This window comes from Astatotilapia calliptera, chromosome 6 (genome assembly GCF_964374335.1).
Source record: "Astatotilapia calliptera chromosome 6, fAstCal68.1, whole genome shotgun sequence".
Classification (NCBI taxonomy): Eukaryota; Metazoa; Chordata; class Actinopteri; order Cichliformes; family Cichlidae; genus Astatotilapia; species Astatotilapia calliptera.
Window position 1 is genome coordinate 32,505,107 of NC_137427.1, and position 60,948 is coordinate 32,566,054.

The 60,948-nt window shown below is 39.2% G+C and overlaps 4 protein-coding genes and 2 long non-coding RNA genes across 8 annotated transcripts; 5 read left to right on the forward strand and 1 right to left on the reverse strand.

Moving 5' to 3' along the window:
* The first annotated feature begins 15,169 nt into the window (after positions 1–15,169).
* Positions 15,170–21,881, forward strand: LOC113023333 (beta-1,3-galactosyltransferase 5-like). Its single transcript, XM_026169353.2, has 2 exons — positions 15,170–15,403; positions 20,458–21,881. The coding sequence occupies exons 1-2, from the start codon at positions 15,360–15,362 to the stop codon at positions 21,557–21,559; spliced, it is 1,146 nt and encodes a 381-aa protein (XP_026025138.1). The 5' UTR covers positions 15,170–15,359; the 3' UTR covers positions 21,560–21,881.
* LOC145429528 (uncharacterized) lies at positions 16,535–17,523 on the forward strand. The gene is made up of 2 exons (XR_013909773.1): positions 16,535–16,662; positions 17,282–17,523. It is a non-coding gene; the product is annotated as an uncharacterized LOC145429528 (long non-coding RNA).
* A 6,060-nt stretch (positions 21,882–27,941) lies between the features above and the next one.
* LOC113024559 (beta-1,3-galactosyltransferase 2-like) lies at positions 27,942–39,872 on the forward strand. Its single transcript, XM_026171738.2, has 2 exons — positions 27,942–28,027; positions 38,335–39,872. The coding sequence occupies exons 1-2, from the start codon at positions 27,942–27,944 to the stop codon at positions 39,284–39,286; spliced, it is 1,038 nt and encodes a 345-aa protein (XP_026027523.1). The 3' UTR covers positions 39,287–39,872.
* On the forward strand, positions 27,959–37,058 carry LOC113024561 (beta-1,3-galactosyltransferase 2-like). Its single transcript, XM_026171743.2, has 2 exons — positions 27,959–28,255; positions 35,109–37,058. The coding sequence occupies exon 2, from the start codon at positions 35,114–35,116 to the stop codon at positions 36,095–36,097; it is 984 nt and encodes a 327-aa protein (XP_026027528.2). The 5' UTR covers positions 27,959–28,255; positions 35,109–35,113; the 3' UTR covers positions 36,098–37,058.
* A 1,944-nt stretch (positions 39,873–41,816) lies between the features above and the next one.
* LOC113024560 (beta-1,3-galactosyltransferase 2-like) lies at positions 41,817–45,165 on the forward strand. 3 transcript variants are annotated; one of them, XM_026171742.2, is made up of 3 exons: positions 41,910–42,065; positions 42,372–42,453; positions 43,632–45,165. In XM_026171742.2, the coding sequence occupies exon 3, from the start codon at positions 43,637–43,639 to the stop codon at positions 44,618–44,620; it is 984 nt and encodes a 327-aa protein (XP_026027527.1). In that variant the 5' UTR covers positions 41,910–42,065; positions 42,372–42,453; positions 43,632–43,636; the 3' UTR covers positions 44,621–45,165. The 3 variants fall into 3 exon arrangements, with proteins under 3 accessions (XP_026027524.1, XP_026027526.1, XP_026027527.1); XM_026171739.2 differs by lacking the exon at positions 42,372–42,453 and having other exon boundaries at positions 41,817–41,976; XM_026171741.2 differs by lacking the exon at positions 42,372–42,453 and having other exon boundaries at positions 41,828–42,065.
* Positions 45,166–49,384: 4,219 nt separating this feature from the next.
* LOC113024564 (uncharacterized) lies at positions 49,385–58,536 on the reverse strand. Its single transcript, XR_013909774.1, has 2 exons — positions 58,399–58,536; positions 49,385–50,434 (listed from the first exon to the last, which is right to left on the reverse strand). It is a non-coding gene; the product is annotated as an uncharacterized LOC113024564 (long non-coding RNA).
* Between the last annotated feature and the right edge of the window lie 2,412 nt (positions 58,537–60,948).

The window sequence follows — 60,948 nt, forward strand, 5'->3', positions numbered from 1 at the left end:
GAAATTAAGAAATTAAAGAAATCTACCAAATACCTGAAATGAGAAGCCTCATTAGAAATGGTCTCAGAAGGTTAGCTGTCAAGGAAGGTTAACATGGAGCAAAGGCTGAGGTTGCCAAATTACAATTGTTACGCCTCTTATCAAGGAGTGAAATCAGATTTCAGAATTTTGAGTCAAACGGTCATGAACTTATGAGGCGTACAACAGTGACTGCTGCATTTCAAGCCAGTGATGTTGGGGATTTTGGCGAAATTGGATGGAACTACGAACATATACAAACAATACAATCTTATTGGTGATGGCTTTTGCTTTGGCATGACAATTGCCCCAAACACAATGCCAATTCAGTAAACATGTAGCTGTATGGGAAAACACACAGTGGAATACTATCAGTCATGGACTGGCTTCTCCAGAGCATGGAGCTCAAACTTATTGAAGCAGTGTGGAATCATCTGGACAGAGAACAGAACAAAAGGCAGCCAACACCCAAAGAAGAGCTTGGAATGTCCTTCAAGAAGCCTGGAAACTACTTAAAGAAGTTAGAAGAAAGCTACCTCATAGAGGTAATTAAAAAAAAGGGAAATAAGTTGTAATGCTAGTGATGTTTAATGCTTTATTATAGCACGTTAGCATGCTAATATTGGTGAATTACTAACAATAACACTTACAACAGAGTAGTACCTTTTGTTTTGTTATATTTTTTTTCAATATTTGAATGTTAATGTTCATAGTATAACTGAATAAAATCTTGATATGTTACGATAAAGATACTTAGTAAAATATGAAATTTAGCCTCATCTCTGCACACTGTCAGGCAATTTGTCAAAATGTTAGACAGACAGAACTTTCTATGTAGTTATCACACAATATAAAAATCATATGAAAAAAAGTGTTAAGATGTGGATTGTATTAAAATAAATATTACAGATGTCATGTAATTAATTTATCCTCAGTGCTTATTTTCTTAATATATTGTTTTATGTACTTTAATAATGAAGGTTTGTAAAGCAAGGCCACTTTTGACTCATAAACTAAGTGCTCAGCCAGACTGAAAAACAGGAAGTTAGTGTAGAGCTATTGTCGAGAAGGGAAATTATTTTACTGCTATTGTTAAATAATTGTCATTATTACCATTGCATTAATAATATAATCTGCAGCATGGATATTGCATTCAGAGGTTTAAACAGTGTCTCTTTCAGAAAGACTGAGTTGCAGGCTGACAGGAAGTTGTATGCAGAAGTGAAAGCAGGAAGTTATTTTGAGCAGCAGGCTAAGACGAGGCTTTAACAATGTAACAGATAGCTTTAAGAAGGCCTTAAGCAGTTATGACTATTTTATACACAATGCATATCTGTGCTTATTGAAGAGTTGGAGCTCGGTCAATTAATTGGGAGTCGGAAGCTTTGTTCGGCGCGATGTTCGGACAATCTATTGTGCAAGTGACTTGGAGCCATAGAAGGAATTGCAATACATGCTTACAAAACACTTATATATCAGATCATTTTATATTAAGGTTTTAGTAGAGGTTCTTGGTTAAAATATTTATTTAGTAGAAGACATACACATAGTCTCAGTGAGCTTCTGGTCTGGTAAAAGGTCAGAAGTGCGAGAGGTGACATCGAGGCTGAGTGAGGTCGTGACACACACACTTTAAATTAGATTTATTTAGAGGATGTTTGGCTGTAACTGCAAAATTGTCTTGGTAAAAGAGGAACCGTTTCTTGGTGTCTCGGCAAGAAAGAGGAATAGGATAAGAACTGAAAGGTACACAGAAAGTACCAAGCCATGAAAATAGAAGATGATTTTCTGGGTGAAAAGTCATGATGATGTTGATCTGATCTATGTATAAAATGTACCGGTGACGCATGAAGGGGCGTCAGTAAATCAAACCCTGATGCTATAAAATATCTGTTCATGCTTTGATTAAGTCGAAGACTACTTCCTGTCTGCGTACAGAGTTGTCTTCCCACGCGTGTATTCATTAAAATCATTGTTTGACCAAAGATCCTCTGGACCATGGGTGGTGTGTACTCTCCTTCCTCAATTTTGAATCTTAACATTTGGGGGCTTCGTCCGGTGGTTGAGGAGGGAGAATTGGAGGTTTAGATGGAGAAATTTGGTGGTCTTAGGTGGTCTGACGGGCAGACATGAATTCCAGTGGTCTAAGTGAGTGGGCATAAGCCGGCTTATCCAAAAGGTAAGGCACTACCTGTTGAATTATTTCCAAAGTGTGCCAAATTGGACATGATAAAATTTAAGTCTACTCACTGAAGTTACTGGTGGATGTCTGTTTTGATTTTGATGAAAATCTCATGAGTTGAAGCAGTTAGAGTTCTGCTAAGAAGAAATGAAAGTAGTTAAGAGTCTGATAAGAAAAGTTTAAATACTGGGTTGAAGTCCCAAAGAAATTGAGTTAGAGTCTCAAGTAGTTTGGTAGGGTATTTGGTCATTTTGTGGGTTAAAGTCCCGGTTGGTCATTAGGTCAGACCTTTGTGGGTCAATTTGTGGGTTAGAGTCCCCATTGTCCATCAGGGTCGATCTGCCTCAGTTATACACTTGTTTTGGGTGTTGATTGTTGTTTCAAAGTATTATAAATTATTCTAGAACGGCAGTTCGAGTCTGCTAGGAAGCGCAGTGCTCAGAGGTAACGCTTGCCAATGTCAAGGACGCTTAGACATTGTCCTCGAAGAGGGATAGTCAGTTGGTCACTGTGGAGCTTGGGGCACTCCAGAATAACTAGGAGTTAGAGTCTCCTTACCGTTTGGAACGGTATCTGCGCTTTTTTGGACAGGAGAAGTTGGACTTCGGGCGTGTAACTTTAACCTAAAACTTCAAAGTTTGGGTTGGTTGACGCTTTTAAATTGAGTTAGGGATTTTAGAGATGAGGCCAGAAACAGTTAAAGTCTTGATACTGGTTAATTGGTCGCAAAAAACTCAGGGAGTTTATCCGCTGGGCGGTTATTTTAAATTTGTCGAAATTGGTTAGGCGCTAAAGCTGACAGATCTGACAGTAGTTGTAAATATAAGACGTCTTTGTAATATAAAAGATCTGTGTGAAAGGAGTCTGAGGCAATGCTGTAGCTATTTTTAGACGGTGTGTGTGTGAGTGAAAATGCAAATTAGTAAGCAGTGAACTGTTTAAGCCACAGTTGGTTTTACAAATACTGCTGCAAACATTGTTGAGTGTGTGTTTAAAATGCCATTTATGTTTATTAGAGGACTATAAATAAAGTTTTGAGTTGCCGTAGGGGATGTATAGTAATTGACTGAGTTTGGATGCAGATATATAAATATATTGAGTGCACTGTATATACTTGAGACGAACACATCACTTTCAGTAGTAACTTTTCTCCAGCATTAGTTGCTGGTGTGTTTTATTTTTAATTTCTTGTGTGTGCGGTGAGAATTAATGGAGGTTTCAATTTTTTGTTTGTTTGTTTTTTACTTGCTCTTTTTGATTATGACAAGCATGTCTAAAATACTCTTAGGAAATTGTGTTTTGAGTTATATTCTTCAACTCTAGTCACAGTTTAAGTGTGAATGCGGTGACTAGAAGGTTTTGAATGATGAATGAAGGTGTGAGAGGTATTTCTTTGGTGATGTAAAGTAGGAGGTTTTAAAGTTTGAAAGTGTTTTTAATTTAAGAGATGCATGAGTGATGTTATGAGAGTTTGAGTTTCTTTTTCTTCCAGTTTAAAACACATAAGTACATACACTTGGTACACCTGTTTACTCTTTGACTTTATTAAAACAGATGGTGTATTTGAGTTTGAATTTCAGTAATTGTATGTTGATATGGTAATTTAGTTTTATGTTAGGTGAAGGAGATGTCCATCTCTGCGTCTTGCAGGATCGAAAGTGAAAGTTGAAGGTTGTGATGTGAATGCTGTGAGTACTCGATTTGAATGATTCTGTGTGAGGTGTACAAAATACTAAATAATAATAACACTATGAAAGTTGATAGTAGAGTGAGTGCAAGGTGATGTGTGAACAGAGGAAGTCTGAGAGAGAAGTGTGTGCGTAGGCAAAATGCAGAGTGTGTGCGTGAAATAAGGGAGTATTGTTTTTACATCAAGGTTTAGTAGAACTAAAGTAGAACGTTACAAACAAACAGATAAATAAAGTAAAATGAAGAGAGAAAATAACTGACAATTACATTAATGAATAGAAAACACACATACACAAAGTGCCATAGGTGAAATTATTCTAGGAAGGAGTCAGAAGTGAGATAGTTTAATATAAGATGCAATGAAGGAAGCAGCTTACATTCCTTTAATTCCCAGAGCCAGTGTGTTCCCTCCCCTGCCCACTTGGGCCCCGTATCAGGCGAGTATGGAAGGCTGGATAGCCCATGACGGGTAAGATCCCACCTCGAAACCCTGGGACAACCTAAGGCAGGCACAGTCACGATTACTCTCGGCTTCAGTAAGAAGACGGGACCTGACGGGTAAGGCCGCTGGGCTGAGGCAGAGGGGGTAAGTGGCAAGTGGAGCCCTACCTTCTGGCTGAGGACAAGGAATGCTGCTATTTAAGGTAGGAAATCAGAATTTGGGTTAGTAAATTTGGGGAGGAGAAAATTGACTGTTTAAAGGCAAAATTATGAAGGAGTCTGACACACTGTAAAAGCACCATATGCAAATTCACACACACAAACAGAAAATGCATTAAACTTATAAAGACAAGACAAGCTCATGGAGGTTAATGCATAGACACTGATTAAACCTGGCTAAGAATACAAACATAGGCAATGAAGAACAGCTTGCTATTTTGTATGAATGATACAATGGTGTGAATGTTTAATAAAATACATTTGAGTTTGTAATTGAGGAATAGAATAAGCCATATGACAAAGGGAGTTATGAAAACGAAAAAGGGATTAAAGTAGTTTTAAAAAGAGTGACTTAGGAGTGCTCTCGTACTGAGTGATCAACACTAGTGATCACTGTTGGAAGAAATAAAATGATTTAATGAGTTGGGAATGTTTAAACATATGTTTCTGTTGTTACAGCTTCTTGAGAGATGACTCAGTATGCAAATTAGCTGGAGTGTGTGGTGACGAAGGAACTTCCTGAGTGTGTGTGTGACTGTGACTTTCAGGAAGAGGAAGCATAGCAGAGACGAGAAGTGCAGATTGGGGTAGGGAATTTATAGTTTAGTGATTATATGATGTCGTAAGGGGTCTTATGCTGAATTTAAGAGTATAAGGGGGTGATTTTTGTTTGCAAATTGTGTGGTTTTAATGAGACTTTCGGTGTATTGAGGAGGTGAAATTATGTGGTGGCAAATACTTGTGTGTTTAAGGTTGTTGAGGTTGTTGTGGTAATGGGTTGATTCGGTCAGTTAGGTTTGGGTTGTTGGTGTTTTTGTTTTAAATAGAGGGAGTTTTAGGAAACATGGACATGTCTAAAATTGGGCCCATTATTTTGTAACAGTGCACTTAAAGAAAACCTGTCAGGTGATTTTGTTTTGTTTTTATGAGCTAACAATCAGCTCTATTTTTTCCATTTTTGTTTTAAGCAGGCCTGGAACAGTGAATAACGGCGCTGAAAATTCTCGGGAAGAGCAAATATAAGGCGGCTTTCCAGATTACAATTGGCTGAGGAGAGCTACCTGTGGGGACTATTCAGGTCGTAAGTCCCTGTAAAAAGGATTTTATGCGAGTCAATCCAGTCCAAAAGCATAAAGAAATATTTTCCTATGGAAAATAAAAAATGACTGAGCTCATTTTGCTGAAGGTGGAGTATCTGATCGTGCGGGAAGCTCCACTATCAGCAAATACATGGTGTGACTGCATGTGAGTGAATGTGTGACTGAATGTGAGTGAGGATGAATTAATGTGGACAAACAATTTGCTTTTACCAGAAAAATTTTTGTTTTGTTGACTGGGGTTAGATTATGGGATTATAGTATATTGTTGGGAGAATGCCAAATGCTAAAGGGGAAATATTTTTTGATGTAACTCAGTCACCATTAATTGAAGAAACACATGACTGATAACTGTTCTGTTTTAAGTTTATTTTTATGACATAGATTGGATCATGAGTGGGGAAACTGAGCATGTTTAAGTTTTGTATAGTATCTTGACACATGAAATGTATCAAGATAAAGGGGGGTTTAGGGTTTAATAATTTAATTGTTTAATAATTTAGGATCATTTTAGGACCTTTTGGGTTTTTGATCATTTGGATATGGTAAAACTGAAACTGTTATTTTAAGTTAAGGTTAAAGGATTAAAAGTGAACTTGTCACGGTTTGCGAGGCAAGCCGTGTGGAGTTGTAGAAAAGGACCCAAAAGGCGGCAGCTCTGGTGCAGGTGAATATTTATTTACAACGGTGGGCACAAAACAGCACTGGTGGAAAAACAAGAAACCGGAAACCTAAACTGGGTAAGCTAATAACACAAACCAGAAACGAGACGCAGGGAGACCGAGGGGAAACAACACAGACGAACCAGCAACTACCATAACAGAAGACACAACTTAAATACACCCAGAGAACACAGGGAGATTACACACAGGTGGAGAACACAGGTGACACTGATAAACATAACGAGACAGGGCAGGAGTGAACACAACATTACGCATACTGACGAGAGACTGTCAAAGTAAAACAGGAAGTACACAGAGGTTCAGATAGGAGGAGAGAAAGCACGGGGAGAACACAGACATAACAGGCTGGGGGAAACATGGAATAAACACAAAGAGAGACGAGAGCTCATAAATACACAGAGGGGCACAAGGGGGTAAGAGTCACAAAGGGAAAAAACACTTAGGGAACACCACAATAGGACACCTGAGAAAACCTGGCCTAAATAAGGAGCGAAAATACAAGGAATCAAGAATACTGGGCCAACATGGCCCAGGACCATGACAGAACTGAATCCTGTTTAGAAGATACAATGCCGGTTTTCAAAGCTGTGAATAAATCTTAGAGGGAAAATTAGTGAGGGTTGAAGGAGTAGAACAGCTTTGATTTCTTTTTGATTTCTAGAAGTAGTGGTTATAATGTAGGCTTACACATACAGATATTACATAGGAGGTATTTTTAGGATAAAGGGGGAGCTTATAAATAGAAATGATTTTTATACATATTGCATTTTGTGCTTTTAAAGGAGTTGTGGCTCAAATTTGTCTCTGGAGGGTCACGAGCCTTTGGCTAGCGCTATGATTAGCCAATCTACTGTGAGGATAATATGAGTTCATGAAGGATTGCACACGCTTACAGACACAGAGTTAAGAAACACACATGACAGTATTGATTCCAGGCAAAAGGCCTTAAATTCATTTAGCTTTTAACTGAACTTAAAAGAAGGACCAAAGAGGAAGGAAAGCATATATTTTGGTTAAGTCTGATAAATTAGAATTAGAAGGTATTGTTACATTAAAGGGAGCAAATGAAATAAAAAGGCTATACCAAAATGGGTTATAACATAGGAAATGTGAGGTTAAAATGAAGTTAACACATAGGAGTTGTTTCAAGGCAGCATTTAGCTATGATGAAATGTATACAGGAGTAATTGCTTATATGCTTAAACTTAATTGATTAAAGTGGTTGTTTTCTTTTAGAGTAGAGGAACTTGCAGCAGCGACAATTTGTGCACAGGATGTTGATGATCAGATAAGGGAAAAATAGAGCGAGCAACCGGACGTGAAAGCAGGGCTTAAAGAGTTCTAAAGGGATGAGTAACGTTGAAGAGTATACATAAATACAAGTTAATAAGTTAAGAAGATAATTAGGATCAGGCTTTTGATTAAAGAGGTCAAAAGAGGGAGTGTCGAGAAGGGAAATTATTTTACTGCTATTGTTAAATAATTGTCATTATTACCATTGCATTAATAATATAATCTGCAGCATGGATATTGCATTCAGAGGTTTAAACAGTGTCTCTTTCAGAAAGACTGAGTTGCAGGCTGACAGGAAGTTGTATGCAGAAGTGAAAGCAGGAAGTTATTTTGAGCAGCAGGCTAAGACGAGGCTTTAACAATGTAACAGATAGCTTTAAGAAGGCCTTAAGCAGTTATGACTATTTTATACACAATGCATATCTGTGCTTATTGAAGAGTTGGAGCTCGGTCAATTAATTGGGGGTCGGAAGCTTTGTTCGGCGCGATGTTCGGACAATCTATTGTGCAAGTGACTTGGAGCCATAGAAGGAATTGCAATACATGCTTACAAAACACTTATATATCAGATCATTTTATATTAAGGTTTTAGTAGAGGTTCTTGGTTAAAATATTTATTTAGTAGAAGACATACACATAGTCTCAGTGAGCTTCTGGTCTGGTAAAAGGTCAGAAGTGCGAGAGGTGACATCGAGGCTGAGTGAGGTCGTGACACACACACTTTAAATTAGATTTATTTAGAGGATGTTTGGCTGTAACTGCAAAATTGTCTTGGTAAAAGAGGAACCGTTTCTTGGTGTCTCGGCAAGAAAGAGGAATAGGATAAGAACTGAAAGGTACACAGAAAGTACCAAGCCATGAAAATAGAAGATGATTTTCTGGGTGAAAAGTCATGATGATGTTGATCTGATCTATGTATAAAATGTACCGGTGACGCATGAAGGGGCGTCAGTAAATCAAACCCTGATGCTATAAAATATCTGTTCATGCTTTGATTAAGTCGAAGACTACTTCCTGTCTGCGTACAGAGTTGTCTTCCCACGCGTGTATTCATTAAAATCATTGTTTGACCAAAGATCCTCTGGACCATGGGTGGTGTGTACTCTCCTTCCTCAATTTTGAATCTTAACACTATACAAGTACATTAATAAATACAGGAAGCCAGACAGAAAAGAGGAACTTGTACCATATAAGGAGTCTTTGTATCAAAACTGTGTGACGTGTAAAGCAGGGTTTTAATAGTTTTGCAATTTTCATTAGTTTTTATTTTTATTTAGTTTTGACTTCAGATTTTATATCAGTTTTAATTCATTTTTACCAATTGTTTGCTAGTTTAGTTTAGTTTTTTTTTTTTTTTGAAAAACCTTAGTTTCAGTTTAGTTTTGATTAGTTTCAGTTATAGTTTTAGTTGTGTTTGCAATAATTAAGTGTAACAAAATCCCAGTTTCATCATATCAGTCATGCTCTTCTGCTTATCCTTGGGTATGTTGCTATTCCAGCTACCATATCCTGCACCCTGGACAGGTCGCCTGTCTGTCGCAGGGCTAACACGCAGAGACAGACAACTCACATTCCCACCTATAGGTTCTTTAAATAAATAAATAAATAAATTAATTAATTAATTAATTAATTAGGGCAGATGAACAACCATTGATACCAGGCAACTATAAAATGTATATCTTGGCCCCAATGAGACTATTAACTTTTGCAGCATCGGGTGTTCGTAATTTTGGTTCAAGTGAATTGATAAACTTTTTGAAGGCAATTGACTCACACAGTTGTGTAGATATCCCCGTCCTGTTGTCTCGGGATGCATCACGCTGCCTTGCCTGGGGTTAGCTTCTGTTTTCTGGGGATGAGGGTTGAGTGTGCTCCCTTACCTTCTCAAGGTAAGCTAGGTTAGCCTTCTTGTGTGAGCTTTTCAAGTGCACTTTAAGGTTTGTGGGATTTTTTTCCCTTTAGAAATGTCCCTCATAATTTGTCTCTTTCCACTACAATTATGCTTTATCCAAAACACAGTCATATTCAAAGTAATCCCAAATTGGACTTTGGCGCTTTCTCCCGACTTTTCCTGACATGAATCTGCGTGTGGACAGAGCAGCAACACAGACGACTTGACTAATGTACTGCCACCTGCTGGCATAATGAGACACAGCAAGAAAAAAACCTGGAAACTAAACTTCATTTTCACCCTTGACTATTGTATGACACACACACATCAACGAAAACTAAACACATTTTTGCTATAAATTCAGTTAATTTTAGTTAGTTTTGTGAACACTCATTACAGTTTTAGTTAGTTTTCCTTTTTTCGCAAAGTCTCGTTTTTATTTTTATTTCTGTTAACGAAAATGTTTTTTCACTTCTAGTTTTCGTTATTTCGTTAGTTTTCGTTAACGATAATAACCTTGGTGTAAAGTACCAAAATAACACCTATATGTGAGACGTTTTTAAATTCTAATGTTAGAGTTTCTGCAACTCGCTTTTGGGGCTCTCTCTTCCGGAAGATGATTGAATAAAAAGAAATATAAATGTTTTGACCACTATGAGTCGGTTTTCTCTGTTCTATCAAGGGGATAAAAGAATTGGGTTTTAATATTTGGTGTTTCTGCCTGGTTCCCTTTGCAACAGAGAGAACAAACGTGGCCGAAGGTTGGATCTGATATGAGGTGAACATGAGATTTAAAGATTTAAAGGTAGGCACAAACCTGTTCAAAGAAAAAGCAAATCTGTGCATATTGGATGAATTCAAAAAAATTTGGGTTAGCAAACCTGGGAAAGAGAAAACTGACTGCTTAAGTGGGAAAATTGTGAAAAGAAACATATACAGAAAATGTATTAACCTTACTAACACTTACAAATACAAGAGAGCTCATGAAGATTGGACAGCATCTTGAGCATGTGAGTCTGTTTATCATCTTGTCCAAGTCACTTAGTGTGAAAGGGAAAAAGCGATTAAAGCTTAAAGTAGTTTTTAGAATACTGAATTAGAAGTGCTCTTGTACAGATTGATCAAAACAAGTGATTACTGTAGAAATAAAATAAGATAATTCAATAATGTGGTAATGTTTAAATTAGAGATGGCACGATACCACTTTTTTATGTCCGATACGATATCATAAATTTGGATATCTGCCGATACCGATATGAATCTGACACAGTGTTTTTTAATCAATAAAACAGTTTTTTTAATATCTTACTGCATTTTGTATAAATTCATACTCAAGTTTAAATAGACAACACTAAAGCTATTCTGTTATACCTGTGTGTAAAAAATACACTGCACCCAAAATATTTCATAGTTCAGCAATACTGATCAATCTAATAAACTTAAACCTACTCCATCCTCCCTATTCTGGTATTTTAAAGAGTACTTAGCAGAAATATTAAGCAACCTAACTAATAGGGTTGCAAACTCCCAGCAAAAAATAAAATAAAATAGGGAACCACCCTCCACCTCATGATGCTTAATCGACGTAATCAACTTTAATTTGATGCAGTGTGAAAAAAAATGCACAGAAATCAATTATTTTTCAAGAATAATTAAATAGATTCAACATCTTTCTTCAACAGAACTGCAGACTGCACAGATGGTATCTTCCCAGAGGAAAAAGTAATATAGCTTACTAGGGTGTATTAGACTTAACAGCAGACAGTAATGAACTTCTATACATTTTACATCAGATTAAAACTTTGGGTGTAAGATTCAGATAATTATTTATTAAAAGCTAGACATTTTAAATGAGAATAAGAAAGAAAAGTATGTCTTTGTGCCCCTTTTCCCTGTTAATGACCTATCGGCCCCCCTGGCTAAACTTTGCTAGATCCGCCCCTGCACAGTTACCAGCTGTCAGCTATGTAGAAAAAGATCCTCGAGTAGAAAGTAATATTAAATAAATTCTAACAACAGCTTATCAAGCTTAAATGTGCTGCTGTTGTTCAGCCGCTGGTTTCCTCTTTCTGGTGCGAAGTGGGCGAAAAACAAACAAGAGAGACGGACTCGTGACAGAAAAGCCGATCAGCTGATCATTAAGCAGTTTCACGATTGAAGTAGCAGCAAGAAGAGGCAGGGGGAGAGAAGAGGCAGTCGCTTAACGTGGGAATGCTTTACAAACATTCAGAGATGAACTTACACACTTGCTTTACCTCTCTCTGGGATAACTTCCTCGGAGATGAAATGCTGGTTTGGTAGCGAGGCTACAAACCAGCATTTCATACAAATACACGCAGTGCTGTATGTGATGCATACTGCTCCCACGTGCTACTTGGGTTTCCTGTCTGACTGGATGAGTGAAGCTTGCACTGAAAGAGACACTGTGACTGTGTGAGAAGAAAGGCTTGGTAACATACAGGATAATTAAATAAAGTGGTCGGGTCTGTGACTAAGTGCAGTAGTCCAAATTTGGAAAAGAAATTTAGTATTTAGGGATGATAGATTGTTATAACGTCTTTAGAAAAGGCTTAATGAGAATATCAATAGTGTGCAAACTGTGTGGCGTTTAACAAGATTTTCTGTGTATTTAGGTGAAATTATGTCAGTTGACTATGTCCACTGTGAGCGACCATCTTTGAACAGAGGCGGGGGTTTACGACACCAACTCTCTGCCATCTATAATCCAGTTTTGAGATCCCTTCCCAGACGCCTTAACGCCCACTCACATCCTGGGCCATCTGACCTCAGGAATTCGCATGATAAGGTGGGGCTAGGTTTCACAATGAACACACCCGAAACTCTGGCTGATTGGGACCCACACCCAGTTTCACACCTTGGCTCAGGCGATTAGAGGATCATCAGGGGGTCCTTTTGTCTCTCTGTGGGGGGTTACTCCCACTAGGTTTATATCTGGGACTCTCCACCATGGACATGTCTACACTGAACAAAAGGCCATGTTGAATTTACTTGATTCAATAGTGGACATTGGTTGCACACAAATTTCTTGCTTTGGCAAAAACTTAAACAATTGAGTTAAATCAACACAGCTTTTTCATATGTAATAACCATGTGCATTTTGTGTTCATAAAACACGATTGAAACATGTTCAGATGATGTAAGTTGAGCTCTTGGAATATTTTAATCCTTCACAATTTTGTCATTTTATTTTAACACTATTCAATAACTTTTACCCCAATACTACTTGGTCACTTAAATACTACATGTTGTCTTCATATTACATAATGTTCAACAAAGTTTAGAGTCTGGTTACCATAAAAATTGAATGGATCTACAATAGCTACCATCCTCCTAACCTTATTCTGGTGCAGGGGGGCTGGGAAATAACCCTGAAGTGATAGGTTACAAGGCAGGACAGCTCACAAGTCTATCACAAACCACCATTTGCACTTACATTCACAGGTAATTTAGAATCACCAATTAACCTAATTCTAACAACTGCTTGACTTTTAACTCTGGGACAAAAAACAGAATACCCTGAGAGAACCCAGTGCAAACTAGCCAGATTGTGGATTTGAACCCAGGACCTTCTTAATGTGAAGCAACAGCACTAACCACCACGCCACCAATCCAGACTTAACAAAAGTAGGAAAGCTATGATTTCAAGGCTTGATGCAGAATTCTTTTGTACGTTTTTGTCCTTGACAGGTTAAACCACAATAAATAGCAATAGCATACATGTGGTGTGTGTGTAGTTGTCTGCCTCTTATAACTCCAGTGGTTTTCCTGCAGTTTGAAATCTCGTGCGATCTTGTGAATTTCATGAGTTCAGCAACTAACCACTCTTACTAGATTGTATCAGGTCGTCTCAACAAGAACAAATTAAGTTGTTGAATTTCGTACAGATTCTTCATGATTTAATTACATTCATAGAAACATGAAATTATTGTGTTTAAATTACAAGTTAGACTTTTTTAATGCAACAACCACCCAATTTACTTAGAGGCGGCTGCTCGATTTGACTGAGATGGATGCCTTCCTGAAACCACAATCCAAAGCGTGCGAGACTGAAATCCCGTGTGGTGTCGCAGTAAGTTATTGACTTACTTCACTCGAACATGATATGAACAATTTAATCTAGCCTCTCTGCATATCATGTAGTTTCTACACTATATAATTACACTTAACTTTAAAGCATGAGGCACTTATGTTAAATACACGCAAGATGCTTACGTAAATCCAAGAGTTGGCCAATCCCTTTTTTTCAGTGTATAACGGGGCCCTTTAACATTGTGACAGTGCACTTAGAGAAAACCTGGCAGGTGATTTTGTTTTGTGCTTGGATGAGCTACTAATCGGCTCTCTTTTTCTCATTTTTGTTCTAAGAAGGCCTGCAAGATTGAATTAACAGCGCTGTAAAAAATTTACGGGAGAACAAATAGAAGGTGACCTTTTCCAGATTACAACTAGTAGTCCATGTCTGTTGCTGTAACAGTAGTTCATGTTTAGAGTAAAACATCCCAGCTCACTGATTTGATCGGGGCAATAGTGTGCCTAAAATGTTGCATAATTTTGCTGAGAGATCTTTTACTTTGTGGTAATCTTAGACGAGTAGTTTTATGGACAAAAACCACCAGGTCATTCAGTGCGTTCCCTTAGTGCTAATGTATAAGAGATGTTGGTGTAGTATAACTGAAGTAATGTTGTTAAGTCCTTAAAGTCATATTCTTTTATTGTCATGACTGTATTTTAAGGTATTTTTATTTTTGTATGATATCTGATTTATATGGAATATGGTTGAAGTAAACTAAAGTATAAAATACTTAGTCAGTCATTTGTTTAATAGTAACTTAACATTATATAATTCCCATATAAAACTATGAATTGTAATTTTAAATGGTTTAAAAGCATGTAGAATAACATATGTAGGCAAGTATATTTCTCCTTTTTTTTTTATTAAGAAGCAAAGACGAAAAGAAAAAAAAAGAAACAGGGCAGGGTTCGGTGGTTCCGTCCCCAACAATGCCAAAACCAAATCTACGCCCTTGTACTGAACAAACACTAGTGTTCAAACAAATAGAACATACACAAAAGAATAGTTGTGCAATTCAAAGATGCTTTGAAGTCAATGTTTATTTAGGTATTCGCGACCCGATTTTAACCTTAAGTCTTCAACACAGCCCGAGCTGTCTTAGGCAAGCTTTCTTGAAATTTCTTTATGTAGTGTTAAAGAAATTACAAGAGAGTAGTTCTCCGGGCTTCTTGGTGGCTGGGGTTAGGGTAGGAACCACAGCACCTCAGCCGTTAAAAGGCAGTTGACAGTGCCGGTGTAGAGGGTTAGGGTGTAGAGTGCTGTGCGTAAAAGTTGTCAATACTCGGCTGACTCCTTCAATATTAAAAAGAATGCTCTCCTCCCATGCGCACAATTTTTGTGGTTAAGACCCTTCCTACTCCCATAGACATCCATTTTAATACCATAAAAGACCACATGCAGTAAATTTTCAGATTACAGTCAACTTGAGTGGAAAGATGAGCTGGTTCTAATTAGGGGAAAATTACAAACTATAATTCCCCCCCCCCCGTGTCCCGTCTCTCTCCTCCCCCTTTTCTCCCTCCCCAGTCTCCTCCTGCGCTCCTGCGCCTCCCTCCTTCTCTCACTTATCCTATATCACACACAATGAAAGGAAAAAGACAAAAAGAAGTCGCTTCATTCATTTATCTGGAAACATTAATGGATAGAACACCTTAAGTGAGCCACTTAAATAAATAATCGCTGGATTTTGTGGCTGAAGCGAAGAAGAAAGAAAGAGAACAAGGAATCACGAAAAGAAGGATCGGGGCCGATCATGGGGGATTCTGACACTGGCTCAGGTGCAAATGGAACGAAGAGGTAAGAACTTATCAAACTGCTTCCAAACCAAAACTCAGCTTTGGTTTCCTGAAAAGCAGCAGCATGTAAAGGCTCTGAATTCATCATTCTGGGACGCATTAGTCGCTATTCTTTAGCTTTCATTCATATTTGATTCCATTTTTTGTGATGAAAAAAGTGACAAGATCAGTATTAAAAAGTTTAACTGATTAAACTTAAATGTTAGCGTTCGGGGAGAAGCTGACTTATGCGATAATATAAGCTATACATTTTCTCTACTTGAATACTGGATACCTGACAGACAAAACTCATTAATTGAAGTCACTTTCAACTTATTTAAAAGCAAGAAACAGTTTCGGTGTCAATGAATGATTAGAAAACAAAACAAAACTAACAAACAAACGAAAACTAACATTTTTAAAGATGTTATTTAACGTCTTTTGTGTGTTTTATTGTTGATGGTGTGTTAACGCTATTGTTCTTCCTGGTAAGTTAGACAAAGTTGACCGTCTTGTTCTGAGCAGGAAATGATTGATGATTAATGATTGGTGACTTGCATCTAACTGATTTTTCATGGCAAGTTTGTATACACATCAGTATAACAAAACATAGTGAACACAATGGGTAGACTATTAAAATGCAATTTGTTTAATCAGTCTGTCTGACAGAACAAAATAAATAATAAAATACAAAAGGCAGTGTGCAAATAAAACATTCCCTGAACTCCAATGCTGCGCATACGGAGTCTTTACTATCCACTTGGCTTGACTTAAGTACAATGGAAAACTTTTGGGGAATTAGAATTACAGATATGAGCAGTATTACTTGAGAAAAGAAAACGAGTCAAACTGGTGTGGCTCTACTGCTGTGGAGTGAGGCAAACAGGTTTGGTGAAACAGAAACCAGTGTTTAATCGTATAGGATTATAGGCCACAGCAAATTCAAAAGTGTCAAATGTTTTGGTGTTAGTAGACTTCTTGCAAAAGTAGAGTTAATTTTACTCTAAGTAGAGTCACATTCTTTTAATGTAACTCTGAGGTGTAAAATGATAGTAGTTAAAATCGAGTGTTAAAAATGAGTGTTTCTATGTCAAATCTGGAGGTGTTACAATGTTAACATTAACTCTTGACCTCTTAACTCCGAACTCCTAGAGGGGCTATGACACTAATAGAGTAAATTCACAGACTCCGCCCGCAGTACCACAGATTCTGATCCAAGCTGAAGTGAAGCCGTTTCAGAACATTTTGCTCTACATATTTCTGAGTTGTTTGCTATGCTTGGTAAGTCGTTTTTTTGTGAGATTGTTTCAATTATTATTATGAGCTTTTACTTCTGTGGCTTTTTGGAGTTGAGACAAAGCTGTGTGAAAGGCATTAGCCATGTTGCTCGCTGATAGCATAATAATCTGTTTTAGCTAGCTGAAAGGTATTGTTTGCGGGCAAATAGTACAGCCTTGAAAAAAAGCTTGCATATGAATTTTCAGTCAGGTTTTTGGTTAACTTAAATACACCTAAAACAATATCTAGATTGTGAAATGTTGGTATAATGGTGCTACTTCAAGCCTGAAAACGATCTCCCACAAAAAACAACCGAGCAAACAGCAGTTGCAGACGTCCTGACTGGGTTGTATGTTTAGATCCCTCCAGAGTTTTGTGCACACGGTTTAGGTAAAAATGAAAAAGATTGAGTTTTTAAATTTAGTTCACCATTAACTGTTGTCTGTGTTCTTCAGTTGTTTGAGAGAGCACCATTTCAACAAACATGTTCGGGTAGAATATTGCCTTTAAATACAAGTTACAGCTCAAAAATGATTTTTTTTTTTACTGTGCTTCAATTGATTACCAGATTATTTGTGCAATTAATTAGTGCACAACTAATTTTTATTGAATCTCCACACAGGATATGCTTGTGAAGGTGGAATATGGGGGAAAGCAGAAGTGATGAATGGAGGACATTCATCACTTCCTCCATTGAAGAAAAGAACAATGAGCATGCTGTTGCATTTATCTATGTCAGAGCATTTGATAAACAATATTCTAATGAAAGTGAGAACATGTACATTGCTCCATATTGTTACATGTTTCAGAAAATGTTTTGAAATTGTAGTGCACAGTTCAAAAATAAATGTTTTTCAAAAACCATTGCCTCTTTGTAATACATGTTTATTTCCAAAGGAATTTCTAGAAGTTCAGAAGAGTAAAATTCAAACTTTTAAGAATTAATTAGAAGATCTCTTATGTAGTTAAACTAGAATACTCTGAGAGTTAGTATATAAACTCTTAACACCTAGTTAGCATTAATAAGTGTTAAATTATCAACTCCAGTTGATAGATGGCATCCATTGTCACGCAGCATACATTAAATAAAAATGTTGAGGAGGCAGAAAAATACCTTTTGATTCCTTCCTCCAGATCACCATTAACACTACTATAACAATACTAGAAATAATTTCTGAAGTAATTTGGAAACTGCGTCAACCTCAGAAGTAGCAAAAGCACAGACTTTCTTTACTTAAGTAGAAATAGAGATACCTAGGTTTAAAAATACTCCAGTCAGATTAAATGCTAATTCAGCTCTGTTGCACTAGGGATGGGTACCGGCACCGGTTCTGACATAAACGGTAGTAACCAGACCGAAAAGCAGCACACATTTTTGGTGCTTTTTTTCCTGAGATGTCATACACTTTGGATTCTAGCCAATCATTTTACCTTTGCAAGCGTAGTAGGCGGGCCAAGGTACGTACGTTCTTTTAGAGCAGAGCTACAGATTAAAAATGCCCAAGGTGAAGCGGTCAAAGTCTGGCTGTACTTCACAGCAAAAGATGCAAACTCAGCAGCCTGCAACAAGTGGTATTATGTTGATACGGTGATACTGTGCAAAGGAGGTAACACCTCGAATCTGATGAAACACCTGGTGACGCATAGCATTTTTTTAAAAGCCGAGAAATGCGCCGTATTTGATAGCTTGCTGCAGGACCTCACACTGAGCACATCTACCGCGGGTGTGGTGCCTGTTATCGGACCCGGAGTTAGCAACATGAACCCAAAGAGGAGAGTCCTGGCCCCTAGCCCTGCCAGTGTAGCAGAAATGATGACGGATGATGATGGCAGCAGCAGCCGTTCTTCTCTGGGTCAGTAGCTTAATGTTGTTCGTGTGTAACCACGTTAATAAATTAATGCATGTAAGGTGAACTAGCAAACACTGTCGTAGTTACATGTGGCTGTCTTCTTGTTTGATGGCAGATACTCCCTTCACCCTGGCCAAAAAGGCTAAAATGACCAAAGAAAATGTGGGAAACAGCTAAACATGAGAGGTTTTTGGGTAAAGTTTGTGTTTTTTCCATTGTTTAAGCACTGCTTCCAGCCAAGAGTGATACCATAAATCCCCTATAGCTGCAGAAAAGGCCAAACATGAGAGGTTTTGGACAAAGTTTGTGTTCTTGATTCTTTAAGCACCGGTTCGAGCACCGTTTAAGCACTGGCACCATTTCAAAAGTACCGGATTGGGACTGGTATCGGATAAAACCTAAACGATACCCATCCCTATGCTGCACTGTGCACCAATCCAACACAGTGCTTTACTGTGAATCCACCACACCAATTCAAATTAAGCTATATATTTATATACATAATATAACTACCCACTAACATGCAACATTTGAATAACAGCTAACAGGAGTTAGCACAGCTTAGCTTTATATATAAAACATGTGATAATATATGTAATTTATCAATGTGATTGATAATGATGACATCATATGTAAGCTTTAAATTTGCAGTTAATTTGCCCTTACCTTTAAATATAACCTCTCATCTTCCTCTCCTGTTCTTTCTGTTTTCCTACATCTTTCTCCATCTCTGAGTGAAGTTAGTGCTCTCTCTTTTCTTTCCCTGGAAATACAGCAGCTGAACCTTTACCTGGCAACACACTGTGTGACAAAATGCAGACAAACAGTTTGTGTGATTGTTGATGTTTGTCTAGCTGATAGAAACATTACATTTGAAATGACCTAACACTTAAAAAATGCCACTCCTTTCATGCTTCCCCCCCTTCTGTAGCACTAGATTCTGATGTATCACAAACACAACATACTTAGACCTACACTCCTTTCCCCCACTTAAATTCCCGAAGTAACAAGTCTGTTAGAAAATATAAGAAGTGGAAAGCATAAATATTTATGTAAAAATGTAGAGAGTAAAGAAAAAAGTTGTCAGAAATTAAAATACTCAAATAAAGTACAGAATCCTAAAATTTCTACTAAAGTAGAATAACGTAGGTATTTGTACTTTGTAACTTTCCACCTATGGTCACCATTAGATGTCACAAAGTGTGGAGTGCAGAGATGAGAACTCAAATGCAAATTTCACAACACACATTTAATAAACAAAATATGAAGCCCTACAGGTAATAACAAGTTCAATAGCTCAGAGAGAAAACCTCAGAAAAAGTTTCACACAAGGCATTGGTGACAGAAAATAATCTAAACAGGCATCTGTGACTCAGTTTCAGTGATATCATTACAAAAAAAAAATGTGGAAAATCTTTATAGACCCTTTGATAAAACCTGCGCAAACAATCGTTTTCCAACAAAGGTCAAAGTGACTTCTGATGAAACAAAGAAATGGCCTGTTTTTCAAGTGTTATCATGACTGTATTATCTGCCTCCAGGAATTTGTTGCCATTTGTGAGTCCTTATATTGATGCTATAAATATTGTTCCCTATACTGAGGTAATGATTGTTAATCTTTCACTGATAAATTCAAAAAAGTAGCTGGAAACATTCAACAGAAATTGGCAGTACTAAAGAGGCTGAACACAATAGCTGTGGGCTGTGTTCACCTGGATTGTACTTACATCATTAAGGAGGTGCATATCAAGTTGTTCTATAGGTTATAGCGCAGGATTTCAGAGGAGTGTTGATATGAGGCAGATTTCCCACTGAAGCATAAATCTTCAGTATCAGTGAGCTTAGAGATTTTCAGCTCTAACTCAAATGTTGTGAAGCTGTACACTTTGTTAACAATGGCAAAGAAAGGTGATATAACTCACCACTTTTATCTTTCTTGTCTTTTTAGGGAACTTGTCCAGAGCATCTTTCCACAGAAGAAGATCTTATTTCATTCCTGGTTTCAGCTCCTGCTTCTATTTTGTGTTTTGGCCTTAGGCTTGTGTTACACCCTGTCCAGCCGCCCGCTGTCACTATGGCAGAGCTTCCCACTGCAGGAACAATACCAGTGGTTTTTAAACCAGAACAGTAGGGTTAATGCACCTGCTTACCGCATTCATCCCAAAAACAAAGTTATTTTAAACAAAACCACTGAACCTTCGACTGTGCGATCTACCTCCCTCCAGTACCACCAAGCCTATCCACGCAACTACCATTTTCTTATGGATAACACAGAGGTTTGCAAGAACAAGATCCCATTCCTGGTTCTCATGGTTCCAGTGGAACCAAAAAATGTGGCAGCTCGGGACGCGATCCGCCAGACATGGGGCAAAGAAAACATAGTTCAGGGTGAGGTGGTACTCACTTTATTTATGTTGGGTGTCTCTAGAGAAGATGATGTTGAGAAGCTCAAACAGGAAAATTTGCAGCACCATGATCTGATCCAGAGTGACTTCACAGACAGTTATCTAAACCTAACAATCAAAACCATGGTGATCATGGACTGGCTAAGTACACACTGCCCTGCAGCAGCCTATGCCATGAAGATTGACTCTGACATGTTTCTGAATGTTGACAATCTAGTAATCATGCTAAAACAGCCGGGCATCCCCAAGACCAACTACCTGACAGGGATGCTTATGTGGAACAGACCAGTCATTCGTTCCAAGAACTCCAAGTGGTATGTGCCTGAGGAATTGTATCCAGAGCCTGAATACCCGACCTACACACTGGGTATGGGATATGTCTTTTCTAATGATCTTCCAGAGAAATATGTGGAAATGTCAAAGTCAGTCAAACCCTTTAACATTGAGGATGCTTATATTGGGATGTGCATGAAAAAGCTTGGACTTGCCCTCACAGCACCACCAACACCCTCCCAGTTCAAGGCCTATAACTATGCATATAATCGCTGTGAATTTTCCAAGGTCATTACATACATTCTTGGTTCTTCTAAACAGCTGCTGGATTATTGGACAGACCTGAAAAAGCCTGGGCCACCTTGTCCTTAACACCTTAGCTTTATGCTAGAGTTTTAATGTATTTATAGATTGTTATAAACTACCGAAGTTATTTATTTTTTTAAATGTGATTTAGAGTTACTTGTTTGGAAAGGTGAAGGTGAACAATTGCTTCAAGGTTTTATAGGTTTACCAGGTCTCATTGGGGTGCACTTTTACATGTGTGATTATTATGTGAGAATGCTGAGGTTACTTAAATGCGTTTACAAATAATACAGCTGGGGTTAAACATTAAATTGACTGCTAATGAAAGGTGTAAATATTTTAAAAGATTATAAGGTTTATTTTACATATTAAAGTACATTTAATTAAATGGACTGTTCTTATTCATTTGAATGTAATGAATATGTTTTTCCAAAACCTCAACCTTTCAGTGTTCTCTTGAATGTTGTGAGAAACGCCATTCACATACTAGAGTCTATGATAATACCACAGTAGAGCACTGTCCTGTTTTGTTTTCTATCACTGGCAAATCTGGGATCCTTAAAAGCCCTTAGAGGACAGTTTCTGACATACAGAAAGATACTAGTTACAGAATCCATATTTCTCTATAGTGCCTCAGATTGTTTTAATCTGCAAAGCAATTTCAATTCTTTTAGACTATTTCTTTATTTCAATTGTATTCATCTCTCATTGCATACATCTGTTATGTTCCCATTGTGTCCTTATCTCTCCCACAAGAAATAAGACACACAGACAGCAAAGACTCAAAACAGCCAAGGTTCACTGCACATCTTAACCTCCTAAGACCCAAACTCTTCCATGGCATGCATTTTTAATTTCTCTTTGGTATTTGGGCATATTGGGATCCGATGAATGTAAAAACAAAGAATTACCAGATTTTTTTTAAACTGAATTTTTGTTTCTGAGAAAAATGAGAGCCACATATGAGGATATTTGTTTTAAATTTTGATGAAACAGAGGCAGTATAATGTCCTCATAAGTTGATATCAGGCCCTTGTAGAGCAAAATTTAGTGATTTGGTCTAGACAACCAAAAATGTAATGGCCACATCATAGCTGGACTGGCCATCGGGCATACCGGTGGGCCGATGGCGATTTTTCGTTTTTAAAATTTTTTTTTTTATGGTATAAACAATGAAAGGTGGTGGATTGGCCAGATGCTGGCCGATATGTAAAAGTAACTCAGTAACCAAATTTTTGGTGGCTGTGGCGGAGCTGCCACAGAGGCCAGCAGGTGGATGAGGGAGAGTGGAGGCAGGAGGAGGAGAGACCCGAGGCAGCTGCCGGTCCGAGTATCAGGTGAACTGAACTTCAGGTAAGAAGTTATGACCTGCAGTCTATCTGGGTCAGATATAAACCAAGTTTAGCCCCGCATTCAGAGAAATTATTACGCACTTCGTACGGAGCTGAAAAAGAACACAGTTTGTCCTGGACGTCAGCTAGAATGGAAGAAGACACAAAGCTGGAGTTATTCTGCGTCTTTACGCTGTCAGCTGCCTCTTCTTCTCAAATTCTCTCACCCTCGCTCTCCTGTTACTACTTCAATCATGAAACTGATCAATGATCAGCTGGTCTTGATGCGTGCTTAATCATCCAGGTAAGTAAATTCCAAAAGGTTGATTCTGTTGGAGAAACGTTTCGTCACTCATCCAAGTGACTTCTTCAGTCTCAGCTGACTGCAGGTTTCCCCAACCTTATAAACACATGTGAGTGAAGTTGCCCCCCTACCTTCTTCAAATCGAACAAAATTGATGTCAAACATTTGTCCTGCAAATTATTTTGTTTGTGCAGGTTATGTTTCCCTAATTTTATAAACAGTACATGTACAGTGAGAGAGAGATGTTACATCTGTCTTCACTTGCATCCCAGTCATAGAAGCGTTGGAGGTAGTTCATAAGAGATTACAGGATCACCCCAACCTCAGCAACAGGACCACTCTCAGCACTGATCAGTTGTGTTTGCTTTTGGAACTGTGTCTTAATTCCACCTATTTTGCATAAGGGTCAGTACAGGCAGAAACCTAGGTGTGTCATGGGTTCCCACAGGCCCCTGGTCAAAGTCACCAAACCAGTTCGTAAGCAGGTACAGGTGTGGCCAGAAGGGTACTCAGAGGCACTGCAAGACTGCTTTTCCACCACAGGTTGCTACACACGACAACACCGCAGACTTTCAGGAATATACAGAAACTGTTACTGCCTACATCCCAAAATGCATCGATGATGTCACAGAGACCAGGTGTCACCGGTTGCTTAGAGGAACCACTTGCAGGACTCATGAGTAGCGTTTAAACAGAGATTGTTTATTACAGATCTTCACCAAGTGTATGTACAGACAGTGCGGGGTTAGTGCTATATACAAGACGTGAGGGGCAGGGGTCCAGGGAAAACGGGGAAATCACACACGCGCTCAGTTCAACCTCTCTCTTCTCCGCTAGCGACCAGTCACTCCTTCCACACTCCACACGGGGAAACACGGGGACTCTAGGAACAAAGAAACACTCGTTAAGTCTCTGAGACGGAGGCACAGGAAACTTGAGCTAGACGTGTACTGACTAGAGCCTTCACAGCAATCCAGCGTTGAACAGCTGATCTCCTCCTTCTAATATACCAGTTGGTCTGATGAGGTCCAGGTGTTCCCAATCCAGGAAGGTGTGGACCGAGGGCGTGAAGCCGCCATGAGTTCTGCCCCTGCAAAACAGGGCAGAGAAGGAGAGAGGGGGAGAGAGAGGAAAAAAGAGAAGAGAAGGAGGGCTAGGAGTGGAGAGATTCTGATCAGCACCTTGCCGATCCTGCAGGTCGTGACACCAGGACTATCACTGTCCGGGCCAATCAGAAACCATGGCTCACAGGTCAGGTTTAAATGCTGCTAAAGTTGAAAAATGCAAGCCTTCAGAGCCGGGAATTAGGTGAGCAAAAGAACAGCAAGGGCAAACCTGTCACGTGGCATCAGCTACAGCAAAGCTTCAGCGACAGCAGAGATACTTGGAGGCAGTGGCAAGGAATACAAACCATCACAGACTACAAGCCCACTCTGCAGACCGTGGTGACACAATCCCCAGACAGTGTGTGGAGATCCCTTGCCAAAATCAGTACCGCCGTTCCCACATGCCTCAAAGCCTCCACCATCATTACTGTACCCAAGAAGTCATCTACCTCCTGCTTTAAGGACTACCGTCCTGTCAAACTCACCTCCATCATTATGAAGTGCTTTGAACGGTTAGTCCTGCATCAAATCAAATGATCTCTTTCGTCAAAACGCTCAAGTGATGATGGAATTTCAACTGCCCCTCACTCAGCCCTCACACATCTCAACACTAGAGACTCATATGTCAGAGTGCTGTTCATAGACTTCAGTTCAGCATTCAACACCATCATTCCCCAGCAACTCATTCACAAACTGGATCTGCTGGGGATCAGCACCTTGCTGTATAACTGGCTGCTAGATTTCTTGACAGGAAGACAGCAGATAGTACGGGTCGACTGCAACAACTCCAGCCCAAGAACACTGAATACGGGGGCTCCCCAAGGATGTGTGTTGAGCACCCTTCTCTTTACTCTGTTGACCCACGACGAGATCTACTACAGGGGTGAAGTTAACCATCTGGCAGAGTGGTACAGCAACAACAACTTGTCCCTGAATGTGGAGAAGACCAACAGCAACTCTACTTCCTCTGCAAACTGAGAAGCACAAGAGATTCAACCCCCATTATGAGCACCTTTTACAGAGGCACAGTTGAGAGTATCCTCACCAGCTGCATCACTGTGTGGTATGACTCCTGCACTGGGTTCTGCAGGAAAAAATGACAATGCACCTGCCTCATTTGGAAGGTCGTCTCCATTACAGGTGACCCCACTCATCCCTTCAGCAGCGTCTTCAGTTTGCTGCCATCAGGAAGGATACTGAAGAGCCTCCGGGCCAGAACACACAGACTGAGAGACAGCTTTGTCCATCGGGCTGTCAGGATGCTGAACTTCACTCACTGGAAGACTGCAATTGACTCACACTCTCTAACTACACAAACAGACTGCATGAATTCAGATACCACCATGTAGTATTTCATTTATTATGCTGTAGTAACAAGTGGTACACTTACTGGAAATGATATTTGCAATGGTTGACTGATATTTGCAACATGTCCTGCAAATTGTAAATATCATGTCAAAAATAGAAACATTTTAACTTAGACTAAACAAATGCCTAATGGCAGCTAACAAGCATCTGTTGGTGGCAAGCTTGTTAGCACTGACATCGTCATTGTGGCTGATGATATTTTGTACTTATGCAACAGCTTTTGGTGGATTTTTTTTCTCTACAGCTCTTATAGATAACCATTTCCCGGTAGTTCAATTCTGTTGAATTGTCTGTTTAGCTATCAGTTATGCTCATCAGTTCCAGTTGCCCTTATGGTGCAATCTGATGATATCAGTCCATGTACCTGAGGAGGAATATAGTAGCACAGTTTTCAGCGTGGATATGAAAACTACTTTTATTTTTCTTGTAGAAAAAGTTCTCTCTCACAAGTAACTTTGTAACATAGGCATGTGTGCATATATGGAGTATGAGCATCAGAATGATGCATACATAGCTGATAGTTGAATATGAGGTATTATTGTTGTGTTTTTCATGTGATGACTGCTAAGCAGGAGCATTCATGATGACTTATATGTTTCTTTTTATCTCAGTTCACATTAAAGGGACAAGCTGTGTGTCATTTTATTTGTTTATTTGCTGAAAACGTCTTCAATAAAGGAGCCCTCTCTCAACTTCAGATGCATTTTAGGAATGGACACATTCTTCAAGACGGCATGCTGACATCCATTTTGAGGTCCCAAAAAAGAAAAATGTGAATAAAAATATCATAAAAGTAAAAACAAAAAACAATATGGTAGGATTCAAATTTAGAATTTTTGAGTATTTTATCAAGTGTGCTATAAAGAATTAACTACTGAGTTAATAAATTGTAGTTGCATTTTATTAAATTTATGACAGCAGCCATGCCTGCCCTGTAAGCATCCTGACAGATTACTGCCTGCAGGCAGTAATCTGTCAGGATGCTTTTGACAATGTGTTATTTCGTTGTTAGATGACACATGACTTCCTCAAAAGGCACCTGTTATGCAAATAACATGAAAACGCTGCAGAAATATGATACAAGAATAACACGCCTTCGTCTGACACCAAACACAGGCATTCAGTCTCAGCTACGTTTCTCTTTTTACTTTATTTATCCTTTATGAAATGCTTCATGTAATGCATCATTTCTCCTTTATGAAATAATAACAGTATTTCAGCAGCTCAACTGCTAAAATGCTTTTAAAACACTTTTTCATTAGGCTTAGAAATTCTTCACTGGTGTGCTGTTTGAACCTCTGCTGTCTGCATTCAAGGTCTGAAGTGTTGGGCTTGATGATGCTTGTACAGCTTTGCTCTGCTCACTGTGTAGTCTCATCTCATCTGGGCCATGATGGTCGTTTTACATTATACAGTTTTGCAGGCAGATAAAAGACACCATTATTTGTTAAAGATAAAGAAATTGTTTTGCATGTAAAGAAAAGCATTTCACTCTCACATTGACAGAATGCTGTTTCGTGTCAAAGCACTGTGCAGATATCATTTGGGGCCAGGGGAATTTTTCCAACCTCAGAAACGAGTGTCATATTTTGCAGTGAGTTTGCATTTCCAGGTAGGTCAGCCCTGGGCAACATTTACTTTGTATATTCATTTTGATTTCTTTGTTCTCTTTAGTCATGCAATAAAAATCAGATAAGGGCAGCCTGACGTCTACTTCGATCACACAAACATTACATAGAAGTAAGTCGTGGATAGGTACGGACTTTGAGCTTTACTTTACTTCATTACATATTTATATTTATTACATAAAATTATACTACAGTATATTTCAAAATAACTAACCAGTCAAATGTGACACGTTTGTGATCTTTAGAATCCCCGTACAGCGTACAAACAGAGGCAACCACATTTTAAGCACAACTTTAAAAATAAAAACATTTTATAAAAGTTTGGCCTTATTTGACCCGAAGAAGAGATCAGATGCCCATATTATTCCCTAAAGGTATACTGTATATACTGTGAATTTAAACAATGGCAGTAAGAAACCGTTTTCGATACCTCTGCACGAATGATCAGTTTCATCAAAACCTTCTAGGAAAGAATTGAGAAATAGCAGAATATTTTTTGACATATAGTCTTTGTTTAGGTTCCCCATACAAATATTTAGTACGGGTTTATATATTTCATTTTTAAAACGTTAATTAAAACACTAAATACATACATTTAGGATACTTTGTTTCTAATTGTAGTGTTTGGAAAATCCTCACAAGCGAACAGTTGGAAGTGTTTGGAGTGAAAAATATCAATTGTTAGAAATTTGTTCTAAATATAATTTCAAGATGATTTCCTGCCGACTGAGTTCATTGCGAATAAGCGGAAGAGACTGGATTGACGCGGGCGGTGCTCAGACTCGGCGTGACTTCAGGTAAACTCTGCACTGGGAGGTCCCCTGTCTGCGACCACACCGTTTAGGAACTCTTTGGAGTTTATCTGCGTAAAATCTGTTTATAAAGACAAAAGCGTAGAAGACCGCTTTTCACAAACAAGCGGATGGAAATCAAGGAACAACGCAACCTACGTGGGTTTCCCGTGTTGAATAAACTTTCCATCCACGCTTTACTTCGTGCTCCGATTTAATGCCCAACAAAAACAGGTGAGCACAGAATGATGTTATTACGTGAAAGGATTATTCTGGAATAAAGAAAAGTTCTCCTGATAAGACAAAGTCGGCTTGCATGCTTCGAGAAATTTCACCGAACGCGGAAATGATGGCTAAACGCCTACATTTATGGTGTCTGTAGTTTTTCCGTCTGCATAGCGGTTTCCGTTTGATCAGCAAACGTAGAGGGGGATTCACAAACGGCACACACTGCCGGTGTTCTGGAGAACAGGGCAATTCTAAATGTTAGCTGCACGAGGCTGGACACGGATGACCCATATGTAGGTCGAATGCTGATTGATTGATAAGTGGGCCGGAATAAGGAAGATCAACACAGATCTAAAAGTACAGCATGAAATGCACAGGCAGTGGTGGAGTGCATATTTTTTCATTGTTTTTGAACCCTCTTTTTCGCTTCTGTTTTTTGTTTGTTTGGACATCACTCATCTGTGCAGCTAGACTAACACTACACGTTGACTTCCTCATTGGAGTGTGGTGATCTCTAAAATGGAAAAAAGGCCAAGAGTTGCTCCTAGGCTTAATATTTTGTTATAAACAGCGAAAACAAGCAGAACTATTGTACACATCTGATTACCACAGTTTTCAAGTGTTATATTACAAGTGGAAGTGTTCTCTGCATTACACTCTATGAGTGTCTGTAGACTGCTTTCTGTCTACATCCGCTCCAGCATAAAACAAGTTATCAGGTTCAGTAGCCTAAAACATTTCACTGAACCTAAAATACAGAATCTTTAACAGTGTACTCTGGACAGGGGCGTTTTTAGCGTTTTTAGCCCATTTCTGGCTAAAGCACCCCCAAAGATTTCTTACTTTTTTGACAATATTTGGTACAGGATATTGTCTTTTTTGTGTGTGTGATACACTACAAAAAATATAGAAAGCATGCAGTACTTGGTTGAGATGTAATATTTTAACAACAAAAGTATAGATACCCCCCTCCCAAAATGGTTTGTTCCAGCTCGCCTTGCCCCTGCTCTGGCTCTTGTGCCCTACGTGGTGTGCGATATTGCATATTTTGGTATCGATCCGATACCAAGTAAATACGGGCCAGTATCGCCGATACCATTACCGATACTTTTCAATAAATAAGGTGGATGCCTCATTGAATTGCTAAATCACAATTAATTTTCATGACCTTAAGTGTTTTTTGTGATTTTTTTCCTTTTGTATTATTAATTACTTAAAACCCAGGACATAATTAGGAGAAATCAGTTATTTATAATTAAATAAAAAAATGCTTTATTATTGTGGCGGGCCATGGTCTGCGATGCTGCTGCAGAGGAGATGGACTCACCTTCACTGCATCTACAATGATGCCTCACCGGCTTAAAACCTGTGCGCTGCTTGTGCTGTTGTTGTTTTTGGTGTTGATGTGTACAGCTGGCAGCAGGATGGCTGCAGCCATTAAATGTAGGCTACAGTTACAGCAACCGGGTGATCACTGTAAGGGTGGACAGCGCGCGGCTTGGGGTGAGCCGGAGGCTGGCGCGCCAGCGGGACCTGCCAAGCTGGAGATGAAGGTCGAGGTGCGCGGGGGTCCTGCCTGGCCCTGAATGCTGTCCGCCCAGCTGCCTCTGAGCCCTGGCTCACTTCCACTGCTGCTGCGCCGCCACTGCTTGCCACATGGGTGGCCATCAGGCCAGCTCCCGGGCTTCTGCTGGAGTCGCGGGCGACCACCAGAGTGAACACTTCCCTGTCGCATGGGGGGCCGATGGTCCGGGCCGATTCCCTCGCCTGCTCGCGGGGTGGGGTGAAGCGGGCGATGGGGGTATGTGGCAGGGCGTGTTCTGTGATGCCGCTGCAGGTTTGGTGGTGGTGATGTGTACGGCTGCCAGCGGGAGAGCTGCAGCGGTTGAATGAACTGTTACAGCAACCGTGTGATTATTGAGCGCAACACCGAAATATAAGGGGGGGGGAAGCAAAGTGTTTACTGCTGACACAGGAGCGGCGAGTCCAGCGACCTGGCTGTTTCGTTTTTGCCGAAAGCACAGCATAGCATAGCAAACAAGCAGAACTGTCAAACAAAACATAACATAAAAGAATCGATCTAACCAGGCTAGTATCGATCCGATACCGATCCCGACTTGGGATTGATACTATCGATATTTGGATCAATCCGCCCACCACTAGCCCTCACTGCCAGACCGATAGTCGCTGAGATGCAGAGGAGCGGAGGTGTAAGTGCCTGCCTTAAAACAGGACATATTAGCTGCATTTAACCTTCAGTTACTCTTTATATAGTTAGGTAGGAGTCAGACCATGTTTCTTTTTAGCTGAAAAACATTACACCCGGGTAACCTGCAGTGTTGAAAACGTGTTTTCCGATGATGTTTGCTACCCTACAATCCGTCCTGCTCTGTAGTAAAATAAGCGACAGTTGACGGTCCTGTTGCTCCCATTGAAATGTATAAAGCCTATTTAAAATCTAAAACTTAAAAGTGTCTGTAGCCTGCTGTTGTTACCACTGTCCTGTTTGAAAAGGAATGAGAGAAGCCGGTTATTTTGTCATATGTGCCGATATTAAACCCAAGGTACTTATCAGCTAACTGACTGCATTCCCATTAGCCTTAACTCCTGTTGTGTGTGTGTGTGTGTACAGAGAGACAGTCACGTTCATAATGGATATAAGGAAGTTTTTTCAAAAAAGTAGCCACATTTAGTTAAAAGTGTAAGATCAAATTATCCGTCAATAAAGGATAATGTTGGATCAGTGTTTCAGTATTTATATCTTTTATTAGATGTTCATGTGTTTGGTTATTTGCCTTTTGGTTGAAAGTACATTGAGAAGGGACTTTAATAGTGATTTCAATAGTATTTTTTTCATATTAATTTAACTTTTTTCATTCAATACAATCTATTTGTGTATGATTGTCAGTCCAAAGAGGGAGAGAGGAAAGAGGGGAACGTGAGGAGAAAGTACAAGGTCAGGAAGAACCAGGTAAGAAAACAGACAGGGAACAGTGACAAGCAAAACAGAAACTGTTAAACTGCTTGAGAGAGTTGACCACGAAACAGTGATAGATTTTCCAACCTCAAGGTGAGGCGACATAGGTTAAAATGATATAAAAAATCTGCAGAGCCATATTAGTAGTATCTGCAGTAAAGAGCTTTTCATACATTGTACCATAGGCACAGTTGTCTCCATTTTTATAATTTTTTTAATTAATATTTTGTACATTTCAAGGACTCTTCTATTTCGTTAGCTTCATAGCATAATTGCCTAAGTCATTTGACTAAGTCAATGACTTAGGCACTTATGCTATGAAGCTAACGATTTTTGGAGTGTATTTTTTATGTATCTGTATTATATTATACATACACTTTAAAAGTGAATCTCTGTCCAAAAAATGCATTCAGTTTACTTTTTACTCACTGTGAGCATCATTCATTATTCTCCCCCAGTAATTAAGGTTAGGATATGTATTTTTTTTTTTATTCCAATTAGGGCTGGGCGATATGACCCAAAATTCATATCTCGATATTTTTTAGCTGGATGGCGATATAAGATATCTATCTCGATTTTTTTTTTTTTAAGCCATAAAGTAAGAACAAAAAGAGAGTTCTTAGTCAAAGCTGTGTCCCAGATGTCACACAGGCACTTTTATTAACATACAGCACAGATGTACATGAAAAATTACTCAAAATTAAATTATGAGCATTCATTAAATAATCATGCTCCATAAATAAAAGAAAACAAGGTTGTTTTTGTGCTAAACAAAGAGCTCACAATTGTGCAGTCAAAATATAAACTAAAAGACGCTGAGCGTAATAACAAAGACAGATTTCACAGCTGCTCTGTTCCCAAGTTTTACTGTGTGACTGACAGCCTGGAGTTTGAAATCCGCTTCATAACCACCTCTCTTACAGGTGCCATTTATGGTCCTTATACACACACAATACGGTAATATTACGTTGATGCACAGTACGTATCACTCCGCGAAGCTCCTCGGTAGCCGTAATGCGCCGACAACCTATCAAGCGGTGCAGCTCCGTAGCTGACCAAAGTCGTACTCAAACATTTTGACAGATTGCTGAGCGCCGTGTACCACATAAAATCGGTTCGCGGCCATCAAGCACAACCAGAATTCATACATAAGGCGCGCTATCAACTTTTGAGAGAATGAAAGGATTTTAGGGTTAGCGCTGTTAGCTCGTTAGCATGTTTAGCTCGTTAGCACGTTGACGCCGTCCAGCCCCACGCATGGGGCGATGCGCAGTAACTCGTTAACGGAGATTTGCCGTGTCCGTCTTGTCGCTGCCTGCACGTGAAGCGATGGGGGAGGAGGGGGAGTTGTCTTCAGTGAAGGCGAGGCGGAGTAACGTTGCGTAGAGACAAAAGTGGACGAAAGAGAGGCAAACTTGCGGCTCCACAACTATAATTATAACGTAACATAGACTATATCGATATAAAGGATATTGTCACATCTTATATCTCGTATAAAAATATATCGATATGTTTTAAAAACTCGATATATCGCCCAGCTCTAATTCCAATCCATTTTTCTTTTGCAGCATTTAAATAACCTTTGTCAGATTTGATGGTTTTGATACAGACTTTTCAAAAAACTGTTTTGGTTTTCTTTCACAAATGTGGGGATTAGATTTTTTTTTAGAATTGAATATTGATTTATTGATTAGCATTCAAATATCTCAGTGAAAACAGAATAAAGATCTACCACAAAGCAAGAAACCAAGACAAGGCTAATGAAAAGGTATTGGCTGAAGCATATGCTTATTAAATTGTGTTAAAATGTACAAAACAGTGATCTCATGTTTTGAGACTTGATGAATTTAAGAATCTTATTATTTAATAAAGAAATTTGCAGACTTGCACAGAGATGGTAAAATTATGATGACTGATAACGAAGACGAAGACAACAGTCGATGAGGACAGGGAGGAACAGGGGTTTAAATGCACCAAGGAGACAATCAGAGAGAACTCGGGACAACTGGAGACATTTAGGGATACAGGGACTGACAGAGACAGGGAAGAAGTCTCATTGTGACAAGTAAAGTTTATCTTGCTTGGCTGGGCAGCTCTCCTGGTGCTCAGCACCCCCAAAGCCCTGATCCTAGAATCGCCCCTGACTCTGGATGTTGCTTCTGTATTGACTGTTAAGATATTTGACTTCATAAATGAATGGCAAGGGTAGAGGGTTTTTAGAAATTGCCAAAGCTTTCTGAGTCATTATCTACCGCGTATGTTGCAAAAAAAATTTTCCGAATGTGACCCTGCCCTGTAACATAGAGATGTACTGAATGTGTTTTGGTTTTGTGAAAAATTAGTTTTCAAAAAAGAAACTGTGAAATACATGAAGTTGACATCAAGTGACGATGAGCTGGTCCTGATGTTTCTGAACCAGAAAAGGAAGAAAGAGATTCTGGCTATGTCTAGTTCTCACCAGAAGCAACCATCAAACCATGAGATTTTCATCTGAGGAGGCAAACAAATAGGTTCAGTGAGCCGATTGACCCCGAATCGCGTCTAGCTGTGTGTCTGAGTTAAAATAGAATTATTTCCGAATTGTATATTCAACACGATGAGCGCATTTGTTGCCAAGTGCAGTGGTCTGATTAGGTTAAAGCTGTTTATTCGTGTCCAAAAAAAAAAGATAAATGTCAAAACATTGTTCTGTGTGAATGGCTGCAAGAAAGAAAATAGGTGAGGCCCAAATAAATTTTTAACAAGAAATATTCACACAAATATTACACATCTGGTGTGTAAAGGCCTTTTGATAGCGAATTTGGATAGGTAACTGAGGATAGATCTGCACAGCAGTCCCACCTGACTACTGTTTTGAGCTTTTCAAGGGCCAGCCACTCAGAAAGGTAAGCGTGTCCTTGAGAGCAATGGAAACAACTTCTTTCAGACATTAGATTAATTGGGTGACCACACTAAGGCCCAGTACGAAACAATTATTTGAACTGTGAATCATGCGGCGCTCCTTTATCACATTGAGAGTAGGGGCATGCATCGATCAGTAAATCAACAGCTTTGCTTCTATGAGCGGCCGTCTCGTGCCAAACGGGTGCAACGTCTGCATTGCTGTTGCTGTGGCACCAAAACTGTTTGTCAGGCTCCCACTTTCTTCACTTGTGAACAAGACCCAGAGATACTTGAACTCCTCCACTCCCGGGCAGTGACTCGTCCCTGACCCGGAGTGGGCAGTCTGGCCTTTTCCTACTGAGGACCATGTTCTCAGATGTGGAGGTGTTGATTGTCATTCACACTTAGCTGTGAACCCCTCATGAAGCCTGCAGAACCACATTCTCTGCAAAAAGCAGATATGAGAAATTGAGGGCTACAAAGCTGGAAGCCTTATGACTTTAGTCAAAGGAGCTTGCAAAGAAAAGCGTCTGGACTTCTTTAAGTTACTTGAAGACGTTTCACCTCTCATCCGAGAAGCTTCTTCAGTTCTAAGGTCAAATGGTGGAGAGTCCCAGATATAAACCTAGTGGGAGTATCCCCCCACAGAGGGACAAAGGACCCCCTGATGATCCTCTAATCGCCTGAGACAAGGTGTGAAACTGGGTGTGGGTCCCAATCAGCCAGAGTTTCGGGTGTGTTCATTGTGCAACCTGGCCCCACCTTATCATGCGAATTCCTGAGATCAGATGGCCCAGGAAGTGAGTGGGCGTTAAGTAACTTAAAGAAGTCCAGACGCTTTTCTTTGCAAGCTCCTTTGACTACGATGACCTGGATGACTGAGAACCTTCACAGACCTTATGACTTTAATTCTGTTATTTATTAATTTGTGTATTGCTGTGTTATCAGAATACGTGCTGTACAAGTTCTCGCGATAAAATATGTTTCCTTTCTCTGTAGTTTTCATGGACAAGAAGAGGCACATAAAAGGCATCTTCATTTGCATTGCAGCAGCAGTGATTTTCATCTTTTTCTATCTCAATTCCAACAAAGTGGTTAGGAACATTCCTTATCAACCAGCATCAGCAGAGCCACGTTGGGAGGATCCAGGACCATATCATGTGGCCTACCCACGAAACTACAAATTCATCATGGATGACACGCCTACATGTAGGACCACAACTCCTTTCCTTATTCTGATGGTTCCTGTTGCACCCGGTAATGTGGCAACTCGGGATGCCATCCGGCAGACGTGGGCAAATGAGAAGCTGGTTCTGGGTCAGCAGGTAGAGACTGTCTTCATAGTGGGCCTCCCTGGTGGAAGTGATGCTAAACATCAGCAAGAGAAGCTTCAGCAGGAGAATCAGCTGTACCATGACCTGATTCAGAGCAACTTTCAGGACAGCTACTATAATCTGACTATCAAGACTATGGTCATACTGGAGTGGCTGGCTGCACACTGTACTAAGGCTTCCTTTGTCATGAAGATCGACTCCGATGTTATACTCAATGTCCCGAATCTGGTGAAACTGTTGGTGGATCCTAGCACAGCTAAGCAAAACTATATGACTGGGCTGGTTTGGTGGCATAGTCCTGTTTTAAGGAACCCATTTATAAAGTTCTACATGCCTCGATCTGTGATTGCTGAATCAGAGTACCCCCCGTATCCGCTCGGCTTTGCCTACGTCATGTCACTAGACCTTCCTGGGAAGATCTTGGGAGTGTCACCTCAGATCAAACCGATCTACATTGAAGATGCTTACCTCGGCATGTGTCTGAAACGCCTGGGCGTATCTCCTACTGACCCTCCAGAAGAAACAATGTTTCTTGTCAATCCCAGCCATTCTCTGAGCAGCTGCAGTCTTTCAAAGGTGATCGCTTCGACAACAACAAGCATCTTGCAAATGAATGGCTACTGGGAGAGGATCAAACGGGGAGTTCAGTGCTGAAGGTTTTCCAAAAAGAGTGAGAACCTGAATTTGGCTAATGGATAAAACAAAAATGAAATATTGCGTATTTATTATGTGGCAAAATGGAGATACTTTTGTTACATCTTGCCAAATCTGATGATTAGGCCAAGTTAACAGAATTATTTTTCTCTAAAAAAAAAAAGAAATAATAATAATAATTACAAGTTAGAACTTTGTGTTTGGTGATATTGAAATATTGCTAAATTGGCAAGAAATGAAATGATACTGTTCTCAACTTTTTATTGGAATCAATCAGGCCTTCTTTGTCCTCAGCTCAAGTAACAGATGTTTAATTTACTTTTATGTCCTCTTGTATTTACCTTCTCCACCTCTTTTGTGTTTCTGTACTTTTTACCCTCCGGCCTGTGTTCGTCTTTATATTTGTTGTTATGGTATGGTTTGATATTTGCTGTAGAACTTCCAACTGACGAGATGATAAGATGACATTACTGTGCAGTTGCTTTAACAATAGCTAAACATCCAAATGACCACAATCCATAATTGTTAATGAAGTGTACTGTTTTGCTATGGTATTTTGTTATGATGTAGTCGACTACTTAAGTATATTGTAATAGCCCTGCGCTGTTTTGATGTTTGTTTTAATGTGTATATTTACTATAGATTGTGCATGTTGTTGATTCTTTTTTTTCTTTTCATTTGTTTGCTTGTTTTTTGTTTGTTTGTTTGCATTGTAAACCAGCTTAGGATATAAAAGCTGTGGTGTGTTTCTTAGAGACAAGTTTTTTACATGGACTATGTCAAACTAAACTGATCTAAACTAAACTATGGGGCATGTATGATCCTGATGTGATGCAATATACGAAATGTACCATGACTGTAAAGAAAAAAAATTGGCCAGTACTGTGAATTCTACAGTTGTAGTTTGTCATAGTTCCACAAGATGGACGACTTTGATTCTATAAAATTTAAGCCACAAGTATGTTTAACGTGCTGCATATTTTTTAACCTCACTGCTTTAAATGTATGATCTAAGCTTCCTTCAAAACACAAAATACTAAAATATTATATTTAAAAAACAAAACAAAACAACAACCTCACGTAATACCTTCCAATAACAATCAGTCGCTGATAGGATTGGTGTGCTGGGCCGGGCGGACTGCTTGTCTAAACCCCAGAGTGAAGGAGAACATCTCCTGTGTCTGGATGCTAATTGCCCCTATGGGGGTGTTGGTGCTTGACCTGGGAGTATAGAGTGTTTATGGGTAGTGTGAGTGTACAGTATTCATTTCTGCATGTCTTGATGTTGGGTGTGTGAGGAAGGGGAATGCATGTGTGTGGCTGTTTGTCTATGTCTGTGTCAGGTCTGGTCTTACACTCCACCTCTCTTAGAACATCTCAGGCTCCCCCAGGAGCTAAAAGCACAGGGTTGTCCCTGCGGTGGTCCTCCTGGAGCTTTCATGGTGTGGTGGGCTTCTCCATGCCTTCTTCAGGTGTTGGTGGGCGGGACTGTGGCTCCCCACATACACTGTTAGACAGTTACAGTGGGAAACCTTATGAACACAAGCACACTCCTGCATGGCAAGACATGTTCACACAGATGTACAAGCAGGTACTCACAGACACATGTCATCTTGGGCTGCTGCTGCCTCTAAAAATATCTTTTATTATTAGTACTGTGTTCAGTAACAACATCACTGTTATTTATGTTGGTAGTTGCTCTGGTTTCTCTGCTCCCCCCTGCCTCTTCTCAACAACTGGCATTTTTTCTCTCTCTCTCCCTCTCTGTTAACTTTCTCCCCAACTTAACTTTCTTTCTTTTTGTCTTTTCCCGTCCAGGTCTCTTTACTATTATACCATAGAGGATGGTATCAAAGGCTTTAGTTAAGACTGAGAAATAAAAATTGCATTCACATTTGCAGTTTTGTCTTCAAAAACTGCAGCATAAAAGTAGCTGGAAACATGCAACAGAAATTGGCAGTACTAAAGAGGCTGAACACAATAGCTGTGGGCTGTGTTCACCTGGATTGTACTTACATCATTAAGGAGGTGCATATCAAGTTGTTCTATAGGTTATAGCGCAGGATTTCAGAGGAGTGTTGATATGGTGCAGCTTTCCCACTGAAGCATAAATCTTCAGTATCAGTGAGCTTAGAGATTTTCAGCTCTAACTCAAATGTTGTGAAGCTGTGCACTTTGTTAACAATGGCAAAGAAAGGTGATATAACTCACCACTTTTATCTTTCTTGTCTTTTTAGGGAACTTGTCCAGAGCATCTTTCCACAGAAGAAGATCTTATTTCATTCCTGGTTTCAGCTCCTGCTTCTATTTTGTGTTTTGGCCTTAGGCTTGTGTTACACCCTGTCCAGCCGCCCGCTGTCACTATGGCAGAGCTTCCCACTGCAGGAACAATACCAGTGGTTTTTAAACCAGAACAGTAGGGTTAATGCACCTGCTTACCGCATTCATCCCAAAAACAAAGTTATATTAAACAAAACCACTGAACCTTCGACTGTGCGATCTACCTCCCTCCAGTACCACCAAGCCTATCCACGCAACTACCATTTTCTTATGGATAACACAGAGGTTTGCAAGAACAAGATCCCATTCCTGGTTCTCATGGTTCCAGTGGAACCAAAAAATGTGGCAGCTCGGGACGCGATCCGCCAGACATGGGGCAAAGAAAACATAGTTCAGGGTGAGGTGGTACTCACTTTATTTATGTTGGGTGTCTCTAGAGAAGATGATGTTGAGAAGCTCAAACAGGAAAATTTGCAGCACCATGATCTGATCCAGAGTGACTTCACAGACAGTTATCTAAACCTAACAATCAAAACCATGGTGATCATGGACTGGCTAAGTACACACTGCCCTGCAGCAGCCTATGCCATGAAGATTGACTCTGACATGTTTCTGAATGTTGACAATCTAGTAATCATGCTAAAACAGCCGGGCATCCCCAAGACCAACTACCTGACAGGGATGCTTATGTGGAACAGACCAGTCGTTCGTTCCAAGAACTCCAAGTGCTATGTGCCTGAGGAATTGTATCCAGAGCCTGAATACCCGACCCACACACTGGGTATGGGATATGTCTTTTCTAATGATCTTCCAGAGAAATATGTGGAAATTTATTTATTTGTATATTTTAAATGTGATTTAGGGTTACTGGGTTGTAAAGATGAAAGTGAGCTACTGCATTACATTTAAGGTTTTATCAAGAGCAATATGCAGGGAATTTACATTTGCATTGACCAATGGTACCTGGCTCCTCAGTTTCCTGTGGGACATTTTAATACTTGAAACATAAACTACTTGAAGGTATCCCAGGCAAGGTTTAATAAAAACTCTACAACTGATGCTTGTGTTTCAGCCATTTTGGCAGGGTTGACGGACGGGGTGGAGTTGTTTGTACAGCACAAGTTACCACATTACCTGGGGCTATCACCGTTGCCTGTGTGTTTGGTTTCCAGATACCATTAGGGTGCACTTAGGGGTGTGGTTATAATGTAGGCTAGAGGCACAACCTCACAAGCACACACAAAAAAGGGGTGAGAGGGGAGAAACAAACAGACAAATCCACTACAACTACTGATGCATTAGTGAAAGAATTCAGCACTTCACTTACTTCTTAAGGGTATGCGGAGCATTTTGAGAAAAAAAACTTGAAGTTACTTAAATGTGTTTAGAAATAATACAGCTGGGGTTAAGCTTTAAAGTGACTTCTAGTGAAAGGTGTGAATATTTTAAAAGATTATAAGGTTCATTTTACATATTAAATTATATTTAAATTAAATGGACTGTTCTTATTCATTTGAATGTAATTAATATGTTTTTCCAAAACCTGAACGTTTCTCCGGTGGTTGTGAGGAGTGTCATTCACATACTAGAGTCTATGATAATACCACAGTAGAGCACTGTCTTGTTTTTTTTTCTATCAGTGGGAAATCTGGGATCCTTAAAAGTCCTTAGAAGACAATTCAATGTGCTGAGCACTTTCAATGCTTTTAGACTATTCCTTTGTTTTAACTGTCTCATTGCATACATCTGTTAACTTCCTCTTGTGTCTTAGTCCGTCCCACCTGAAATAAGAGACACTGGCAGTAAAGAGTCATTAAGTCAAGGTTCACTGTACATCTTAAAGAAAAATGCACCTTAGTACGAGGGTTCTGATCTCAAAGATGGACAGCATTTAAAGGTTAAAATGGACTTGAAGACTGTAATTGATTCACGCTCTCTAATTACACAAACAGACTGCCAGAAACAGACTGCTTCCACCATGTATGTAGTACTTTATTTAGTATGCTGTAGTAATGAGGGATACACTTAGTGGAAATGACATTTGCAATGGTTGACTGGTTATTTGCAACATGTAATGCCTCTGATTATTCAAAAAAAAAAAAAAGGCAAAAACTAAGACTAAACACATGCCTATTTACATTTAACAAGATGTAGAATATCAAGTTTTATTCAAGGTCTGAAGTGTTGGGTTTGATGACGCTTGTACATCTTTGCCCACTGTGTAGTCTCATAGCTTTACTGGGCCATGATGGCGATCTTACATTATATAGTTGCAGGCAGATAAAAGAATTGATTTGTTGTTAAAGATAAAGAAAATGTTCTGCATGTAAAGAAAAGCATCTCACTCTCAGTTTGACATTTGTAGACTAATGTGGGCAAAATCTAAATGAAATTTTTTAATGTCTTTTTTTTTTTGCCTGTCTTGTCTGGCAGCTTATTTGATTTTCGTTAACTGGGACTATAAAAACTCTGCCATCCATGGATGTTACTTTGACATGTACCACCTACCTAAGCATTGTTGCAGACTATTTACACTCTTTAATGCAAAAAGTATTCTGTGATGACCGTGACCTCTTTCAGCAGGATAATGCCAAAAAGGAAAAACGGTATGGTTTGAAGGGAAAAACAAGTTGGAGGTGTTAACTTTGCTTTAATCAAACGCACGACTGTGAATTTGGCCAGTGAGTTTTCCTGTTTTATGTATGTGGGGTTTTTTTGTTTTCTTGTTTGTTTGTTTTTGTTTGTTTTTTTTTAAAAAATTGCGCGGATGTCATTTGCTTCCAACGTCAGAAACGGTTATTAGTTTTACACTGACGTTTCCTTGTAGCTCAGAAAACCAGTATTTCAACTACCTGTCAGGTGGGCCACTTACTGCCCACGTCACCCCTACTTGCGACCCGTATATCGACGTGAAGAAATATAATACAATTTGGCACTTGAAGCTACTTTTCTTTTGTTTCTGGGTGTTGAGTGCGATGTCAAAATAAGTTCTTTAAAAAGCAAAAAAAAAAGTATTTAGTATGAAGGTAATATGAGCAGAGAGTACAGACATGTTGAGCGGTTCGCTGTGTTAGTTCAGTGAGAGTTATTTGTAAATAAAGCAATTTTTACTGGCAGTAAAATACGTATGTGTACACTTATATCTTCATTTTTTATTTTTAATACGAACAAAATTATAGCAGAGGTGCTGCCACGTGTCTGGCCAGAACGAGAGCACTAATTTGTTTACTTGGTAGTTCAAAGAAACGCTTCAGTTAGTTAAGAGTGAGAAAAAAAATCTTGCTTTCACGTTTCTAGTTTTGCCTTGTTATACAATATTTGAAAATATTTGTGGGTGTTTTTTCGGGGTTTTTTTTGTTGCTGTTTGTTGTACTAGTGCCAGCAGTAGCACAGAGCTCATTAAAGTTTGAGAATTCCAAAGTAAGGAAGTGACTTGACTGGGCGGTGCTCAGACTCAGGGCGTGGAGTTTACCTGTTTGATCTCCCTGTGGTTACACGTTGTAGGAACTCTGAAGTTTATCTAAATTCAAATGAAAAGAGAAATAGAAGAGCGCTTTTCACAAACAAGCGGATGGAAATCAAGGAACAACACAACCTACGTCAGTTTGTATTCCCGTGCTGAATAAACTCTCCATGCACGCTTTACTTTGTGCTCCGATTTAATGCCGAATGCAGGGGACAAAAACAGGTGAGCGCTGATCGCTGTTAATGTGACAAAGCATAACCGGATTCTGGAATAAAGAAAAGCTCTTCTCTTTAAGACATAGTCCACTGACATGCTCCGAGGAAGCTCACAAAAAGCGGAAATAGTTGCTAAAAACGTACATTTATGGTGTTTATAATTTTTCTTTAATTTTCTTTATTTTATTTTTCCGTTCGGTCGGTGAACAGACAGGATGGCTTCACAAACAGTAAAAGCCGTGCAATTATTTTTTATTGTAATTTATTTTTTAAATGTATTTATTTATTTATTTATTTCCGTGCAAATCTAAAGGTCAGCTACAGGTCGCTGGACGCAGATGACCCAAAAGCAGGTTAAATGCTGATTGGCTGCTAAGAGGTCCGGTTGTGCCAAGGTAGGTATCCCCGACATAATTTGTTCCCCCTGAGTCGGGAGCACGCGCTGGGCTGTCCAAGTCACAGATATCCCACGTACTTGATTTTTAATTCAAATACGCTTGTTATAAGGACTTTTTACTCCTTTGAAGACGTTAGCTCTTTATACATTAAGATTACAGTGGGGTAAAAATAATATCATGCTGATCTTCCCACAATTTGCTTTTCCCGTCCAAATACGGACAAATTGTCCCACATACTTGATTTTTATTTCACAAACACGTCTTATAATGACTTCTTACTCCTGAGATTTTGGAGGTTGTACCTCTTCATACAGTTAAGTTAGAGGGGGATACAAATAATTATGTGGCAAAATGTCCTCGTGATAGTAAATAATCTCTAACAGGTGAAAATCAATAAATATATCACTTTATATTGTAATTCACAAACTAAACAGTAATGTAATTTTCCACTTTTTCACTAAACTAAAACATCACGACTTCCGCGTCGAGTTAGTTTTAATGGAGGCGGAGTAAACTGGATCCTTGCTCCAGGTGCAGGGGAAACAGGTTCTATCGGGGATGTATCTGATCTCTCCGACGTCTGTTCCTTATACAGAAAAACAAGCAGAACAGGTGTGCCTATGCGATTGCACAGTTTCTAAGTATTTTTAAGTTCATTAAAGTCCAAGAATTCCCGTAGACTGCTTTCATTGTACACTTGTTTGAGCATAAAACAAGGGAAGTTGCCAGGTTCAGTATGCAAAACATTTCACGGAACTTAAAATTCTGAATCTTTAACAATATACTCTAGATGTTGTTCCTATATTGACTATTAAGATAATTTGGCTTCACAAATGACTGGCAAGATTAGAAAGTTTTCTTTCCTTCTCTTTTTTCAGTGGGTTGTTAAAAATGCCATTATGTATTGAGCACTTTCTATCTTTCTATCGCCCACAGCAAATGGGCGATAGAAAACCAGTCGGTGCCTACGACATTCCCGATATGCGCTGGCATGATGTCGGGGCAGCATGAGTACGAGTAATTTTTTATTTATTTATTTTGCCCCCACCATGATGCCGCCCGTATCAAAAACCGCTGCTGCCCTCTAGAGTGAGCTGGAGGCCACCACTCAATGAAGTCTGCAGAATACGTGCTGTACAAGTTCTCGTGATAAAATATGTTTCCTTTCTCTGTAGTTTTCATGGACAAGAAGAGGCACCTAAAAGGCATCTTCATTTGCATTGCAGCAGCAGTGATTTTCATCTTTTTCTATCTCAATTCCAACAAAGTGGTTAGGAACATTCCTTATCAACCAGCATCAGCAGAGCCACGTTGGGAGGATCCAGGACCATATCATGTGGCCTACCCACGAAACTACAAATTCATCATGGATGACACGCCTACATGTAGGACCACAACTCCTTTCCTTATTCTGATGGTTCCTGTTGCACCCGGTAATGTGGCAACTCGGGATGCCATCCGGCAGACGTGGGGAAATGAGAAGCTGATTCTGGGTCAGCAGGTAGAGACTGTCTTCATAGTGGGCCTCCCTGGTGGAAGTGATGCTAAACATCAGCAAGAGAAGCTTCAGCAGGAGAATCAGCTGTACCATGACCTGATTCAGAGCAACTTTCAGGACAGCTACAATAATCTGACTATCAAGACTATGGTCATGCTGGAGTGGCTGGCTGCACACTGTACTAAGGCTTCCTTTGTCATGAAGATCGACTCCGATGTTATACTCAATGTCCCGAATCTGGTGAAACTGTTGGTGGATCCTAGCACAGCTAAGCAAAACTATATGACTGGGCTGGTTTGGTGGCATAGTCCTGTTTTAAGGAACCCATTTATAAAGTTCTACATGCCTCGATCTGTGATTGCTGAATCAGAGTACCCCCCGTATCCGCTCGGCTTTGCCTACGTCATGTCACTAGACCTTCCTGAGAAGATCTTGGGAGTGTCACCTGAGATCAAACCGATCTACATTGAAGATGCTTACCTCGGCATGTGTCTGAAACGCCTGGGCGTATCTCCTACTGACCCTCCAGAAGAAACAATGTTTCTTGTCAATCCCAGCCATTCTCTGAGCAGCTGCAGTCTTTCAAAGGTGATCGCTTCGACAACAACAAGCATCTTGCAAATGAATGGCTACTGGGAGAGGATCAAACGGGGAGTTCAGTGCTGAAGGTTTTCCAAAAAAGGTATTGTTTATAGGATTTTGGATCAATGGAGTGGGAACCTGAATCTGGCCAATGGTTAAAACAAAAATAAAATATTGCATATTTATTATGTGGCAAAATGGAGACACCTTTGTTACGGTACATCTTGCAAAATCTGAACATTAGGCCAAGTTAATATAATTTTCTTTCCTTTGAAAAAGGTCAATATATTTAACTGAAGCACAGAGGTTGTGAGAGGCTTTTTGTCAGGGGTTAGTATTAAGAGTACATTTATATATTTACATGTTAGATCTTTGTGGTGATATTTGATTTTCAAATGATAAAATGATATTGTAATCACTTTTTATTGAAGTCAGCCAGGCCTCCTTTATCCTCAGCTCAAGTGTGAGATGTTTAAGTTACTTTTATATCCTCTTGTATTTAACTTTAGCTCTTTTGTCTTTCTGTACTTTTTACTCTCTGTGTTTGTCTTTTATATTTGGTGTTATGGTATGGATAACACCAAAGGATATACATATAAATAAAGGATATATAGGATTTAGGATATAAATGCTGTGGTGTTTTTCCTAGTTCATGTAACATACTTGTTTCTATGTCAAGTTAAACTGATGTTATCTAAACTATGTTGCATGTATGATCTTGATGCAATGCGATATAGGAAAAGTACCACGAGTTTAAACAAACTGGCCAGTACTGGGAATACAGTTGTAGTTTCTCATACTTCCACAAGATGGCAGACTTTGATTCGATAAAATTTAAGCCACAACACTCCTAACCACTTTAAACAACAACAACAACAATTTTTATTAATCTGCTGCATATTTATCAACCCCACTCATTTAAAAGTTTGATGTAAATTTCTTCAAAACACAATTAAAATATTTACATTAAATAAAAATCATTTTATGTCTGTTTAAGTCCAATTGAAGTTTTTCATTTTTAACCAAAAATCCAGCATCAAAGAAATGTACTATGTGGTGTTTGTTTTCCAAATGAATGGAAATTTTGAATTTTTAAGGTAAAATATATAATTGTTAAACTACTTTTAATTACATTTACCTAACATTATCTGGGCATATATTTGAGAACAGTGACATTCGTCTAAAACGAGACAATTTTAAAATACAACTTTTTAGCATTTAACAGACATCTAAAGAAAGGTTTAGCTCACACAGAAGGATTTAGGAATGCTGACTTGAACGCATCAGGAAGCTCGGGAGGAATGCCAGGAACCTCTTCCTCATCATTGTGTCAAGAGGAGCAACGATGCTGAGGTGAAAGGCAAGTCTGCCATTTATCCTGTCAGCCAGTGAGTTCGCTCATAAACTTCCAAAAAAACTTCCAGAACATGTTGATGAACATAACGAAGCACCAAAACCTCTGACCCATCAAGGTCAGCGTTTTAGGCAAGCACTCATGGGTACTGTGTATTAAGAACTGAATCTTTTTTGGCTCCAGTAGAAATCAACAGTGAGTACTGAAATCTTTGGTAGGTTCCAAACCTAAAAGGAGAGACGTGCATTTGATTGTCTGACACTTTTAAATATCACTTATGTGCAGTTTCATGCTTAGAATAAAGAAGTATTTCTTTCACACAGTCTGCACAACTGAGTGCTGTATTGTGCCTACAGCAGGAGCGTTAATGCTATTTGGGGAATGATGGTTTGACATCATGGATTTTCTTAAAATTTAAAGATGCTTAAAGAATATGAAAAGCATGCATGAAAGAATTACAGTCATTGTTGGCAATTTTAAAAGCAATTTTCATATTGATAAAAAGGGGGGGGGAAACCGGCGAGTAACATGCTCAGAACTAATGGTCATACAATGGTTTGTCTCTGTTCCACGATGTGATAGGTTTGTGTTTTCATTTATCTCCAGCTCTCTGATCCATTAACTTTCTGTCAAGGCCCTGTTCTAGCTCCCGCTGACTGCAGCCTTAACCAAGAAAACAGCTAAAAATTTAAATAGCGACAATTTGTTTGTCATACTCTCTCTCCCTTCAGTATTTTATGCCTTTGGTGACACAATGAAGTGGGCACACACTGTTCCTCACAGATTTATTGATTACTTAGCACAATTACCCACCAATTTTGACTCCCAGTACCTTAAACTCTCGTTGAGGTTTTGAAGTACCAGGCTGTGGGAGCTGTTGGAGTTGATCGCACTACATGTGTTAGTGATGTCTGGCTCCAACTGATCCACACAGGGGGCCCACCTGTGAGTCCTGTAAGACCAGGACCAGTAATCCCACTAGTCAAACAAACTTTAAATTTGAAGGTCACACACACATGGGTGTGCTAGTGTGAGTGTACCATACGTTTGTTGGTTTAGCACTGCTGTGCTTTTTGTCACTTTAAATGTTAAATGTTGCAACCATTTTTTTCTTCCTCCTTTTCAGACTACTTCCTGTCTCTGCCCACTAGACAGATTGTTTGAGCATGTGTCTGCGGTGTGTGCATTACTAGGCCATATATTGTGTTCCTGTTTCAGGTATAAACACAAACCCTCACAGAGACTATACAGACTTTTCAATTTGTACACTCACAACACAGGAAATTGCTCATCTTCTTCCTTCCTTTGATGCTATCAAAAAGGATTGAGTTGATGGAGCTCAGAATGATTTATTGTGTGCAGTCTTTCTCCTTCTCTCTCTGTAGCTTTGAGGAGAATTGGATATCATTTATGTTCCTAAGAAACCAAAGCCTTTCTCAGTAGTTTGGTGCGGGGTAATAGAAAGTGTGTTTTGAATTTACTGAAGCTGAGAAGAAGTTAAGCATACACAGATAAAAATAGACATACCAAATACCAATGAATGACACAATTGCTGTTTTTTCAAAGCATAAAAAGGTGACTTGCTTCACAGATAAAGGGAAACAGAGGGATTAGGATGATTTTGCTCCAGGCTGACGTGCAAACCCAATTTAAACTTCATGTCCATTTAAATCACAATGACAAGGCAAAATTGGACACTCTGAAAATATATTTTTACAATTGCTTCAATGACTTTGAAAGTACAAAATACATAAAATACTGTCCAACTGAGCTCCTCGCAGACCAGGTGTCCTTCAGACTAGCCTCCTATTCCCCTTGCAGATCGGCTGTCTGCTCTGTCACCCTGAGAAGAAAGACTGCACTGCAGGGTCATAAACTTGAGCTGGTCCTGTTTTGGCCGTAGACACACACACACACACACACACACACACACACACACACACACACACACACACACACACACACACACACACACACACACACACACACACACCAAAAACATCCATCAGTGCATGTATCTTTAAAGCAGGTACAGTGGTTTAAGTTGCACTGATGTGCAGAATATTATGGTTTTTTTATGGGAAGTAAACCACTGAACAGATAACTATATTGAAGAGTTTTAATTGCATATGTTAAAACAGCTCTGTGCTACATGAACATGCTCCTCTACATGAAAACCACAGTGACAGAGTTAAGCCAAGCTAGTAGTATAATGAATCCAATGACAATACGAAAAGAGCTCATTTTTTTTACCTGTACAGCCCTCAAATATTGACACACTCATTTGAAAAAAATCTGGAGACAAGCTGACAGTAGAGTGAATACTCACAAACAATGTCTTGAATAATCAGGCCCCATCTTATCTTAAAGACCTCATAGAGCAATATCACCCCAGCAGAGCATTTGGCTCTCAGACTGCTAGTTTGCAATTTTGGGAGGCAGAACCTTCAGCTTTCAAACCTCTCTTCTGTGGAACCAGCTCCCAGTTTTGATTGGATAGTTTCTATACTTTTGATATTAGGCTTTAAACTAAATAAACTTAAAACACCAGTCATTAAATGCATTTAATCATTAGTTATTAATAATCGTTGGATCTCTTCCACAGTGACCTGGCAGCCTCCTGGCCCTCCCCCAGACTGGTTCTGCCAGAGGGTTCTTCCTGTTAAAAGAGAGTTTTTCCTTTTCACTGTCACTAAGTGGTTGTTCATAACTGAAGAAACTGAATTTTTTAAAATAAAATACTTGTTTTTACAACAAGAAAACAGAAAACAAAGGCTATACGAGGCTTTTGGACAAACAACCAAGTAGTTTAAGGACAAAAGGCGGCTCTTTTGTTCTTTCTGTGCCTGGCTCTTTCTCTCACTCACACAAACACCATGGACAAACCATTAATGTGAAAGTAAGCCAGACTCTGTGGTGATTTAGGAGTAGCAGACAGTGTGAGGGTAAAGGCCAAGCTCTGGGTCTCATTCAATCTCTCTCCATTCACCAGCCCATAAATAATAACACAGGCACAAACTGACACAAGTAAGAGTTTGAGATGAAGGACATAGGGGGAAAAAAACAGAGAGGACGTGGTGTCTTTTGATGACTAAGAGAAAGAAGAACAGCAGCAAAGAGCAAGAAGACAGGTGTGGGAACAGAAAGAAAATCAGATGTCCTGCTGCTTCCAGCTCAGTGTCAAAGAGCGATGAGGGACTTGAAGCAGTCATACAGAACAAAGTTGTTTGGAAAAATCACAGAAGAATGTAGTTACCTCCACCAAAGACTTTGCAGCTGTGATTATGAGCCTCTGACTGATTATAAATTTATTGTTATTTAAAAAACAACAACAAAAAAGAAACTTCTAAAATGGAAAAAAAAAAATCAAAAGTAAAACAACAAACAAAAAAACATTTAAATTTACAAATTACAAATTACTTTCATCATAGACATATTAAATGTTGGAGCACTGTAAAGCATTTTAATTTACAAACAGTCAATTTACACTATCGCATTTTTCACATTGTTTATTTCACAATAATAATAACGATAATGACAATCAATTAAAAAATCAAATTCAGGGCTTGAGCAAACCATTTGAATTAAAATATACACTCACTAACCAATTCATTAGGTACACCTTGGTAGTACGGGGTTGGTCCCTTTTTCATCTTCAGAATTACCTTAATGTTTCATGACACAGATTCAACAACATTCCTCAGAGATTTTGTTGTTTGTCGTTACACTGTGGTCATAAAGGGATGGATACAGTCAGCAACAGAGCTTAGGTAGCCCGTGGTGCTTAAATGATGTACAATTAGTACCCAAAGCGTGCCGAAAAAATCATCCCTGATATCATTACCCCACCAGCAGCCTGAAACACTGATACAATGAAGAATGGATCCCTGATTTCATGTTGTTTATGCCAAATTATGAGCCTACCATTGAAAATTTTAGCTTGAATTGACACTTTCAGACAAGATTGGTTTTCCAATCTTTTATGGTCCAAATTTGGCCTCAGTTTCGACATGGCACAACGTGTGCTCCTCTGCTTCCTTAGCCCATCTGCTTCAATGTTCCATGGCAATTCAGAGATGCTCTTCTCCATACCTCAGTTGTAATGAATGGGGAAAATCCCAGTAAATCAGCAGTCCCTGAAATACCCCACCTGGCACCAACAACCATGCCGGGTTCAGAGTCACTTGAATCAATTTTCTTTCATCTTTTGAGCTTTGGCAGGTCATGTCGACCACTTCTGCATGTTTAAAAACAATGAGTAATAATTTTTCATAATTATTATTTCTTTTAAAAAAAGAGGATGTTTCAGTGGCAAGGAGTATAATAGGAGAAAATCAAAGAGCGTCCTTGTTTCCATGAGCAGAATTGCCAGATGCTCTGTGTACACTGCCTTTTCTCATTTCTTTACATTTAGTCAAGTTCCTCTTGACCACAAGGACCCCTGCCACTCAGGTTCTCACGATCCCTGTCAAGGAGTCACTCTGCAGGCTGTGAGAAGCACTGGTAGCCCCTGCTGCTGGAGGCCTCCCGCTGTGGTCAGTTCCCTAAAAACACACATGCAGACACAGACAAAAACACACACAAACATGTCACAGGCCCATGTATGTTGTATATACACAGAATTAAACAAGCGTACATAATAGTATACAGTCTCTTACTCCCGATTCTTCTCCAGCATCCTCTCTCCTCTTTCTCTCATAACAAACACAGCTGTTCAGACTGCCCTGCTACAGGAAAAAAGAAGCTCCAGCATAAGATCTATGCATGTTCTTGATTTATTACATATCTCTTATATAATCACAATTTGTGCTATTTTATTGATGGTTGAAAGACCTGAAAATTGGAATAATTTGTTCTTAACACGCATACTTCTTGTAAACATAATTGTAAAAATAATGGTGATACCGTAGTTCTTGTAGCCACAGTAATGATAAAGTGAGACTGTCCCTATCAGGGAAAGTGTTTGGTTTTGTTTTGGTTATAATGAAGGTAGATTAACGCCTGTGTGTCATGGGAAATGCTTTCCATACCACTTGTGCTTTGACACTGTAAAATCTGACAAGTTGCCAGTACTTAAAAAGATTATGCAGACTCACTGCATTAGAAAACTTACAGTTTATTTAAGATATTTAAGTTAGGGCAACTTGTTCAAAATGAGTACTTAGAATAACTTGTTTTTTCCGAGTGAGCAATACTAAATGAATTACTTCAGTTGACATATATGTTATATGTCAAGTTCTTTCAAGTACCATGCACTCACAATGAACGTGTACATTTTAGTCACTATGTCTCACTCTTTCCATATGCAGTCACTATATATAATGCATTTATGCATACATTACATATGAAATTCACAGATAACAGTGTATTTTTAACCAAACAACTTATCAAGATCTAAACATACCTTTAACTTGCTATTTCCTGGTCATGCCAGTACTCCTGGCTAAAGATGGGCAGATTGATCCAAATTTTGTTTGTATATGATATGATAGGACCGATACTTTGTTTTGGTCCTCTAAGATCAGTATGTAGATCTCTGAATTTTGTTAAATTATTATTATTATTATTATTATTATTATTATTATTATTATTATTATTATTATAAATATACTTTAACCTCATAAGACCTGAACTCTTTCATGGCATGAATTTTTAATTTCTCTTTGCTATTTGGGCTGATTGGGACCTGATGAATGTAAAAACAAAGAATCGTGGGGTGCATTTTTTTTTTTTACCTGATTTCAGTTTCTGAGAAAAATGAGATCCACATTTGAGGACATTCGCTTTAAATTTCGATAGAACAGTGGCAGTATGATGTCTTCGTAAGTGCATATCAGGTCCTTGAAGAGCAAAATGTAGTATTTTGGTCTAGATATCAGAAAATGTGATGTCCACATATGTGGACACCAGGTCCTAGGAGGTTAAATATGTCTTGATGCATGCTCAATCATCCAGCTAACGAAATCCCAAAAAGTTGATTCTGTTCTGTTCATCTGAAAATGTCACATCTCGATCAACCAAATCAATGTTTTGGGTACCTCAGATATATATATATATATAAAAAAAGCCTTTCTGTGTTCACTTTCATGTCTATGATTTTTATAGCCTATATAATATTTAAACAGCAGGAGCTGATCCAAAGTGCTTTAGAGACAGAAACATTTACAAGTCCTCTATAAAAAAAACCTCAATGTCAAAATAGATGTTTTGTTCCGTTCACCAGTTATCGTGAAAAGTAAAAATCACAATCATTTAGTGGTTTAACTAGTGACTAACCCATTTTAGTTAGTCACTAAAATGGGTTTGGGAATTTGCAAAATGATGATTCATCTCACAAACCATGACACGCTGCTCTCCCCTACATAAGCTGCATTTAAGTCAAAAGTATCAGTATTGAGAATATTGTCAATACTGGCCCTGTACACTATCACATACAGTACAGTAGCAGTACTGGTGATGATTTTGCTGAAATTGACACACTTTTGAAAGCACTCCAGCAGGCTGGACCGGGCCTAATCTTTGACATTCCTGGATTATGATTTACAAAGGACAAATCTGGAAAATAAAAATAGGTCCATAAATATCTGGACAGAGAGAACATTTTTTTTTCAAATTTTGGTTCTTTGCATTACCACAATGCATTCTAAATAAGACAACTCATTTCAGTTATTTAATTGGACAAATTTAATGACTGAATCTTCTATCTCTGGGCATGAGGTCACTGAGGCAGCTAAAGAACTCCTTGGTGGCAGAGCCCCTGGGGTAGATGAGGTTCACCCTGAGTTCCTGAAGGCTCTGGATGTTGTAGGGCTGTATTAGTTGACACGTTTCTACAATGTTGCGTGGAGATCCGGGATGGTACCTCTGGATTGGCAGACTGCGGTGGTAGTTCCCACTTTTAAGCAAGGGGACTAGAGCATGTGTTCCAACTATAGGGGGATCACACTGCTCAGCCTCCCTGTGAAAGTCTATGCAAGGGTGCTGGAAAGGAGAGTCTGTCCATTAGTCAAATCTTAGATGCAGGAGCAACAGAGCAGTTTTCATCCTGGTTGTGGGACACTGGACCAGCTCTTTATCCTCTCAAGGATTCTTGAGGGTGCATGGGAGTTTGCCCAACCAGTCTATATGTGCTTTGTGGTATTGGAGAAGGCATTCAACCATGTCCGTCAGAGTGTCCTGTGGAAGGTGCTTAGGGACTATGGGGTATTTGGCCCATTGCTACGAGCCATACAATCCTTATACAACCATTGCATGAACTTGGTCTGCATAGCTGGCAATAAGTTGGACTAGTGGGTGATGGGCTCCGCCAGGGCTGCCCTTTGTCACAGATTCTGTTCGTAATTTTTATAGACAAAATTTCTAGGTGTAGCCAAGTGGCAGAAGGCTTTCACTTCGGTGGTCTCAGAATCTCATCTCTGCTCTTTGCAGATGATGTGGTTCTGTTGGCTTTATCGGGTGATGACCCCCAGCTCGCACTGGAATGGTTTGCAGCCAAGTGTGAAGCGGTGGGAATGAGATTCAGCACCTCCAAATCTGGCCATGGTCCCCAGCCAGAAAAGGGTGCAGTGTGCACTCCTGGTCAAAGACGAGTTCCTGCCCCAGGTGGAGGAGTATAAGTATCTCAGGGTCTTGGTTACGAGTGATGGGAGAAAGGAGCGGGAGATTGACAGACAGATGTTTTGGGTCATTGTCCATTTGTATTATGAAACGCCACCCAATCAATTTGACTGTATTTAGCTGGATTTAAGCAGACAGTATGTCTCTGAACACCTCAGAATTAATTCTGCTGCTTCTGTCCTGTGTCACATTATCAATAAAAACTAGTATCCCAGTTCTACTAGCAGCCATGCAGGCCCACGCCATTAGACTGCCTCCGCAGTGTTTTACAGATGATGGGGTATACTTTGGATCATGAGCTGTTCCACCCCTTCTCCATACTTTCTTCATACCGTCATTCTGTTAGAAGTTGTCTTGGTTTTTCCAGAGCTTTGCTGGATTTCTAGATGTTGTTTAGAAAAGTACAATTGAGCCTTGAGGCTCTCTTTATTTCTCTTTATTTTATACTTGGATATCATTATGTCTACTTCCTGGAGAGTGTTGTTAACTTGGCTGTTGCAAAGGGGTTTCTCATTACCATGTAAATGATTGTGCAATCATTCCCCACTGTTGTCTTCCATGGACATTCAGATCTTTTTGTGTTGCTGAGTTTACCAGTGCTTTCCTTCTTTCTCAGGATGTACCAAACTGTAGATTTTGTCACTTCTAATATTGTAGCAATTTCTCTGATGTTTTCACAGCTTAAGGATGGCTTGTTTCACCTGCATAGGAGCACCTTTGGCCACATATCGTCACAGCAAAATCCTCCAAATGCAAGCATCACACCTCAAATCAGCTCTAGGCCTTTTATCTGCTTAACTGATAATGACATAACAAAATTGCCCATAAAATAGCATTTGAGTCAACTGTCCATTGCTTTTGGTCACTTTACAAAGAGGCTGGCACATGTTAAGGAGTTGAATTTCCTAAACCCTTCATCCAATTTGAATGTGGATACTCTCAAATGAAAGCTGAGAGTCTACACATGGTGTCCATGTAAATTATATAACTATTCCAATATAATTGGAATATGTTTCAGTAAACAGGTAAAAAACAAAACCTGTGTCAGTGTCAATATATATGAACCTAACTGTATAAGTGAAGAAGCATAACAGACTACTTTTGGAAAACGTATTTTTGCTCTCTCCCTGAACTGCCATTGATTTACAGGATAATCCAGGCTTGCATTGCGGTTAGGCTGGCTCGGTGGGCTCCTTTTGTATTTTACTTTCAGCCACGCTTGAAAACAAACATTTAAATTGATTCACATTAAGATAATACCTTTTAAAATAAATGTTCAGCTGCACTGACGGGAAATCAAAGAGAATCAATGCTAATGAGCACTTCTGATAAACCAAGCTGTGGGAGTTTTGTGTAATTTGTCATTGATCTTTAATCATAATGTGGTGCATTGTTCTACTGTTGCTAATTATATGTTTTGTAAGAAACCTGTTACCACAGAAAGCCTGAATGGAATTCACCCCCAGCTGTAGCCACAAAGACTTGCACCACCGGCTTCTGTTTGCTGTGTGTTGACTGGAACTGCTGTAAACCCTTTAATATTGACATTTGTCAGGCCTCCACTCATCATCGTTGTAATGGTATAACTGTAAAGTAAGCAAATTGGGTTTTTGGCCAACATCGCCAAACAATTTTTTTTCACATGTTTTTGTTTCATGAGTGTTTCTGAGATTCTTTTTTCTTTTTTTTAACCTCTTTCTTGTTTGCTGGCGTCCATCCTCACAGGACGTCTCACCACAGCCCATTTGCAGCACTGATGACTTCGAGCACAAACTGCAGTGAGAAACGTCATTAACATCTGTTTGTGGTCCACACAGAGAGGTTTAAGGCCATGTGAAAACAAAACAACAACACTGACGAGGCCAACAACTGCAGAGTCTGGGGCAGGGACCGAATGTGGTTTCCCATGACTGTGTCATCCCAGCTTCCCTCCCCTGTCCACCCTCCCTCGGCCTTGTTGTTTTTCTTGCTCTCTTCTTCCCACTCACTCTCCGCCATTAAATCTCGCCTAGTCTTCCTCTCTACGCTCTTCTCTCTTCTCTTTTACTATACCCTCCCAGTTCCTGTCAGATCATTTTTCTTTCCTGTTGTGCTGACATCTCACTGTCACCTCCTCTGCCTCTTCTTTCCTTCTTGTCCTCCCTGTTCTCCCCTCCACCAGCTCCAGCACTCATTTCATTAAGATATTGAGACATTCATCACATTGGATTATATTTATAACCACACTGAAACTAAACTGAGTCAATTCTATAATTGGGCCTACTGATTCCAAGGCTTCACATTTTCTTCCAATTATTTCAATCTTTTCCTTTTTGTGGCTCAACATATTACACATTTTCAAAGATTCTATCATGCTAAGAACAGGATCTGCCAAATCTCCTCATTGAATTGCAAATTTTAGTCTCTTGCAGAGCTGCTCTTAACGCGTGCATCATATTTGATATATAGTTTTTGTGAGTTTTTCAGACTTCTACTTCATTGGTGTGAACACCCCCCTCCAAAAAACCTAAAATAAATTGCATTAAACACATAAATTTTTAAGTAATAAAGTGGGGGGAAAAGCAAGCAAGAAGGTCCTGAGTTTGAATCCATCATCTGCTCGGAGCCGTTCTTTGTGCAGTGTACATGTTCTCTGCATGTCTGTGTGGGTTCTCTAGTGGTACTGGTGACTTCCACTGATTTGCACATTAATTAAGTGAAATTGAACAATCTAAACATAACTACATTACTCTTTCATATTAAAACTGTTCTGTTCAGAATGTGAATGCTTTTCAATTTTTTCTGTTTCTGTGCAAATTTGAAAAAAAAAAGAAAGAGATTTCTCAGAATCCCACAGAATCAGAATAATTGATGCTCATGAAGCTGAAAAAGGTAAAATAACTATTTTCTACAGTTTCAATTTAACTGATCTGTGATTGAACACATAGCATGGATTCTTTATTGTGCCATCATGTTTTTAAAGAAAATGTCAGGATGTTTTTCTGCAATATGAATATCAAGATAAAGTTATTCAATAAATGATGGAATTGCTAAACTAAAACGCAAACACTCACAACTATATTTTAAGCATTGATATTAATTTGATTTTATTCAGTTTAATTTTATTTATATGTAGCAACCAAGGTGCTTTATATTGTAAGACCATACAGTATTAAGAAGAAAACTCCAACAGTCAGACAAACCCCATTGAGCAAGCACTTGGCGACAGTGGGAACGAAAAACTTACTTTTAACAGGAAGGAACCTCTGGTAGAACCAGAAAAAATAAACCTGGTTAGCTTTTGCAGTGCTCTGTGCGTGGGTGATCTTTCTGTTAGTCTGTGACATACAGACAGATATGACTGACAAGTTTTGGGGATAGTCCAATAATAGTGAAAAACAATTACCTGATTTGAATTTGGCTATATCTCCATTCGAAGGCATCTTCTTGGCCATATCCAGACAGCTTCTAGTGCAGCTACTATTTTTAGATCACTCACTAGACGTCCCATTCTGACCACTTGTGCTGTGCACTTGGCAGTTTCATCATGGACCTCAATCCTGGACAGAGAGCAACCCCATGTTTGTGCTAAAGGTTATCACAGCTCAATGATCAGGGCAAGGGGAGAGACCAAAACCATGCTTGTCTTTTTTTCTCTCCCTAAATTCATTTGGTTGTGCACCATGACTTGGCACCCAAAGGCAAAACCTTCCATGCTGATTTCTATTATAAAATCCTGAGGCTCATGGAGAGAACACTGAGCAAACACCGACAAATTGAAAAGCCAGGAGCTTTTTGGCCACACCAGTCTTACCAACTGCCTCCCTTCCTTACCAGGTATGTCTCCCTGCTTTCCTGCCCACGTTCCAAAAGTCAAACTGAAAGTTTGACATGTTGAACACTGCACACATTGTCTGAGACACAAGTGCAAGGGGACAGAGTGGGACTTTCACTGAGACATCTAAGAGAAGCTGGAGAAGATATTCTTGAACTGGATATCAGACAAATATATTTTCATTTGCATAGACCCTACTGCATATTCACTACCTTCTCTCATATGCATATTTTTTATTTGCTGTTAATTTCCTTGCAGTGATATTTCCTTACAACATACGTAGTGTCCTACATACATACATGTATACATATATTTGATATATATATATGTTGCCCCTCCCATACTGTAACCCCCCCCCCCCCCCCCCGCCCGCGCCACATGCGCGCACACACACACACACACACACACACACGCACAGCCAATGAGTGTGTGTGTGTGTGTGTGGGTTGGGACTGTGATAGGGCGCAGGTGGCAACCTAATCATCACTGCAAAGTGCTATTAATATACCAGAGTGAGAGGAGCACACACTGACACAGGAAATATGAAACACAGATATACAGAAAGGCAAGGAAAGAAGAAGAATCATATGGAAGCGCTTGTTCTGCATTAAGAGAACAAAAAAACCCCAAACAAGCACACACAAAAAAATCAAAAAGACGTTGTCACAACTTAAGAGAAAGAGAGAATAAGAAAAGTAGCATGGACACTGTTCTCATTTTCCTTCAGTGTTCCTGGCTCCAGACCAAACGCAGTCTGCCTGCCTCCCGTGGGGAGAGTAACTCCAGGCCTGAATTCCATTGTGTTATTTCATGTTTTCCTCTCTGCCACAACAATCTCTGCCCGAAGAACTTGTAAAACACACTGCACAGGCAGCTATGTGCACAATAGAAGCACATGCACCCTGGCTGGCACGTATACATATAAAAACACTAAAGCACAGTGGCTGATACACAGAATGCAAGCACAAGCAACGTAACACTCCCTCTGCTTTAGCTACTTTCCTGTCTTATTTACATTTCCTAAAGCTTCAAATTAGGACTTTGGGAGAGACTGAAACAGAGAAGCTGAAGTCTTACTTAGACAGAAGTCATTTCCGCTGTGCTGGGGAGGTCTTTGGAGGGTCAAGCCTTCCACAGCCTCGGCTGTGTGAATCACATAAACACTGAGTGAAACACTCCCGCTTTGTACCCGACTGCAGTCCTCCTACTCTGCTCACACAGCAAGAGCCACACTTAGCCTGTTACAGCACACACCACTTTGTGCTGTGGTATTAAGAGTGTTTCTGGAAGGGAGTGCTGTTGCATGTCTTCAGTGTCCATTCATGGTCTGACGGTGTTCAAAAATTGACTTCTTATACATACATACATACATGCATATATATATATATATATATATATATATATATATATATATATATATATATATATATATATATATATATAGATAGATAGATAGATAGATAGATAGATAGATAGATAGATAGATAGATAGATAGATAGATAGATAGATAGATAGATAGATAGATAGATAGATAGATAGATAGATAGATAGATAGATAGATAGATAGATTGATTTTCACAGGCTCAGTAATGTTACCAGATTTAATCTGGTAATCTATACGTGGAAAAACTAACACATTATTATGTGACATTTATTCTTATGCCCTAATTAATTACCCTGCTCATCCATACTAGCCATTACTAGGTTTCCTACCTTTAGGTTAGTCATTTTGCTGTATTGATTTCTTCCCCTGAGAACAACCCAGATTAGTGTTGTGCTGTAAAGCAGCAGATCAAACATAGCTGCAAAGGATCTGGCTTGCTGTGTTTGTTTTCTCGCGCTCCTGTCAAAATCTGTTCCTCTTTCTCAGCCTCGCATGTGCGCTCACACAAACACCCAAGCACAGGCTCACACGAGGCAAAGCAGCTCTGTGATGGGACCCATCAAACAAAAGCCAGCTGATGTTCGTGAGAGATTCGGGGCTACGGATTGATTCCATGTACAGCAGATGAAGAATGGAGGTTAAATGATTAATCGCATCTGATTTTGTTAGAGTACCACTAGATGATGTTGTATCACATGGGAGTCAAAGTAGAAAAACACAAAGGCGAAGTTATGATTTACAACGACAAGAAAACAAGAAGCACTCAGACCGTTTAAACTTCAACCGAGGCAGCTCACTATCTGAGCAGTATTTAATCTAAGTGGAATATTATTGCATTTTTTGTAAACTAATTTTTTCTTTGTTCTTTTTAAACCTACTTTAAAAGGTTTGTAGTGCAGTAAAACCATGTGCCAAGTGCAGGCATTGTTTGTTTTCCACACTGTTTAAACATTTTACTAAACACTGAAACATCATTGCAGTGTTTAGTAAAATACATTTCATTTTTTTGTGATAAATATCAAGTGAAACAAGTTTTTGATCACAATTTTATTTTGTTTACCAAAAAAAAAAATTCTTTTTCAGGAACATTGTACATGTATTTAAAATATTACTCATTTAAATGTTATGACCTGTTACTATAATGTACTTTACAATATCATAATAAAGTAAATTTAGAATAAGAATTTACAATACCCACATATCATTACCTATATATCTATACGTTGTCAGTACAAACAATGGCAGTATGCAACATAATTTTAAAATGCTCTACGTAGCATTGTTATGACCTTGGCCTTCTGTTGGCCTTGAATAAAAAGGTCAGAGGTCAAATGTGACATGATATTTTATATCTTTATACAATTCTTCCTATATGTTGACAATACACAGCACACTTGTAAGAATCATATTTTCTAAGTTACAAGGCATTTTGTCAGGTTTTACCAAGAAATCACTGAGTTGACCTTGAACCTTGATGTAAGCCAAATTGCAATGGATTATTAACATGAGCCACTCTACAAACCTCAGATATTCATTTAAAAAGCACTCACAGTAACGCTACATAAAACACAACCTCCTTGGTGGAGGTAAAAATGCCCAAAAAGAAAATATCATCATAAGAAGTAAAATATGAAATAAAAAAAAAAGGATGGCAAAGGTGTGCCTTTATTGCTAGTCTGGAGTAGGTTTCGCACAATAGGACCTTCAATTTTACCCTTCAAGGCTGCAGTGCAGATAATATAAGATGTACATGATGAGTAATTATCTATAGCTGCCAAAGAGAAGTAAAAAGCAATTATAAAACCAACTAAGTGTACTGTACCTGATGCCATCCCATGGTATGGCATGATCCACTCAGTGAAATGCGCCCCATGCTGTGGACTGCTAACAGGTGGTCATGGGTTACCTTGGGGAAGGCGTAAAGCTCAACAAACTGATTGTACAGAGAATTTAAAATGATCTTCTACACAATCAGCCGTGTCTCTGGCTAACTTTATATTTTTATTGTGCGTGTGTCACATAGATGGATTTCATCTGGACATTGCTCACACATGCCCCGGCTTGTCTGACTGACCGTCTCAGTTTAGACTGTCAGATCTCCAAGAATGTGTTAATGTGCGAGAGGCATGTGTGTGTGGGGAGCAGCTGTACATGTACCGAAGTTTTGTATTAAAAACATTTCTTTTTCCTCTGTCTTCTCTTTGGTGGATTATTAATTTTTTCCTTGCTGCATACCCTAGTG

What these genes read in the sequence shown, in the direction of transcription:
- LOC113023333 (XM_026169353.2), top strand. Translation starts at nt 15,360, where the DNA reads ATGGGGGATTCTGACACTGGCTCAGGTGCAAATGGAACGAAGAG. An exon ending in GGTGCAAATGGAACGAAGAG is followed by an intron (nt 15,404 to 20,457) that starts GTAAGAACTTAT and finishes TTGTCTTTTTAG; the next exon opens with GGAACTTGTCCAGAGCATCT.
- LOC113024559 (XM_026171738.2), top strand. Translation starts at nt 27,942, where the DNA reads ATGATTTCCTGCCGACTGAGTTCATTGCGAATAAGCGGAAGAGACTGG. An exon ending in CAGACTCGGCGTGACTTCAG is followed by an intron (nt 28,028 to 38,334) that starts GTAAACTCTGCA and finishes TTGTCTTTTTAG; the next exon opens with GGAACTTGTCCAGAGCATCT.
- LOC113024561 (XM_026171743.2), top strand. Translation starts at nt 35,114, where the DNA reads ATGGACAAGAAGAGGCACATAAAAGGCATCTTCATTTGCATTGCAGCA.
- LOC113024560 (XM_026171739.2), top strand. Translation starts at nt 41,949, where the DNA reads ATGGAAATCAAGGAACAACACAACCTAC. An exon ending in CAAGGAACAACACAACCTAC is followed by an intron (nt 41,977 to 43,631) that starts GTCAGTTTGTAT and finishes CTTTCTCTGTAG; the next exon opens with TTTTCATGGACAAGAAGAGG.